General features: G+C 35.1%; 1 pseudogene; it reads right to left on the bottom strand.

The window, feature by feature from the left end:
- Nucleotides 1-33,767: 33,767 nt before the first annotated feature.
- Nucleotides 33,768-35,051, bottom strand: LOC129061641 (keratin, type I cytoskeletal 18-like; annotated as a pseudogene).
- Nucleotides 35,052-72,089: the final 37,038 nt, after the last annotated feature.

Here is a 72,089-nt window from a genome sequence, read left to right as displayed (position 1 = left end):
AGAGCTGGGATGCCAGAAAGTGACAAGGTCAGAGCCTGCATTTTTTGATGTTACTTTCTAAGATTCTTATATAAGCATAATTCTTATCTACAAGGTACATATTAGTCAGTCAGCATTTACAGAAACAATGTCAAAAGACCAGTAAGGTGAGTTACAATTCTCCACTGTCACAGTTGAATTAACAGGACAAATCCCATGAAAGACAAAAATTACCAAAGCTCACTCAAGAAGAAATAAAACACTTGCATGGCCCTGTACTAATGGCCACCAAATTTTTCATCAAAAGACCATGTAATAATTATTGTAGACTTTGCAGATCATAGAATGTCTGTTCCAATTTCTCATGTCCATTGTTGTGGTGCAAAAAAAGCTGTAGACAATCCATAAACTAATGGTCATATCTATTTTCCAACAAAATGTATTTATATAAATAGTTTGCAAACACTTATCCTATATATAACAATTCAATAAATGATTATTGAATACCTACAACAGGCATCATGCTACATGTTAAAGATGCAAACATGAACAAAACAGTTTCTTAGTTCTCAGAGTTTGTTGTCTAGTCACTGGTACCTACAGACAGATGATTAAAATATAATATGATGACTGTAACAATGGAGGTAGTACAATATTCTGTACAAGCATGTAGAAAAGACACCTAACCCAGACTGTAGGTCTCTGAAAAATTACCAGAAATAACTTATATCTAAGTTGAGAAATTCACCAGAGATAAAGGGAATATGGTATCACAGGAACAAGAAAAAAAGAGAGCAGGTACCAAAATATCAAACGATGGGGAATTCTAGAAATTGAAAAAAACTTCATTATGAGTGAAGCTTGTAAGGAAAGTTGTAGAATAGCACAAAAGGAAAAGTCCAGCTATAATAAGCTGTTGTTATAATTTAGGACAGAAATTATAGTGTTCTGAACTATGGCAGCTTAGTGGGGATGGCATAAAGTGGGCAAGTTCAATAGAAGAAATCGATAGATATGGAGAATAAAAGAAAGCAATGCAGAGATGAGAACCAAGGAACCCAGGGTTCTGGTTTGAGTAAACTAGGTATCGATTTCCCTTTTATACTATAAAGGACACAGAAAGAATAATCAAACAACATGTCTTCCTAAATGTTGGGTAATTCAGCTATAAAAAAAAGCTCTGGAGATGTAATATAGGGCACGGTGACTATAGTTAATGCTGGACTGTATATTTGAATATTGCTAAGAGAATAGATCTTAAATGTTCTCACCACAAGAAAAAATATAACTATGTGTGATGAAGGATGGTAACTAGACTTACTATGGTGATCATTTTATAATATATACATATATCAAATCATTGTATTACACCTAAAATTAATATAATGTTATACATAAATTATATCTCAATAAAAAAAGTTTGACAATACAAAAAAGGTTAGGTAATTCAACAAATACATATTAAATTTCTGTTGCATAATAGGAACTATGTTTTACATGTATCAGCCCTGTTGACTGCCATGTCCTAAGTCCAATGGACAGTGTTTTTCCTTTCTCCTCCAGAAGAGAGGGATAGCTTTAAAAGAATTTTTTTTCTATGTTTATCACATTGCAATCAGTGACTAGTTTGTATTCAAAATCTAGGAATAGGTTACTGCCAACTTCAATTGATAAGAAACCATTGAAGTGATATCTGAATACTTCCTATACAAATATAGATATTTTATTTGCAGAAAATTTTATTGTTTGATATTTACATTTAACAATACCACTGGTTGAAGATATTTTGTATAGAAATTTAAAGGTGTAAGGAATCATCTATCATCTAATTCAATATCTTCAAAACATATGCAATGAACTTGAGGGTGACATCAATGGTAGTTGCCAAATGTTTATATAGAAGAAATATGTTCATTGCAGCAGTATTTACAATCACCAAGATATGGAAACAGCCCAAATGTCCATCAGTAGATGAGTGGATAAAATAACTATGGGACATTTACACAATGGAATACTATTTGACCATAAAAAACAGAAGGTTTTACACTTTGTGACAGTGTAGATAGACCCAGAGAACATTATGTTAAGTGAAATAATCCAGTCAGAGGAAGACAAATACGATATGATTTCACTCATATGTGGAATCTAATGAACAAACTGAACAAGCAAAATAGAGACAGACTCAGAGAGCAGGATGACAGTTTAGCAGGAGCACAGGTAATAAGTGGAGGGATTGAGCAAAAAGGAAAAAGAACTCTAGGACATGAACAGTGTAGTGATCACTGGGGTGGGGGTGAGGGTTAATGGTAAAGGGAAAAAGTATAATAAAAAATGATTTAGAAAGGGACAAGATTAGGAAACGAGCTTTGGTGCTGCCTTTGCATAATATCTTAAAAAGGATAAGGAAATGCCAATTGTTCTTATTGATTAAGTCATCACTGTGTGTGTGTGTGTGTGTGTGTGTGTGTGTGCGCGTGCGTGCATGGGTGGGGTCGGGTGGGAAGTGTCAATGAATAATAGGAAGACAATGAAATTCCCCTGAGGACAACCTTAAGATTCTACTGAGTAGCTCTTTCATTTAGGCTTCAACTTAGAAAAAAACAGAATATAGTTTTATTCTCATAATGACTAGCTTTTAGTATCAGGAAACTTTTAAAATCAATGACAGTATTAGTATTTTTACTAAAAGATGACTGAAGCAAAATAACTTACATTTAAAATCTGATTAAGCTGTAAGTGATGACAGAAAAGGTTACATGTGCTGCAAATGTATGAAGACTTTGAGTTGGTGGAGTGAGAAAAGGCTGACCTAGTTAGATGCACCTCTTAGAATATATTTCAGGTACATGAAAACCAAACAAATTTAATCTATTCTGTTAAAGCCAAAAGGAAATACCCCTCCCCCCCATATTATACTATTAGTGAATGGATAATGGATTTCAAGAACATAGCACTGACTAATGATGGGATAGGTCACAGATGAACCAGAATACCACTGGCACTGACTGAATTGATTTTACTGACTCTGGGTGACCTTTGAAAGGTGATTCCTGCCACCAAAGTAAGCATAGCAGAGGATGGCTGAAACAAAGATAGAACAGCTGACTTTTTTAAATGGAGTGGAGCAAATTAATTTTCATGGAAATTTTGAGTATTCTAAAGGTATGCTCTTTTAAACAATGCCAGGTTGGTCCTAAACCAAATGAAATGAGTTAAAGTCATTTCCAGGATAACATAGCCCCCTAAATAATTATTGAGGAGGAGAATGTGAGTTTGATCTTAGGTCCAATATTGGTTATATTCACTCTGAAACTAATTAGGACCTCTTACTTTGCTAAAGCATAACTTTATGCCATAAATAAGATCCAGAAAAACAAAACAACCTAAAATACTCTTTCTAAAATAAAGTAAATATGCTCCAGGAGCGAACACCTCAAACGTGCTGTTGAACTTTGCTCTGAAATTTATAAAAAAAAGGTAAAAATATAAAACCTAACCTCAAAATTAAGCTCTTAGTTGTAGAATATAGTAATAGGAAATAAACTCGTTAGCTGAAAGTTTGCAAACTAACTTTGACCAAAGGAAATCCAATTATGACTATGGGTCTCAATTAACTAGGATTTAATCTGCTATTGAAGAAATAGTGAAAGCATCTCTTTGAGCTGAGGGTAGATGAATTGAATCATCTGAAATGTATCCTAAGATTTAAGTTCACTTTCAAATAATGAAAACTTTAGGAATTAGAAAGTAATATTTTTTTAATTTTATTTTAATTTATTTTTTCAAATACATTTGTCTCTGCCAACCCCCCACCACTTTCCCTTGCCCCCTCCCTCCTTCCCTCCCTCAGCTCTTCCCCTTTGGTTTTGTCCATGAGTCCTTGCTATATGTTCCTTGACTTTGCCCTTCCCTTCCTTTTCCCTGCCCCTCCTCCCTCCTTCCCTCTTGTCTCTGTTGATTTCTTTTCCTTTCAGTGTTGCTGGTCATATTTTCCTTGCATCTTTGTATTGTTGGTTAGGTTTCGCTTATAGGTGAGATCATATGGTATTTGTCTTTCACCCCCTGGCTTATTTCACTTAGCATAATGCTCTCCAGTTCCATCCATGCTGTCACGAAGTTTAGTAGTTCTTTTTTTCTTTCTGCTGCGTACTATTCCATTGTGTATATGTACCATAATTTTTTGATCCAATCATCTACTGAGGGGCATTTAGGTTGCTTCCAACACTTGGCTATTGTCAATTGTGCTGCTATGAACATTGGGGTGCATAGGTTCTTTTGTATTGGCGTTTTGGTGTTCTTAGGGTATAGCCCCAGCAGAGGAATCACTGGATCATAAGGCAGTTCCATTTTCAGCTTTTTGAGGAAATTCCACACTGCTTTCCACAGTGGCTGCACCAGTCTGCATTCCCACCAACAGTGTACTAGGGACCTGGGCAGACACTTTTCCAAGGAGGAGATACAGAGGGCCAAGAGGCATTTGAAAGGATGCTCAGGCTGTGGAGAAAAGAAAGTAATATTTTTACAATTACATTTTCCCAAGGAACAAAAAAATATTATCTGTCCCGTTCATTAATTCATTAATTTGACATGCTTTAAATTACACCGTATTCAGCATTTCATTTACACCTCACTTATTCAAGGTGAACTGTTTAGATTCTATCTCTGAAATGCCTAAAAACTATTGTTTTAAAAAGTTTATAAGCACAATAAGTATTTAACTCTTTTAGACATTAAATTGTCACAGTAGCAAGGGATTCTTTGAGAGGTAAGGGCTTAATTTTTTAATTAGATTAAGAAATTCTATAAAGTTTTTACATTATATAAGCAGAACTGTAAAATACTTAGCATACATGTAATTCAAAATTTATAATTTAATTAGATTAAAAAATTGCAGCTTTTCTTGCAAAAGCAATCAGAACTTCTGCTGATTTTTTGGCTAGGATTAGTCAACCAAAATGGGTTAATTGGCCATTTATGTCATAAAGTATCTAATTCCAAAGTAAGCAGAGTTTGCCCTAGAAGGAGAAGTTAGAGGTGGCCAACTTACTAGGAGAAAGTCACCTAACCCAAAATCTCTCCTATCTCTCAAAACCTACTCAACATTTTTTCAAGTCCTCCAGTAAAAGGCAATATGACATTTGAGGCAATATGACAGTATGACCTCTAGTAAAAGGCAAAAAAATCACTTCCTACAATAGCCACAGTTACTTAATGCTTTACTGTAAAATAGAAACTCTATATGTAACTGGACCCAGGCCTGGCTGCCTGCTGCAAAGTAAGCCAAACTCATGAGACACGTGCTGGTGAAAAGCAAGGTGGTTTGTTCAAGTGCCAGCCCCCTGAGAAGATAGAGGACTCTTTTCTCAAAGCCCACCTTCTCTTCTCAGTACAGGCAGACGTTTTTATAAGAAGGGAGAGGGAAAGCAGAACAAAGAGATCAAGGGTGGGGGTGGGGTTTGAAAAGTTCTCTACATGCAGACAAGCACAATCCATACATATAAGGCTCTTGAAATTGGTCATGTGACGGTCTGGTGAGCGTTGTCTTGGTTTTACGTCATCCTGGATCCATGGTTGACGATCAGGATATCTTCTGGAGTTGAGATGCCAGAAGGTCAGAGTCTGTATCCTTTGGAGTTAGTCCCTAGGATTCTTAAAAACATGCTGTTTACCTACAAGCTACATATTAGTCAGGGTCAGCATTTACAGAAACTGTCAAAATAATGGTGGGGTGGGTTACAATTCTCCACTGTTACATGTATACATTGCACCTTTTAATCGTCACAACCACCTCACTGGGTAGTATTATATTCCTCAGTTTATACATGGGAAAATGAAGGTTGGAGAAATAAAATAATCCATCAAAATTCATGAAATTATTAACTGAAGGGTGGTGTTATGACTCACAACTAGTATTTCTGAGTCTGACTTCAAACCCCAGGCTCTTTACTCTTTGCTTTCACTTCCAAAGCTAATACTGAAGTGGAGGTTGGTTTATCTGATTAACTCATTACTCATCATGCCTTGGCAGACTTCAAAGAGGTTTGAATAAAAGTAAGGAAGGTATCTGAAGAGATAATGGGATACCATTAATTAAGAACTCACCTTGGGCTGCTGCCATGATGTGAGAACAGCCAGCACAAGAATTCTGAACTGGGAGAGAACATGCCTCAGAAAGACAGGAGGAAAAAGGTAAACTGTTTACTCCAGAAGTTTATGTAGGAACTTCCTTTACACAGAGGTAAAACACAGTCTTCTTTCAGTACAAGTTATGTGTCTTGAAAATTCATTTGTCAACTGGACAAACATGGTCAGGTCAAATTTCTTTGCAGTTCTATTCACTTGTGCAGCAAATATTTATTGAGATAGGTATTATCCTAATAAGAACCAGTAGTGAAAAGATAGCAAACACCCATTTCTGATGAATTTTATTTATTAAAAAAAGTCACAAAACCAACCCAAGCTTAAAAGGAAGAAAAATGACTTGATGGAAAAAGCAGAAAAGACTTTGTGGGCACAGTTTATTTAATGCAATCTATTTTGATATATTCTTATTTTTCTTAACAGCCCCCTTTGTGATCACAACCTCCAAAGAGTATTCTTCTTCACAAATAATTTCCAAACAATACTCTTCTTCATAGTTTGGACTACTAAATCAATAGAATATTTACAGGTAATTTCAGTGCCACTGGGCATTGTCTAACAGGACCACCCAGCATTAACTTAAGTCCCTAGATTAGGTACCTTTGCTTGCTTTGCTATTTACTATTGCTTAAAGATAAGAATTGTTGATATTACACGTTCACGCATAGATCTTTCCTTGGAGATGTAAATAATTTCTTTCCAGAAGAAATTAGAATCCCAAGGGTTGTGATTTTATTGCCCTGTTGCAAAATATTAACCAGTTTTGTCTCTAAATTTGAAAATGTATTTTAGCATGCCTTTCTTTTTTTTTTATAATTTATTTACTTTTCAAATACATTTGTCTCTGCCTTCCCCCCACCACTTTCCCTTGCCCCATTCCTCCCCTGCCTCCCTCAACCCTTCCGCTTTGGTTTTGTCCATGAGTCCTTGCTATATGTTCCTTGACTTTCCCCTTCCCTTCCCTTTCCCTGCCTCCCCCTTCCCTCTTGTCTCTGTTGATTTCTTTTCCTTTCAGTGTTGCTGGTCTTATTTTCCTTGCATCTTTGCATTGTTGGTTAGGTTCCGCTTATAGGTGAGATCATATGGTATTTGTCTTTTGCCCCCTGGCTTATTTCGCTTAGCATGATGCTCTCCAGTTCCATCCATGCTGTCGCGAAGTTTAGTAGTTCTTTTTTTCTTTCTGCTGTGTAGTATTCCATTGTGTAAATGTACCATAATTTTTTGATCCAATCATCTACTGATGGGCATTTAGGTTGCCTCCAACACTTGGCTATTGTAAATTGTGCTGCTATGAACATTGGGGTAGCATGCTTTTCTTAACAGACTATATCAAACTCTCTTCTTTAAATGTTCCTTCAATCACTTAGCCTTCTGCTGATTCCCTCATAAATGATTTTATGTTTGGCATGTGCTCAGTTGATATTTGTAAAAAAGTCATTTCTAACTTTAAGAATTATACTTTGATAGTATAATGATAAAAGTGGAGACACAAAAAAGTAGTGCTATAACTTGCCGATGGATTGTATGCAGGGACTGAGGAAAGACAAATATAAAATATAACTTTCAAATTTTCTCAGACTTTGAAAAAACCCTCTCTGAAAATAACTTACCACAAAATTTAGAAGTCCTCCAGGATAATTTTTAAACCTATGGGTGAATTAACCTTGCCTGTTTTATATCAAAATCAAAGAGGTTCTAATTTGTCTCAAATATCATTTAGAGGGTACCATAGTTAGAATAAAGTTAAAATATTATTTTAACTTTTTCTAAAAGAATATCCCTGGGAAAATTATCTTTAGCCATGAAAAACTTGGATAGAGTTCTTAAAGGCAAAAAAAAGAAAATGCACTACTCATATTTTGGCTAGGAAACAAAACTAAAGTTTACTTTTAAAGTTTTTTTAATTATATATAGCATTACATTGATATTTTTATAGGCTCAAAAATCTAATCAGTAAAAGCCACTAAACCCAGAGCTTATGTATTCAGTAATTGATTCATATGTTTCTATTCCTATCACTTCTCAGGAGTCATTCTCAGGAATCACAAAAGCAGGTCCTGGACCCATGCTCAGGAATTCTGAAATAGTTAAACCAAAAACCTATAGTTAAAAAAAATTTCTAGTAACTCTGATTAAAACACAAATTGGAGATCCACTGTTTTAAAATAAAAGTTAAGTTTAGAAAATGATGGTCACTTAAGGAATGGCCTTTATACATAGACAGTAAGCTATTTTTAAGAATCTGTCATATGAATGACCTAAAACACCTCAAATGTTAGCTTCCCTTTTTCTCCATAATTTACCTGGACCTATTGTTAAAATCATTGAAAATATTTCCTTCCATAATAACATTTTTTTCTTTTTGAACTCTATCTTCAGTTATTTGACTCCTTATAGTAATGTGAATAATGGCCTGGAATTTATAAATGTTACCTTATTTGGGGAAAAGACTTTAGCAGATGTGATTAAATTAGGATTTTTTTCAGATGAAGAGATTATCTCGGATTATCCAGGTAGACCCTACATGTAATTAATTGCAAGTATTAACACAAGACAAGAATTGCTAGCAGTCAACAGACGCTGGAAAAGAAGTGGAATAGATTTTCCTCTAGAGCCTCTGGAAGAAATACAACCCTGTCATAACATTAGCTTCAGACTTCCAGCTTCCAGAACTCTGAGAAAACAAATTTCTGCATTTTTTAAGCCACTAATTTTATAATAATTGTTATACCAGCCACAGGAAACTAATATAGTCCCCTATGAGGGAAGGAACTTTATCATTTTCATTTTGTAATCTCACTGTCTAGAATATTGTTGGTTTAGAACTGAGATTCTAAATCTTGAGTGTAATCCAGAAAAACGCATGGAACTTAAAAATTACTGATGACTAGACCAGATCCCTCTACTACAGAAATTATAATTCAATGACTTTGAGGTTAAGTGTGATAATTAGTTGTTTCTGATATTTTGTTTTTGGGGGGATTTTTTTGGTTTGGTTTTGGTTTTGCTGTTGTTTTTGTTTTGTTAACTCTCCATATTACCTAGGATGTAACCAAAGTGAGAACCACGGGCATCATGAGTGACTGAATGCAAGAGTGTCATCTAGTACTGGGTAGTAGTAAAGAGCAATGGCTCTGGAATCAGACTGCCTGGGGTGCAGTTCCAACTCTACCACAGCCCTCAGTTTCTTCATTTTTAAAAATAAGATGATAAAATTATCTTCATCAGAGGTTATTATGAGAATAAAGTAAGATAATGCAGTTTTTTATTAGTATAGTGCCTAATCCATTGTAAATTCTCAATAAATGCTAGATCTCAATGTTAGAAAAAATTCTTTATTTCACAATTCTTTAATCAATCATCATTTTGAATTTTGGTTCATTAAGAAAACTAAGGATTTTAATCAAAATAAATATTTAATATACATAAAACAAATCTTATATAAATTTTGGTTCAGTTGTTTCGCTCAACTTCTGAAGTTCTTAAATATAAGTTCACTACCAGTAACCCAGGGATTTGACAAGCAACTTCTTTAAAATACTATGATTGAATTCCTTGTATAGACTCATACACTATGTTCTCTTTTGATGTAATTATATCAGAATTCCTCAGATTAAGTTAATATTTGTATTGCTTTAGGTAGTAGAGAATGGATCAACATTGTGTGTACAGTAGAGCCATGCCAATCTTTCCAAAGAATATTCCTCTCTCTCTCTTTCCCTCCCTCACTCCCTTTTTTTTTTCTTTTCTACATCCCCATCTGTTTTGCTGATGTGCCAATATGTGGGGCCTGTTTTTCATAATGTCATTTTGTTTGTGAGGATGTCTGTTCCTGAGAGTTCACAAGCTGGCTGACAATGAAAAAGTGCTCACAATGAAGCCAGGAAATATCCTGAAAAAAAAAATAGCAAAAGCCCAGAAAGTCACTGCGCCCGGCAGGACAGTTGTACAAAGAGCTTAGGAGAGCCTGCACAGCAATATTGGCTGTTACTCTGGAGGCTCTCCTTGGTGGCTAAAGAAACTCCAGAAAGGGGCCCTTGAAGAGTAGAGTTGCATCACAGCTACTGAAGTCCCTTCCAGAATGGCTTAAACAAAATCACCGAGTAAGGGGAAACATTTTAATTTTACAAAGAAAGCAAACAGGAGACATGACAAAGGACTTTTTTCTTCAATCTTCTCTCTGAAACATCAAGAAAATGGGGCTAGAGGGTGAAGGAAAAGAGATGTAAATATTTCTATTAAGTATTCATTAGTTTTGTTTCCATATTTAACTAAAAGAAAACAGTCTGAGAACTGTCTATAAGTAAGTTTATGTTCCTCTCTCTGATGTTTTTGCATTACTCATAATTCTGTTTAATTTACTCAACACTGAATGGATAAATTAGTCAGAAAAAAGGATATTTTCCCTCTTTGTTCACAAAGGGGTATTGGCATATAACCTTTGAAGTTTTACCCACATATGAAAATCGCTCATGAAAAAAATATGCTAACAAAAGTAAATCTCCACTTGCCATGATAATAAAAAGGAAATGAAAAACAAAAATCTTAATTATATCATTTCTATTTTTATGCTGACTAGAAGGCATAGATGTTATACATTTACATTGGCATTAGGTCAATGGTCATCCTTGATTTAAAGATTAGTTTCTTACTGATGGATAGCAAGAAAAGTCCTTTACTCTTGGGTAATATAATAGTGTGATTTCCTTACAGGAGTTTGTTGCTAGAGGTTTGAAAAATGTCCACAAATTAGTAGCCTGTGCAACTACTTTTAATAGCATATCGCTAGGAAGAATTTATAGGCTACTGGTCATTTTTTTACCTCCATTTTATCAGTAATTACTGCAGAAAGAACAAGTGAGTTTACAGAGTGCCTTACAGAGTGCCAAACACTCTCTGGAACAGTCCAACCCAGACTGCATAACTGGCCATTAACTCGAGGACATTGAGCAGGCTCTATTTGACAATAGGAAACCAAGAGGGAAAATAAAGTTTGATTCTCCTCCAGCTCTGTTCAATCATTTCCAAATAAAGTGACTTAGAATGTTGTGATATGTAAAAGGGTAGAGTGGAGAAAATATTTCAAGAAAACTATAAAACTAGTTTTGGATATTACATTCCCTAGTTGGTTCTATGTCTACACAAATTAAAGCATCCATTCAGGAATTAGCTGTTAAGTTTCTAAAACTTTTTTTTTGTAAAATTCCATTTTCAGTGGAGATGTCATAATGTGCTATATCCCTTTCCCCTCCCTCTGGCTTTAATTCAGGTGATAGACAGGAAAAGGAGAGTTCCAGATTCCCGCCTTTTCCCAGCTAAGCACAGCTTTTTCAGCTTGAGGTATAACAATTGTAGGAAATGGTGAATGATGGAAACATTTTCCTAGAAGGGGAGTTTGAAGCCTAGAAGAGCCACTCCTGTTGGAGCCATAACTACTTACAGTGGCATGAATCGGAGGAAGCTTGCCACATTGAGAAAGCCTGCACAGACGAGCTTGATAGAGGGCTAGATTGTCACTTCCTGAAAGTGATGGACTAACACACTCCCAGGATGCACCTTCCTCTGACATTTCCTGAGCTTTGCTTCATTATTTTTCTACTCTCAGGATTTAGTGGAAGAGATTGCAACCTACATTTTTTTTAAAGAATACATATAAAAGGCAGCTACTAAGAATAATACCATGAAGCAGCAAATTGTGTGTGTATACTATGTTCCTTGTGTTAGCAATTCTTACATGAGCCAAGTTGCAGTGGAAACAACTTAAAGATGGTCTTTCATTTTAAAATACCAAAAGAAAATTTAGCTGCTGAGAGACTGAAAGAAATACCTGGCCATCTGTACTTTAAAAACAACTTATTTCCATGCCTCATACATGGAATTTTCAGTCAGTGTTCATATGAAAGCAAATCATTCAGAAGTTGCAGGATTTTTATTTACCAAAAAAGTAAAAGTAAATTGTCTTGGTTGCCTTCTTTTAGTTGTTTATATTACAGTTTTAAATAAGATTGTATATGGGAAGTGATTTAAATTCAAAATGACTAGAGAATTAATATTGTCATTGTACTAGGCAATGATGTCATTTATAGTTTGGCAAGAGGTAACATATAAATCACATTTTGCTTTAAATACCATTGTAACAAATTAATATTGTCATATTTTATAATTAAGAATTAATATACACATTCTACAACATACTTTGGGATTAAGTAAATTTTCCCCAGGAAGGTGTATTTGGGAATAGGAGGAATATATGAATATTAAGCCAAAGAAAAAGATTAGTCATTACTGTGGCCCCAATATTAATAATTAACAAAAGCTTAAGAAGTTAGATTGAACTCTAGTATGGAACTTCCAGTTAAACAATGATGATGAGGATACAAGGCATTTCCCGAGATTTTATCTCTGATTAAGAGAAGTTGTTGAAAGCATTTGGCCTTTAATTCTAACCAGTCCTAAATCACCAGGAAGTATCCTCAACTTTATTGCTATTTTAAGATACACTAAAAGCTTTCAGAGAGAAAATGATGAGATATGATGATCTGTCTATTTTTAAGCATGATGCAGCTCAAAGATATTCAGATTGCTTTAACAATTTCTCAGCATTCCATACAATTTGTGCAGTTTACATGTAGTATTACTACATACAGTCTAAGATTTATAGTGTAATGGTTAAGAGTAGGCTTTTTTAGCCATAAAAAATATCTTTGAATCTTGGTTCCAAAATACTAACTCTGTGCCTTTGAACAGATTACTTAATTTCTTCACGTAACCATTTCCTACACTGTGGCATGGGGATAACACTATCATAATAAATGACGATTAAATGAAATAATGAAATAATGTTAGGCAAAGTACTTAATACAGTATCTCATAGGTATTGATAAATTCAGTTCCTTCATAGGCATTTTTAAGTTTCCCAGAAACTTTCTAGTTTTTTTGTTTGTTTTTTAGCTCCTCACTTGTTTCCCCAGAAATTTTTAAACTCTAAAAAAGGTATTTAATAATTATTTAATTATCTCCATTATTTAATAATTGCTTTCTTGCATACTTTTCCTTAAAAATTTTAGAAAATTAGGAACTATCTGTTCCTACATTAAAACTCTCTCAAATTGTGCATGTTAGGGACTTGTCAGATTATTTTATTAACATGACTATATCCAGATAATTACAGAATGTACATGAAAATAATGTGTCTGTCTCTAGAGTTTGCTGTGCTCAACTCACAATAAAATGTCCCTATTGAAGGCCTGAGGGTACAGAAACTCTTTGCCTAATAGCTCCAGTTTTGACTAAGAATAAAAATCAATTTTGGTGTTGAGCTCCCGAGTATAGTATACAGTGTGCCAAAGAAAAATAAGAAATCTGGCAAATAATACTTTCTCTCTTTTATTTAAAAAAGCTAATTCATATATCATTTACATAGTAATAATTTCTTATAACTGTGAATTCTGACAAATGAGATAGAGAGCTTTAAGAAAACAATTTTAAATTATTCTTAAATTTGCATGGATTAGAAGTGTTGCAGGGGCATAGTCCATGTCCATTAATAAAGTGAAGGACTAGATAGATTTAAATCAAAGAAATGGAACAACAAATGAACAACAGAAGAGCCTCAATAGGGAAGTAGGGCAAAAGGTGATATGAACCATTCCGTCCTTCCCCTTTTTTTAAAAAAAATGTACAATGAGCCATGATGCATGTTGAGGAGGAGACCATATAAAGACTTAAAAAGATAAGTGAGTGTTTGTCCTCAAATAATTTTGGTTCTGGCCAAGACAACAGATGCTCAAACAAATAGATATGATATACTATAAAAAGCATTATAATCAAAGAAGGTACAGAGTGGAAAACTGTATGGAGAAGAAAACAGGCTTTATGGAGTCAGAAAAACCTCATGGGAGGGTATGTATTTAACCTAGATATTGAAAAATAAACATATTCTTTTTTTATTTCAAAAAGTTCAAAACACTTATGAAGTTTCATTGAAAAGCAGTAGAATACAGAAACACCAAATTCTCACTTTAAAGTAAAATCAACATTTTCCAGAATCTTCCTAGTATTGTACCATTCTTATCACTATTAAAAAACAAAACCAAATGCTAAGAACCATGTGATTTTACTCATATGTGGAATATAAAACTGAAACTCATAGACATGGACAACAGCATGCTGGTTACCAGAGGTAAGGGGGTGGGGATAGTAAAGGGCAAAGGGGGCCAAGTACGGCGACCGAAGATGATGATTCGATCTTGGGTAGAGGAAAAAAATGCAATATACAGATAATTTTTAAAGGAAGAAAAACAAAAAGCCAAAACAAGTTTGGATCCAGAATAATTAATGAAATTGCTGATAAACATTCTTCTCATAGATCTAGTTATTTTTCTAAATTTTACATTTGAACTTTTTCAAAAATGAGTTTTATAATTTGATTAATATTTGTGAGAATTTGACTTGCTTCATATTAATTTGTTGTAAAAAAGCACACACACCTTACTCAAACTTTGAGAAAACATACGTTTGTTCATTAAAGGGTGAGCATATCCTTAAAAGCACACAAATGGAAAGAACTTCCAGGAAGTGCAAAAGCATGCATTTTATTTTTTAAATTTTTTTCTTTTCATTATTCCCCCTCTCCCTCCCTTCTGTTTTATTGTTCATGTTTTTTATCTTCTTTTTCTTAGATAAGTCCCTTTAACATTTCATATAATAAGGGCTTGGTGATGATGAACTCCTTTAACTTGACCTTATCTGGGAAGCACTTCATCTGCCCTTCCATTCTAATGATAGCTTTGCTGGGTAGAGTAATCTTGGATGTAGGTTCTTGCCTTTCATGAGTTTGAATACTTCTTGCCAGTTCTTTCTTGCCTGTAAATTCTCTTTTAAGAAATCAGCTGATAGTCTTATGGGAAGTCTCGTTTTCTCTTGCTGCTTTTAAGATTCTCTCCTTATCTTTAATCTTAGACAATGTAATTATGATGTGCTTTGCTGTGTGCTTCCTTGGGTCCAGCTTCTTTAGGACTCTCTGAGCTTCCTGGATCTCCTGGAATTCTATTTCCTTGGCCAGATTGGGGAAGTTCTCCATTATTTTTTCAAATAAGTTTTCAATTTCTTGCTCTTCCTCTACTCCTTCTGGCACCCCTATTATTCGAATGTTGGACTGTTTAAAGGTGTCCATAGGTTCCTAAGCCTCTCCTCATTTTTTTGAATTCTTGTTTCTTCATTCTGTTCTGGCTGAATGTTTATCTCTTCCTTCTGCTCCAAATCGTTGGTCTGAGTCCCAGTTTCCTTCCCTTTATTGTTTTTTTCCCTGTATATTTTTCTTTATTTCACTTTGCATAGCCTTCGCTTTTTCCTTCACTTTGCAACCATACTCAACCAATTCAGTGAGCATCTAGATTACCAGTGTTTTGAATCATGCATCTGATAGGTTGGCTATCCTTTCATCAGCTTAGTTTTATTTTTGGAGCTTTGATTTGTTCTTTCATTTGGGTCATATTTCTTTGTCTTGGCACACCTGTTAAGTTGTAAGGTGTTGAGGCTTAGGTATTCGCCAGGGCAGGGCAACTCAGGTTGCTGAGTTGTGACGCTGTCTGTAGGGGAGGGGTCCAGTCCAAGAGGGAACAGTGCCGCTTCTTCTGCTCTCAACCTGCTTTCAGTCATTTCCCCCACTACTCAGAAGCAAATTGGGCCCTTCTAGTGCTGATTCCCAGGTGGGTGGGTTTTTGTACATTCTAGGACACTGTGGGTGTCTCCAGTGGACTCTCCTGTGAGGCTGGGAGTTTTTCTTGCTGATGCAACCCCCACAGCTTTTTACTTGCAGAGGTTTTGAGGCTTTCTTTTCTCACATGGAACCCTGGATTGCACAGTCTATGTCACTCCCCAGCTGTTCCTCTGGTTTATATGCACACAAATGTGGGACTGCCCAGTCCTCCAGCCACCCCCTTGCCATGCTTCCTCTCTGCCCCAGCTGTCCATCTCCTCTCCTCTTACCGGTCTGGATGAATGTTTCTTCTTTAATTTCTTGGTTGTTGTACTTCCATATAGTTCAATTTTCTGGCAGTTCTGGTTATTTTTTGTTTTTAAATTTGTTGTCCTTCTTTTGGTTGTGCAAGGAAGCAAAGAAAGCATGTATTTTTTGCACACAGATATGAAAGAGCATAATGTGTATGGGAAATGATATGGCCCCCAGTGGAGATAGAAAGTAGAATGTCTGGAGATTGAAATGCATACTGAGGCCATGAGATAAAGTTGGGACATAAAATAAAGGCCTTATATGTTTTGCCAAGAAGGTTAAACTTTTCCTATGACTGAAGAAACACTACTAAAAAGTGTTAGAGAATGAAGCATGAGCCAAGTGAATGGAGAGGAGAAAGCTAATTGAGAAATGATTGTATTTGTTCAAATAGACCTGCCACTAACATTTGTAGGACAGGACCGGGATATAAATAGAGGCCCCAGCCTGTGGCCCTCTCCTTTTCCCTCCTCCAACTCTCCCCTCCACCACAAGAAATCTCAGACAAAAAATAACACCCACTAATATCACCACCCACTTCCACAATATCCAGGAAATACAGAACTTTTGGCCAAAACACAGTCCTGCGAGTCCCCACCCAAACCAGTAGAAGACAGAACCAAGGAAGAGGCCTTTGAATAGTCCTAGGTTTTTTGGAGTGTCATCTAGAAGAGCGAGGGACACAAGGTCCAGGGAAGCACATTGCCCTCGGCTCTGCAGATTTCTCACCCTTGTTCTATTTTTGGAGCTTTAGCACAGGATCAGAGGATGTTCCTCTAAAAGATATAGTTCAGAATAAATATCCTCTCACGTAGGTGGTACTTGTACAAAGATGATATGATGTGGGCCAAAACTAACTCAATGAGAGTGGTTAGAAAAAAAAAGGCCAGTCTCATATCAGTAAGAATCAATCATAGCAATATGATAATAGACAATATCAGGCAAGAGTATGTGAGATGGCTATATACTTAACCCATGAGAGGAGTAAGTGAAGAAGGACACAAATTTCTGTGTTGGTAGACAGAGTAAATAGTGTCAATAACAACTATTACCATGGCCACTATTACTCTTGCTACTATATTACTATGTAGTTCTTAGGTATCAGGCACAGCTCTAAATGCTTTAGTCAGGTAAAAAGGGAAATATAGGAAGACAGTGGAAAGAAATTTGAAGGACTGGAGAAACTCTGGGAGGATGATAATGAATATGCTTTCACACTGTGAGTTTGGGTGGTTTAAAAGCATACCTTTGGCCATAAAAAAAAAGAAAATTTTACCCTTTGCAACAGCAATGTTCCATCAATCCATCTCAATTTTATAACTCTTATTTTTAAAACAAGCATATTCTAGTTGCTTAGACTTAGTTCTCTTCATTTTAAAGCTTCAATCTCATGGTCAATTCAAAAAAAAAAAAAAGGATCTTACGTGTTTGTCATTGGTAAAATAGTCATCTTCATTCTCTTCATCAGGACTACTGATCTGCTTGCCTGTAGTCCTGATATCTAACAAATACTCAGTCTCTAACTATGAATTAGTACCTCATACCACCTTCCCACACAAACAACAACTAGGTTTTCATTGAAATGCCTTACTTATTCAACTAGATTTTTATTGACATATTTTTTAATTATTAGAGGGGAACTTTTACAGAACCATTCAGATTTCATTTATCAATTAAATTTGATTTAATCCTTCATCAATTCATTGGATTTCTCATCAAGTCAACTGAGTTCTCATATATGGATATACATATACATATCCTTATCCATACATTTATATACATAAATATATGTGTTATTTGGCCATAACATGTAGTACAAAATAGTTTTCTGCAGACAGTCACAATATTTTTTTTGCTAGAAAATTAAATCACATCGCATCTCTTAATTAAACTTTATGATGGCTTTCCATAGTATTTAAAATAAAACCTAAACTCCTCACCAAAACCTAACATCATCTAATTCAAACTACTTTTCTGGTATCTGCAGGGAAAACTCTTACCCAGGTCTTTACATGACTGGATCCTTCTCACGTGGCTTTGACAAAATGTCACTCAAATAGCACCCCATCCCATTCACTTGTTTTTCCTTCCTTGGTGGCTGTTAAACTTACTGTTATCTAGACTCATGGACAAAACCAAAGGGGAAGAGCTGAGGGAGGGAAGGTGGGAAGGGGCAAGGGAAAGAGGTGGGGGGGAGGCAGAGACAAATGTATTTAAAAAGTAAATAAAAAAAAATTTAAAAAAATAAAATAAAATCATATAATACTTGGTTATTGGTTTATTGTCAACCCAAGAAGAATATAAACTTCATAGCTGGGAGAATCTAGTCTTCTTTATCACCATATTCACAGTATTTAGGGATGTGCCTCACATAACATAGATACCAAGCCCCTAGAAAGTGTTAAATATATATACCTGTTGACTGAAAAGTGTTTAAGAAATAAACATTATAAATTATGTGGTCCATAAAATTTTTCATGTTGTTGAAACTGAAACTGAGAGAAATTATACTTTATGAATATTCACCATCTAGTTAATGGCAAAATCAAGACATAAACTTGAGTTTTCTAATTTTCTTTTTATTTTATTTCTTTACTTTATTTTTGTTCAATTACAGTTTACCCATTTTCCTCCTTTGCTCTCCCCTGTCCTGCCCCTGCCCTCCTGCAGTCAATCCCCACCCTGTTGCCCATGTCCATGCGTCCTTTATACAAGTCCTTTGACTAGGCCCTACTCCTTTTTTTCTTCTATTATCCCCCTCCCCACTCCCCTCTGGTCACTGTCAGTTTGTTTCTTATTTCCATGTCCCTGGTTTCATTTTGCTTGTTTGTTTGTTTTGCTCATTAGTTTCCATTTATAGGTGAAATCATATGGTATTCGTCTTTGGCCCCTAGCTTATTTCACTTAGCATAATATTATCCAGTTCTATCCTCGCTGTCAAGAAGAATAGGAGCTCCTTCTTTCTTTATGCTGCATAGTATTCCATTGTGTAAATGCACCACAGTTTTTTGATCCACTCATTTGTTGATGGGCACTTAGGCTGTTTCCAGCACTTGGCTATTGTAAATAACGCTGCTATGAACATTGGGGTGCATAGGTTCTTTTGAATTGGTGTTTTAGGATTCTTAGGGTATAATCGCAGCAGTGGAATCGTGGGGTGAAAAGGCATTTCCGTTTTTAGTTTTTTGAGGAAATTCCGTAATCTTCCACAGTGGTTGCACCAGTCCGCAATTCCCACCAACAGTGTACTAGGGTTCCCTTTTCCCCACAACCTTGCCAGCACTTATTGTTTGTTGATTTGTTAATGATGGCCATTCTGACCAGTGGGAGGTGGTATCTCACTGCAGCTTTAATTTGCCTCTTTTTGATGGCTTAGTGATACTGAACATCCTTTCATATGTCTCTGGATCCTCTGTATGTCCTACTTGGAGGAGTGCCTGTTAGGTCCTTTGCCCATTTTTTAATTGGATTGTCTGTCTTCCTGGTGTGGAGTCATGTGAGTTCTTTACATATTTTGGAGATCAAACCCTTGTCCAAAGTATCTTTGGCAAATATATTTTCCCATATGGTTGGTTCCCTTTTCATTTTGCTGATGTTTTCTTTAGCTGTGCAGAAGATTTTTAATTTGATGTGGTCCTATGTGTTTATTCTTTCCTTTGTATGCCTTGTCCTAGGAGATATATTGGCAAAAATAGTGCTACATGGAATATCTGAAATTTTACTGCCTATGTTTTCTTCTAGGACTTTTATGATGTCATGACTTAAAGATGTTTTCACTGATAATAATTTGTACTTTCAACTTTAAGAAATATAAGATGATTAACAAAAAGAATCAAAAGGATTTTATAAATTATGAAAAACAGCAGTTAATACATATAACTTCACTTTAATAAGTGCTCTAAAGCAATAATTAAGTATTCTGATGACTTAGCAATCTATTTTAATAAAAGCCTAGTTTGCAGTTGAAGTAAAAACAATAAAACAATTGTTTTTTAGGTATTAATCACCAGGTCCATTCGTCAAGAACTTATATCACATGTTCTTTATTTCTCAATAAATGGTCCATGTGTCCTCAGTTATTTACTATATCTCCTTTCTACCAAATTACTTGTGAAGACTCTATAATATCAGTATATATGACTGACAAAAAATGTTTTCCTAAAACCACCAAAATAAATCTATTTGAAGAACTAAAAGGAATGCTTTAAAGATCTAGGGAACACATCTATTAAGCTTTTAAAATCTCTTATTCTACTTAGAGTTAATAATGATTATATTGATATATTCCCAGAATCTTTAGGAAATGTTTTATTCAGTTATTAATATTAATAAAAAATCAAAATAATAATAAAGTTTTCAGCCAATTCAATCTACATTCTTTTTTACCTTAAGTTAAAAAGGAGGAGATTAATTGTCAATATAATTGACAAAAATTGACAGTATTGGAAACATAGGTATAATTACTCTGAAAATTCTTCCTGCATGACTTTTTAAAATGCAGTGCTTGTCTTTGTAAAATAATTCTTATGGGAATCATCATGACCTTAATGAAAGTTTCTAGTATTGCTATTGGATACAAAAGCAGTTTCCATGACTCAAAACCATTAAAATAGCATTTACTTTAGATATTCTTTGTTACTAATGTGCACTAGAAAATTTTTATCAAAATCATATTTCAATTTCTTGTGGAGACAATGTATGTTTATGGAAAGAAGGTAGTTCAATTACTGTTCAACTTTATCTTAGTGATGTTAACTATAAATGCTGTGCCACAAAAATATTTATCTGTTTAAAAAAACTTTAATAAAGAAACATAATTATTTACCATTGATATGAGGACTTGTTTTAAGGAAGAATGTGTGTTTGTGTGTGTTCCTCCTAAGGGCATACCTTACATATAAATGAGGCAGTTATTACAATTAATATTTATCATTCAATAATTCAGACTTGAAAAGAATATGCATGTACTGCAACCTGAGACTATAAAACATTAGCAAAATTATATCAGTTTTGTAATTAGAATATACAAATGCAATACCTCCACAATAATTATACTTTAGGATAAAACACAGATATTTAAGATGTTTCTAACTGCTATCTATCTTGCTAACTTCTAATTACATTTTAAATACTCAAATCCACTGTGGGAACTTTCAACAAGAAGAAATGCAGTGCTCCTAGATGTTTCATGCTATTTTCAGAATATAAAGCTTAAGCTAGTACATCTGTTGAATACTGAAATTGCCAAGAGGAATCCCCAAAGACAGTCTGCTTTTTCAGGCAGCAACTTTTAGCCAAACGTTTATAATCAGAGCATTTTTACCCACTCTAGGTGTGGCCTCGAATAGCGAAACACAGCTGCAAAGAAGTGGGTCAGATTTTTTAATCTTTCTGTTCACTCCCTAAGTGATGCAGGAAATATTGCCTTTTCCTCTCAGAGAAATTCATTGATTTGTGTTTGAAGGACTTCTCTCTTTCGTTGCCCAGCAAACAAAATATTAATTGTAATAATTACCTCATTTATATGTAGCTAAGAACATTTGATATGGCCAAACCTCAGGATAAAAATAAAGCAAATGCATTATTTGGATCTATTATGACATTTATCATTTTACCATGTTTTTTTAAAAAATAAAAACTTTGTGACAGGTTAGTGCAGAATTATGAATTATGTATGAAAAAAATGTTTAGAATTTTTAAAAAACATTTTAAGTGCTGTGCAACTTGAAAAATAAGAATTTTAGACTGTTCATAAGCTAACAGTGCACTCATTTAATGGAACAATGGTATATTCATTGTGTTCTTTTTGAATATCCTAAAATGCTGGCTTTTTCCATAAAAGAGGAAGCACAAGCTTCATGTGTGTCTTTATCAGCAAACATATATTCCATAAACATGTACTGACTGACTACCAGGTTTCAGGTTCTGTGTTACATGTTTGAAATGATGAAACAAACACCCCCAATGAGTTCATAATCTCCTAGGGAAGCAGGCATGTTAATAAATAAAACCCAGTAATGAGATATAAACAAAGTTCTTTAAGGACCTAAAGACAGTGGCCAAGCTTTATTTGAAGGCTCTTCTGTGATGCTTGTTAAAATGGGCAGTTTGGGGTCTAAGTTTCAAAACTATTGCATGATAATCTTGCGAGTCACCTAGGAATTTGTAGGAGATTTCACAGGCACCACAAAATAATTTTTAATGTACAGGCAATCAGATCCACTGAAGAGGAATCCACACCTTCTGAAGATATTGAAGAGGAGTTTTCAAGTAGGTGACTGTTGGAATGCAAAAGGGGTCCACCCAACTACTGCTTGTCTTTGTCAGAGTACTGCAGGATATTGGAAAAGCAGTATCACTTTTATTAATTATTCAATATCTGTTTGATAATTATTTATTGAGCACCTAATGTATGCCAGATGTCTTATATATGTATGCAGTAACAATGGGCTTACTGAGACTCAGGTTTAAAAAGATAATAGGCCCTGTTACCACATGGCAGAAAGAAGAGGAGAAAATATGTACCTCGATAGGCCAGCTCCCAAGAATAAGGTGAGAGGAGGGGGCAGAACCATGCAAGCATAGTTCTTCCTCCCAAACTCACCAACCTGAGAGTCTTTCCACCTGTCCTGAGAAGAAGAAAAGTAATGCGAACACACAAAAGTCATGCCTGTAGAGATGCTTCCTAGTGGCAGGAGTCAAAATGTGTCAGAAACATTTTTCTTTCCCCTTAATGGTGACATTTTAACTGGGTCCTGAAGGAAGGGTAAGAGTTTTCCATATCATGGTATGTTAAGGTGGGAAATAAGAGAACTAAAGCATTGAATGGTAAACATGTTCAAGTCCAAGCCTGATTAACACCAGAGCCCATATCTGGAATCTCCACATGAGACAATGAAGAGCTTTCAGAGGATTTTAAGTCAATGTGAAGAAAGAAGAGGTTTGTCTATTTAAGAAGATGGCTCTGGGATTAGTGTATGATCTGGGATAGAAAAGGAGATTAAATGGATAATAGTGGCAATAATTCAAGGTAGAAATTATGAGGGCCTAGGTGAAGATCATGGTAAAAGAACAGAAAGCAGTGGCTGTATTTTGTAGATAGTTCTGTAAGATGGTAGATGGGAATTGGTGACTAATTATGTGAATAAGGGAGGTGAGAAAGTGAGATTGAAGTTGAGTGTGGGATTCTAGTTGGACAGATTTGACATAATACAATATAATATAAAACATAATATTGGCATGGGGTGGAAGATGAGTTCTATTTTAGATGTTATTGGGCCACCAAATAGCTAATATCCAAGACCTAAGACTTCATGTTAGGGTCAGGATGAAGCTGACTGCCTCTCTTCCTTTCAGTATTGTTGAGGACTCAGATTCCTTTATTTTCCTCCTAGACAGTACAACAACTATTTCTATTCCTTGGGGTTCCACTGTATTTAACACCAACTACAAAAGCAGAACATATTTCTGTAAACATGCTCTTTTTTCAGTAGTATAAAGCAAATAAACAAATGAATTTAAAAAAACAAAAAAAATACTCATTTTAAGGATATTAAGACCTATCCATGTGAGCAAATTCCTTTGAGAATAGTCTGAGGTACTTAGCTAAGGAGAGTTTTGAGTCATATCTCTATTCAAATGTCATCTTTTAAAGAGAACAACCCTGACAAATTTTTTTTTTCATAGCACTTACCACCCTCTTCATAGCATTTACCATCTTCCTTATTCTTTTTTTTTTCACTTTTTATTGTTGCCTCTCCCCATAAGGATGCAGGCTATACAAGATTAGGCAATTTATTTTTATTTTTGATCAGTATTAATTACAACCTCAGAGCCTAGAATAGTGTTTGACACATAGTCATTCAATGGTATATAAAAAATAATATTACTTGAATGAATGACCATCAAGATTATATTAAAATGTCCATTTTCCAATGGTGCTATACAGAGAACTTGACAAGTTAAACAAGAATCTCCTCTGCTCCTGAAACTTTAGAGTCAACTGCGCTGTTTGCACTATTACTTGTATTATAGTCAGGATCAGTTCTAAATGTGATTGCATCTCATGATGTGGTTCCAACATCTACAGTTGATTGGACCCAACAATATCCAGTCTAAAGACTGGAATAGATTTGTGACATGGTCTGATGCCAAAAGAGGAGCCAAGCTAATCAAATATTTCTTGGAAATTTAAAATGTGAAGCCTAAAAACAACAAGTCAGTTAGCAGCAGGAGCTGAAGCCAGGAGAAGATATGAAGTAGAGTTAAGGCCAAAAAAATTGAGGTAGAGTTAGAAGCCTTGAGGACTACAGCCAAACAATCAGAAGCAATGAGAAAAGATAAATTAAAGTGATTACAGAAAAAGAACCAGGAATCAACCAGTCACGAGTAATAAGAGATTAGAGCGGATATACACAAAGAATGCTACAGAAACACAAGAAAGAAGAAAGATTTATTATTGCCCACAGGACAAAGACAGAGTTGCCTCTCTCATCTCTAAACCTGACACAGTTTCTAATGACTTTTGGGTTCCAATTCTAGCCTATATATACCTTATTAAAAAATCTTTCTATAATGTAACTTGAGCCTATGAAACAATACAGTTGCAGTAACATGGTTATAACATGGTTATGTTCAGAATTAATTTGCACTGATTATAAATAAATGTAAGATATCAAATGTCAACATAATTTATAAATTATTATGAAACATTTAATTTCCTGGAAAACACAACCTACAGCTTAATATCAGAATTCCAGTAAATGAACCTAGAATGACTATTTAGAGTAACTTACAGTGGAATGAAAAGGAAGAAGCCAAAAAGCAGCAAACTAAGAGATACTCTGTGAAGTTACGTCATTAGTACTATTTCTCTTTGAGTGCCTTCTCCCTAGTCTTCGCTTATCACTTTCTTCCCCTTTCCCTCTGTCTTAGTCCTTCTAGGCTGCTATAACAAAATGCCTTAGATTAAGGTGGCTTATAAACAACAGAAATCTATTTTCCACAGTTCTGAAGGTTGGATGTTCAAGATCGGGGTGTCAACATTGTTGGTTGGATAAAGGCTCTCTTCAGGGTTGCAGACTTCTCTTTGTATCCGCTCATAGCAGAAGGGGCTAGGAAGCTCTGTGGGATCTCTCTAATAAGAGCACTAATTCACCTCTCCCTCATGACTTAATCATGTCCCAAATGCCCAACTTCTAACAACATCACACTGAGTTTTAGAATCCCAACATGTGAATTGTGGAGAAGGAAGACACAAACGTTGAAACCATACTACCCTCACAAAAAAAAAAAAAAATGAGATTAGGTACAGTGTTATTTATTGTTTAAGCATAATGCAATAGGGGAGGGGGAAGAAAAAATGAAGAACCTAACTCAAAGTCATCTGTCTCCAGGTTAATATTAGAATCCCTCTTTTTGAAAACTTATGACCTAGGATTTAGACATTAATGCCTCCTTCATGTGACAGTGCATTACAAATGGAAATTGCTAGAGTCAGATTCACAGAATCAGAATGTAATTCTACACTTAAATGTTCTTTAGATAAGCCCATTATATGTGTTTCATTAGCTGTGGAATTTGATGTTCAAGTTTAGAATTAAATTAACCTCACACTTGGAAAGAACAGATTTCTCTCAGAACTAAAAAATAATAAATTGCTTCATAGTTGAGTATTTGCAATGACTCATGGGAAATATAACTTAATCTACCTGATAAATTTCATAATCTACTGATTTCAGAAACTTCTAAATAAAAATCTTTGGGGATGATGACATCAGAGACAACAAAAGAAGTTCTTTGACTTGACTTTAAGCTCATTGGGTCAAAAAAATATAAAAATCAAGCTTAATACTGAGAGTACTGCCTCTTCCTAATAAACAAAATCGATCAATTTAAAAAAATATATAGATAGCATGAATGGACACAAATTAAAATGATGACCTTTATATTTTATATTTTTGTATAGTGATGATTTCCTATTTCTTGTAGTTGCCTTTCTTTAAGGTCTTTACTCCATTTTCAAGAATAAGCATCTCTTCTAATCACATGATCCTGAAAGTCTTCATGTAAAATGCAAAAGTAAGGGATCATTAAAAAATAATGTAAAGAAAGTTAAAATAAGAGTATTGCCAAGAGTCTAAAATTTTTCATTTGTGAGGGTTTTTTAAGTAAATATTTCTGATATACAAGCATTAAAAACACAAATAAAAGAATCCCATCCCTGGAACAGGAGATTCTTTTTCTAATAAAAGAAGAGATCATGTATTTTTCAGGCAAAACTTAATATGAAAAAAAGTCTAGCTTTATTTTTTAAATGATTGACTAAAAAGAAAAATCTTATGATGATAGTTATACACATGGTGTATGTAATACATCATTTAAATAAAAATGACAACTGAAATGTCTGATGACAGCTCTGATAATTAAAGTGAGGAGCTAGTCCATTGCAAACATTTGCCTGGATTTTCAGTCTCCTCCCTGGTTTAATTGTAAGCAAATACCAATTTTACTGAAGCCAGTTAAAATTCATTAGGAAGAGCACAGATTATGTTAACTGATGTGAGGCCCTAAAATCCTATAATCTTTTTCCCATCTGTGTTTTGCTAAAATATCTGTACTCCTTGTGAGTCTTTAATGCCATAAATTGACCCATCTATGCAAAATGAACTATAGTAAACTCACTGATGTCAGAGGTGAGCCTGGCTGATATCACTGGGTGTGACAAAGACATCGCAATTTGTAAAACTCTGTATGCCATTCTGTTATGAATAATGTGTGAACACAAGAACATTTTCATAGTACTGATTTTTTTTCAGGAGAAAATTTCAAAGAAAAAGTACAAGATATGCTCATAAAAGGTAGGCAAGGTCCTATCTGCTGGAAAAAGGAACTCCTCTTAATTAGACACACATGTTTTGTTTCTATTTGAGTTTCTTAAATTTAAAATCACTCAACTATTTATGTATTTAAGAAATATTTTATGAGCAAAAACTATGCACAAGATTATTGCAGATAAAGGGATTAAAGGCATGTTTGCTCATTTAACATTTTTAAAATCTCTTGAAAGCTATCAAATGGAGAATTATGCAGAATGCTACATTTTCACAGAGTGGCACTCACCTGTGCTGAGCCTTGAAAAATGAGCTGCAAGAAGACAGAGAGAATAGCATTTGTGATAAACACAGAGGGAATAAATTGTAGGAAACTACCTATCCAGAATGAAGAAAGAACAGGGAGATGTGGCAGGATGGCAGAAGCAAAGCCGAGGAGGTGGAGAAGTGGCTAAGTCACAGAGTCTTTGATTTACTAAACTAAGGAATTTATACTTTATCCTGAGGTTAACGGACTTCAAGAAACTTGCAGTTTTTGAGGACTGAAGTCACATATATTCCTCTCTCCTCTCAGAAAATAAACTTCATTCTTCTTTAGAAATACAATTTTCCATATTTTTATAACAATAACACAAAAATGCTATAGACTTCATTGGCTGCATTACTCCTAGGCCACTTTAAATTTTAACTATATATTTGTGTACTCTCCCCACAATAACAATTAAAGTCTATGTCCTAGATTCCTTGAGGATTTAAATCCTCTTCAGTCATTTAACAGCCTGAATATACCGCAGAATGATATACTTTCTAATCCTTCCTCTTTCTTTTCTTAAAAAAGTTAGTGTTGGCAGTGGAGAGAATTAAAAATAAACAAATAAATAAATGCTTGTTTCAAAGGGAAATTAGGAAGAAGTGAAGCGATAAGTAATATCAAGTAACAATCTTCCATCAATTCCTATCATTTTCTTGTTTTCTAAGCATGTCAACATCTTTACCTGTGACAGAACTGATGCACATTCTAAATTCTGTTAAATCAGTCTTTTTGTTAGAAAGATGTTTACTTAGAAGTCAGACAGCATGAGTTAGAGGAAATACAACACTCAACTGAGAAGTTCGGATTCTTTGCTATGAATTCAGGTTATGTCACTAAACATGGCATAATCCTTAAAGTGGAGAATCAGATTAGTTCTTATCATTTGATTACTTAGGGTTCTCTATTAGCTCTAAAAAATGTATAATCTCATAATTTAATATTGTGTATAACAATTTCACTTTGAACTTGAAACAAATATAAAATAACATATGATGTACGTACAGTATAAGCCATGTACGGATATAATCCACCACGGTATTTGGTAAGTGAATATATCATCCCATGAGAATCAGGTGTCTTTCAAACCTACTACAAAGTCTAGTACTGAACTTATATAAAGGAACTGTCTTTTGACTAATTCTAATGTCCTCTTGTCAATATTGGCTTAAACTGTACATTAGAGCTGTGTTTGCTTTCCTTTACGGAAAGGCAAAACCCACCTGCATTAATATATGTATTTTTAATTCTGGTACAAAAATTTATATTTGAATTGTATTTTGTGTTGACATATAGTTAGAATTTCCTTTTAAAAAATCAGTGATGCATATATTTCTAAATAAACCAGCAAATCTGAGAAATAGTTACATGAAAATGATCAATTGTTCTTCTAATGAACATATTGCTCTAAACAAATGGATCCAGTGCACATAACTTTTCATTTTGAATTTCTGAAATCCAAGATGCAGTTCACTGGAAATATAAATGACCCAAAATAAAAATTTTCACAAAATAAAATTCACTAAATATTTTTAGATTGATCTTTCAGTTTTTTAGTGTCATGTTCATCTCGCGTTTGAAAGCACATGCAAGTAATAAAAAGAAATTGCATAAGAAAGTATGCCATTAGAGAAACTAAAGATCATCAAAATATATTTGTAAATCATAGTATTCTTTTATAGAGCATTTTTGTATTAAAAAATAGTACCATTCTGAATTAAAAGGACCAGACTTCAGAGGCTGAAGAGAGCAGAGAATGAGAGTGCTGCAAAGTCCTTAAAGGGCTTAGTGGGAAATATCCAAAAATATAAAACTTGGCGATGTGACTATGCATAGTGTGCACATGGCTCATAATCTCTACAAAACTGATGACCTAGAAAGAAAAGTAAGATAGAGGTGGAAAAATAGAGAGGAGATAATATTTTTAATAGCTGGGTAATTTAAAAATAAGATTAAATAATTTTATTTAACTTATTTTTTAATTTTATTTTAAATTCAAGCCCTTATGGTTTAATGTGTAACCAGTTTACTGAAGAGTTTCAAGTCATCAAGGCAGAGTTTAAGCATAAAATAATTTTAATTTTCCCAGTAATTGCCTTCTAGCTATGTCATGTTCCACTTAATGATATCTCGGCCAAATTCCATCGCTTTCTTGTTACATTTGGCTATTATCACTGTCTAATTTTATTTTTAAGATTCAGTTCTGCTTTTTTAAAAGAAAATCTTTCTCAATCCTGATTCCACATTCTTGTCCTCCCACCCTCCAACCCCCACATTAAAGAGTAGAACTGCATCTTGCTTGCTAAGAATGAGGGGTACACAGTGGGCCTGACTCAGGACGTCTCTCCTTTTTCCTCCAGGCACTAGTGTCCGCTGCTGCTGCAGGCAGGGAGGAAGGTAGAGAAACAAATATGCTTTACTCTTACCACCCACATACTGGTGAAGGGTGGTCCTTGAATCACTCCGATTCAGTCTGCTCTGCCCGATGTGTCCTCTGCTGATGGGGGTCTTCTTCTAGTTGGTGCGTGTGGTTTTCTTGCAGCAGTGTTCAGCACTGCCTTTAAACTCCTTGCTGCTGATCACAGGGACTTTAGTCCCATGCAGTTTCTCAAGCTTGGGTCAAAACACCCAGATTGGTGATTTTGTAAATTTGTATGAAAGCCTCAAGCTAAGTACTCCTTCTAGGGATGTTTGTGTCTGCTTTGGATATACCTCCAATGTTTTTGCTACATTGTGCCATCAAGCAGCCCCTTGGCTTCTGCCCCTCATGTAATTTCTTGAACCTTCACATGAAGTGATGAGTTGGAGTCCTCTTCCATAATGAGATTTTTCTTAGATTTTTCCGTATTCATTCTACACAGTCCTTCAAGTCCTGCTAACCTTGAGTATTCCAAATCCAGTTCAAGAGCCCTCCTTACCCAGCTTCATAGAACATTCATGAAACAATACCTTTTATTTCAATAGTAGACAGAGGAAACTGAAAAGGAAAACATCTCATATTCCTGGAATCCCAAAATTACCTTTCAAGGACTCTCTCACTACACACCCTCATCCTTGAGTGACATCAGAGTGGGCCTATATGTTTATAGTTTATCATGCTTCCAACTGGAGAGTTAGATGTCAATATTTTTGTTTAGGTACCTCTAACTTTTTTTTCTGGATTTAAAAGAAGAAATATGGCTTCATGTGATTAAAGAAAAAAAAGCACCTATATCATAAAGGAGAGGTAATAAACTTCCACTAAAATAATGTTCAACCGACAAGGTCAATGTTCTTCATCTCTCTCACAACTCTTCTTATTGTGATCGTAAAGGAAGGTGGTAAAATATCATTGAGAGTTTGGCCAGTATTCAGTGAGCCTAGCCGGCCCATAGCTATTTATAATTGTATGACGATTACTGTTTCTTTTAGAATGAGGGCTACACTTTGTTCTCAGATTTTAACAATTATCTTAGGTTCCTTACATCACTATTCCAATGAACCTTTGCTGAACAAATGAATAAAACATTTCCTCAAGTAGATTATAAGACCTTTGGAGCAGGAATTATACCACACCTAATTCCTCTCAAAGAATAAAATAATGTGATCTAAATGGTAAATAGTCAACATGATATTCCATGGATTAAATTAAAAACTCTAAGCGGTGGACAAAGAAAAAACCATGAGACAGTAAAAAAGTGACCAAGATATTAGTAATTTCTCATTTTTCTCATTTGCATCAGTAGGCAAAAATGGTGCTTAGGGCTTTCTGGAACATTGGGAATAAAAATAAATTTGTTTTAGAATGCTTTGGATGGCATAATGTACATAGTGATGCACCTTCCACTTTCCTGTAGACCATGGGACAGCTTTAGCATCATGAAGATCTAGTAAAGTGAAGCACCCATTAGATTTCATTGTACTAGCACCAGGAGAATGGAGAGGAACCAAATTCTGGTGAAAGACATTGCCGCTTATTGAAGCCCTTGTAAACTATTGTAGTCTAGAAAATAACTTCAGTGGCCAGGAAATACTGAGTGCCAGGATTAACGGTGCAATGCCCAAAAAGACTGGACTCATTTCTCCATATATTGATTCACTCAGTTGAGATTTCCAGAAGTCCTTGAGAAGCACTTAGCATGAAATCCTGTGTGAACAAATGAAAACTCCTGTAGGAGTTGCTGAGACCCCCCCATCTGTATATACAATCAGATGAAGCAGGGGAAATTCTAGTTACTCACCACCACCCTTCCAAGAGCCAGATAGCTAGAGGAGAGCTACTTACCATTTTTTCTCTCACTTGATAAGCATTAATGTTGAAAATTTTAGTGGATCAAATAGAAGCTGTTATAAATAGCCATGCTTAGAGCAGTTTTCATTAATTCTGCATTTTAGATTAATTTATTTTTTTAACAAGGCAACTTGCTGCAAAACATACTTGTTAATTTTTTTAAATAGCCAAATGTAATATTTTTTATAAGAAATAAGCTGCTATCTTGGGAATTTGTAAATATTATTTGCATATTTTTCAAAAGGAACAGATTTTGTGGTCAGGCCACATTATGCTCTTTAAGGTGCATTTAAGCATATACAATTATACTATAGTTAGATTCAATTAAAATTCTAACAGTATTCTTGCCATATAAACAAACATTCATCAGAGTTCTGAAAATGACTTAAAATCAATATCCTGTGCTTTCCATAGTCATGCCGTAGTCCTAAATTAGGTCATAATTTATGTAAATTTGAGTTACTAATAATTTACGAGAACTAAAATCTTATTTAATGACCAATTAAATCTCAAGTATTATCTATGCAACCAAATTCTAGATTAACGTATAGTAAATACAATTATTTTAAAGACCGATTCCAAAATTATTTGCATGTTAATATACCACTGATATTGAGGGGTTCAATTTAATGGACATTTTTACACATTAATATGTTGTATCTACGTCATATATGTAATTGACTATAGACATTCTTAAAACATATTTTAGCAGAGAATATCTACAAATTTAAAAACAACCTTTAAACTATTCATATATTGTTTCAAAACCATATTTCTTAAAGAATCTCCCTCTGGAATTGTCAACTCCATTACTGATTCCACTTCTGTGTCTAGGGTGATGCTAGGGAAACATCACGTAAAGGGACTCTGGTAGTTTGGAAGAGTGATTATCTTTAATTGCCTAAGGCGAAATAAGCATGCCTGGTTTACGACCGAAAAGAAGAGTCATGTTCAAAGTCAGGAAGCAAATTAAGAAGAAAAACTAAAGGGTGAAAGTTGATAGCAAATAGCAAAATAAAACATGAAGGCAAAAATGAGGGTTGAGTATAAGGTCAAGATGAAAATTACGAGAAGCAGTTGGCAAGTGATGGGGGAAAGAGGGTCTGCTCCAAAATTCAGGAACACCAGTGACCACTGCATTTGCCATGCTGGTGATTTAGAGAAGAAAGCTGGAGGGCTGGAATGCCTATAAGCTCCTCAATGAAAGCAAAAATTACAGAACATAACTCAGAAGATTATGAAGCAACAGTGGTAAAAAAAAAATCCAAGAAGAATTTTATCTTCTTAAAGTATGAGATTTTGATCTTTAATAAGTTGGACTAGAAAGATATATCAAAGCCTCTAAACAATCATCTTATCTATACTCCCTCAGAATAGTTTGGAGATTATGAATCCGAAGGCTAGAATCTCATGAGTAAGAAGCAGCTTGGATACAATTTTGGCAATCTGTGCTCTGGGCATTGGGCAATGTTTCTTTGCATTTCTTGCTTTGGGTTTATTGTTCCTTATCTTCATAGTAATGATTTTTACAGTGCCAATTTTTATAGCATGGGTATGAAAGGAGAAATGCCCTGAAATGCTACTTGGTATGCTAATAGGATAGACTCTGGGCCAGAAGTGCAAAAGGAACATTTAGATCTCTAGTGTTTCTCCAGGTCCATCCCCCAGACCCCTTACATAAGAAACTGCTAAATATATTATGACTGCTAAGAGTTACAGCGTTGTGCTGATTTTTGCTCTTCCTAATGATTAGTTGTGTAAATTTTCCTTTGATTCCATGAAATAACCCAGGTTCCTCTTAATAAATTCCATTGAGTTTTGGATAAGATAACTTGAATTATTCCTTATTGCTGGTAATCAAGTTAAGAAAATCTCTAAAATGATGCTATCAATCACATTAAGGCCTGGCCTTCTACTTGGGAATTTAAAGCTTTTTTTGTTGTTGTTAATTGCAACAAACATGCAATTTGGTCTCTTCTTCTCTCAACAGTAGTAAAGAATAGCAGTTCATGAATAAATCAAGTATGATCCTGGCCATCACAACCATAGATTGTAATAACAAATATAATAAATTTAGTACAGTAAGAAGAGTGCTTTTGAGAGCTTGTCAAACAAAGAACACAGACACACATAAGCTGGAAATATTGTAATCTTTTTTTTTTTGAACTCTGAACTTTTTATTGGCATCCTGCCTTGCCAAGGGATGCCCCACTTTTGCTGCCTTTAATGCCTCAAAACTTTGGTGTCGTTGACTCAGACACCACTTTGTCGTCCACAATCTTGCGGGTCGTGGTCTTTTGGATGGTTTCTAAGGAGCGGCTCTTGTCCAGGGCGTCAGAGTGAAGTCCTCTTCTTTTTCCAGTAGGTGGCGGTAGGTGACAATCTCAGCCTCCAGCTTGACCTTGATGCTCAGCAGGGCCTCATACTCCTGGGCCTGGTGCTGTCCCTCTGCCCGGATCTGGATCAGCTCTGCCTCCAAGTGCAGCTGGATCCCATTGAGTTGTTCCATCTGCATAGCATAGCGCATCTCCACCTCCCTCAGGCTGTTCTCCAAACTAACCTTTAGATTTCTCATTGAGTCCAGGTCAGTCTCCAAGGACTGGACCGTACGTCTCAGCTCTGTGAGTGTCGTCTCAATAGCACCTATCTCAGCAGTCTGTGTGGTGACCACTGTGGTGCTCTCTTCAATCTGATGGGACCAGTACTTGTTTAGCTCCTCTCGGTTCTTCTGAGCCAGCTCTTCATACTGGGCCTGGCGTTCTGCCCTGATTTTGCCTATGTCCTGAGATTTGGGGGCATCCAACTCCACGGTCAACCCAGAGTTGGCAATCTGGTTTTGTAGACCATTTACTTCCTCCTCATGGTTCTTCATGAAGAGCAACTCCTCCTTGAGAGCCTCGATCTCTGTCTCCAGCTGCATGCGAGTGATATTGGTGTCATCAATGACCTTTCGGAGCCCACTGATGTCATTCTCCACAGACTGGCGCATGGCCAGCTCTGTCTCATACTTGACTCTGAAGTCATCAGCAACAAGACGGACATTGTCAATCTGCAGAACGATGGGGCATTGTCTACAGAATGTGCAAAGATCTGAGCTCTCCGGTCCTCGATGGTCTTGAAATAATACCCCCAGTCTTTGACCTGGGGTCCCTTCTTCTCTAGGTGTGCCCAGATTTTGATCTCCAGTCTCCGATTATCAGCCTCTAGGCTTCTCACCCTCTCCAAGTAGGAGGCCAAGCGGTCATTCAGGCATTGCACGGTCTCCTTCTCGCTCTGGATGCCCCCTATGCCCGCCAGACCCCCCGCCATCCCTGCAGCCAGGCCTCCGGATCCCCAGCCGCCCCGCACGCTGGTGGAGCGGGACACCGAGATCCGGGAGCCCGAGCCCCGGGCACCTGCATAGACGCTGGCCGCGCTCCTGACCGGCCGGACCGGGTGGCTGGCCGACTGCACAGAGCCCAGGGTCCGGTAGCTCCTGGAGAAGCTGGAGCGTGTGCTGAAGCTCATGCTGTTCAGGGAGGAAGGCGAGAAGCCAACACTCAGGAGGAAGGCGACTAGCGGAGACTCAGGTTGAAGCTGCCGTCGGAAATATTGTAATCTTAATACGTGGGATTTCCTGAACTTATTTTTTTTTAATATTCCTACTATGTCAGTAGATTTCTGAGAGAGAATGTATAAGTGAGGGAATTTGTAAAAATACATTTCAAAAAAGTTAAAGGTATTTACTTACTTCCAGCCATAAATACTGTTTAAAAGTTTTCTGGTCTTTCTTCCTTCAGCTATCTTTTTTTTTAATTGCCTAAAATATATTTTAATTGCCAATAGTGTTATAACTATTTTATGATGTTTTATTGTTGTTCATCTATCTTCTAATACAACAGCAGTTCTGTGCCAAAATGATCTGTATATAAATGTCCCAAAGAGAAGAAAACTGCTTAGTTTGGGAATAGGTGGAAAAGTTTCATTTGACAGCATTGACAGTGAGCACAGACATTCACTGGGTTTTTGTTGTTGTTATTCTTCTTCAGTTACGAATTGATCTATTTTTTCAGTCCTGTTATTGCTTATGCCCTTTTAAAGTGACTATAGGAATAGGAATGAGAAGAGCTTTCACGGCAATCCTCTAAAGCTCTCACTTTAACTATGGAATATCAGCCCAAACACCACTAATAGCTTTGATCCACTGTATCTTGTGAATGAAACTTTCTAACAATCTATACTTAAAATATTTATATATTTTATTAAATAATTATTATTTAATAATTATATATAATATGTTTATATATTATATATAATTATATTTAATATATTAATAATAAAATATTATTAAATATTTTATTTAATAAAATATATAAATATTTTAAGTGTGTAAATTGCCTAGGGAAAGTAGTAAATAATGAGCTTATGAAAAATTCTCATGACTTTCACAATTCCCATGTTTCTTGGTTCATTCTGTACTTGGTAAAGTACCTAGTACATATTGAATAGTCAGTAAACACTTGTGAAATAATTGAAAACCATCATCTGGAAAAGACATATTCAGTATGTGATCATTCCTCACATGTAGACAGAAAGTATTAGGAAATAAGACAAAAAAAACAAAAATAATTTGTATTATCTTTGGTTTTATTCTAAATTCAGGTTTGACTTCATGTGTTACTATCTTTAATTCCCTCAAATGAAGTGACTGTGTTAGGAACTAAGAATCATTTTAAAAATCAAATGGTTTACGTGTTATATTAAATACTAATTCCCCTGACCCAATAATTAAATTTTAAAAAAGAAAAAATATTAAATGTGTTTCTATACTAGCAGCAAACTGTTCAATTGAAATTATAACAATATTTTCAAACATATTTTAATATCCGAAATTACTACTTTGTATGCCTTCTGTGATTTTGAGTTTCAATAAATGATCTTTATTATTTGCCTAGAGACACTCTTCCACTGACCAATGAAGAACATTATTTTGTTTTGCTTCCTAAAAGACATCTATTATTTTCTCTTTTTCACTACTAGATGAAAATTATTAGGAAATAAAATACTGTCTCTCAGCAGTCATGTTGAAGTTAGTCTCAAATTTCCTAATACAATTCATATTCTGATTGTCGAATAACATGCAGAACAGTGTCCCAAATGCCTATATTCCAAAGTTCACTCAGGACCTCAAGGAATAAATTATGAGGAAGACAACAAAGTTAGAATCTATAGATTTGCTATTAAAAGTTGAGATAAAAGGTCATGGAATCAGGTTCTAGAGAAGAACCATAGTGTTCATTAATTATTTTAAAAACATGAAGCATTAATTTGCAAATATACTTTGAAAATAATGCAGTTTTATAAAATGCACATCCACGTTTTTGTGCACATTATACACAGGATTATTATACCCATGGTATATAATCATTATACCCATGTATAATGAGCATCCTTATTTTCCCCTCAAAAATTTGGGCAAAAAAGTATGCATTTTACATGGCAAAATATAGGTATTTAAAAAAATTGTAGATGTGCTTTATAAAACAGAATGGCTTAAAAATATTTAAGATGTAAAATATCAATGAACAGATATGTTATCCGATAGAAATAGTAACCTATAGCAGTCAGAAATTTTATTTTAATGACCACTGGTTTTTATTTAAAGTATAATGTAACAAAAATATTGTAGTGGACATAAAAATAAAATGTTTATATACAATAAATAAGAATTAGATAACAGGTTTCCCATAAATTTCTGAAAACATTTCTTTTTATCCACTAATTGCTGCATCTTTAAATGTTAACTTTAATGTCAATTAGTGGATATCAATCACTGTATTCAAAATCTTTTTAATATGTTTCAATGTTGTCATAGAGTAAAATAGCTCCATTTTTATAATAATTCATCTGGACTTATCTTTGCTTTCAGTTACATAAAGTATAACAAGCACCAACCATCTTTAATTGGAAAAAGTATCTGCCCTCCAAGTTTAAAAGAAAGAAAACTCAAATGTATTTAGATTCGAATAAACAATTATACATTATTTTTGAGTTCCACTTCTATTTTAGATTTATTGGCCTCTTGGAAAAAGAAATGCCTTATACCTATTTAGGGGAAATAGAAGTCCAGTTACATTTTTTTTAAAAAGTAATAGAAGGATAAAATACCCTGCACCAAAGCACTAACTGTACCTCTCTGACTGTTCTTGTTCTCTGACATAGAAGAGAAAAAGGGAAATAATAAAAATAAATAATTACATCTTGTGATAAATTTGTCAGGACTATTACACATAACTGATGGAATATTCAAAATGTGCTTTGGCTTGTATCACCACTGGAATAATTTCTTGTTAAAGATGCCAACAATTTTTTAGATGACAAATCCAGTGGTTTCCTTTCAACCTTTATGCTTCTAGATATGAACGCATCTCATAATATTAACCATCCCTAATTTTTGGACGTCTCTTTTATTCATGGCTTCCAGAGCACTACTTTTCCTACTGTCACAACCATTCCTTTTTGGTAGCATTTTCCTTTAATTTTTAATGTTATTCATGGTGTCAACTTGGCATGTTTTTTTCTTCTTGATACACACACTGATGATTTCAACTGCCACATATTCATTGATGACTTTCTTTAACTCTACCCAAAGTGTTCTCTAGTGTAGACTCACATTCACAACAATCTTCTGGATGTGCCCACTTAATATTCCCTCAGACACCTCAAGTTTACTGTGACAAAAATTGAGTTTAATACCTTTTTGCCCAAATCTGCTCTCTCATTCTTCACTGCTTATTAAGGATAGAGGCATATTGCTCCATTAGCCCAAACCAGGAATCTACAGCACTTCATTTTCTCCATCACTTTCATTTCACGTTCTCAACTGTTATCTATGTTCTAAACATCTTTTAAATCTTCACTCTCCTATTCTCATTACCGATAACATAGTACAGATTTTCATTAACTGGTGACGTTAACTTAGATAAGTTCCAACCTCCAATTCCACAGAGCTTCAACTAAGGCATACTAAAACCAGTGCAATCTTTTTGGAGGAGAAAATCTGGTCAAAATTTTTCCTAACTTAAAATCTATTATCTGTTTCTCAGCATAAGAAAATCATCAAACTCCTTTATGAACACAAGTTAACACAAACAATGATTTAAGTTATGTCATTCCTTCTACCCACCTTTGCAGTTTCATCTCTTTCTATCACATGCATACACACAACCGCTGTTCTTGGGCCATGTTGAACTATTTGCAGTTTTCAGAAAGTCTCATGTTCTTTCTAGTTCCCACTCTTTTGCACATGCCTATACCACTTCTTGTTTTCTCCTAGCCAAACACATATGCATCTATAAAATATTATTAAGCCCTGACTAATGTGGCTCATCTGCTTGGGTGACATACTGAAAAGTAATAGTCACTGGTTCATTCCCAGTCAGAACACACGCCTACATTGCGGGTTCAGTCTCCAGCGTAGGAGAGGCAATGCCTCAATATTTCTCTCCCTCTCTTACTTCCTCCCTTCCCCTGTCTCTAAAAATTAATATATAAAATCTTTAAAATATATATTATTAAATAGTTCACTATCCATGCAATTAAATGCATATTCTTCTTTGTACCTATTATGACCTATATTTTGCTGGTTTTTACTTCATGGGAATTATGTGTTTAATTTTCCCTTTCTCCAATCTATTTAACAGAGCATGCACTGTTCACATTACTTTGTATCCCAGTACCTAGAACATTTCAAAATATTACATATATTAGGTTTCTATAAACACATAACTAAATTAATAATTAAGTAATAAAAGCATATGACTTTACTTTTACATTTCTTTGAGAAGATACTGACATATTATTGAAAGATTTTTCATCTGACGAGATATATAGTCCTCTTATTAGATAAAGGAGAGAATTTGTTAAATCTAAGGGAAGGGTCAAGTCAAGGAACATGTATAAAGGACTCATGGACAAAGCCAAAGTGGGAAAGGACTGAGGGAGGGAGGTGGGGGTGAGGGGCAGGGGAAAGTGGTGGCAGAAAAGTGGAAACAAATGTATTTGAAAAATAAAAAAAGAAAAGAAATGAATAAGGACCAAAAAAAGCTTCTTCTTTCCTACTTAAAGGATTTATGAATTGCCAAATAGCCACACATATTCACAATATGCCATTATCTGAATTGCCCAAACATCACTGATTATGTTTTTATTTTTTGCCTTTATTACAGATTTAGAAGATTATCAAGAATATCAGCATAAATCACCACAGGCTTTATATTTGGGTACCCAACAGAGTGCTAACGCCTCCTTAGAGAAGCCCAGAGAACCAGTTTAGCACATGCACCATGGTAGTTAACATATCCTTTGACATTTCTGACTTACCTTCTCTGCTTCTTTCCACAATTAGCTCCTTTTGCAAAGACCAGGTTTCTAATACAAACCTGAATACTGCTTATGAGCCTTATCAAAATCAAATAAATTCTATTTTCACTCAAACAAGGAACTGCTTTTAAAGGATTATAGAGTGAACTTCATCAAAAATGTCATTAAATATTTATCAATTTGCTGGTAATGACAATTTCCACTTATTTACAATCTCACTCCAACCCTAGCCATGAAACTAAATGGATAATCGTTTGGATTGATAGAGTAATAAAAGATTTTCTCAGGCAAGCAAAAATTGAGGATATTTGTTGCTAAGTCTGCCTCACAAGAAATGTTAAAAGAAAGTTTTTAGAAAGAAAGAAAATATATGTCAAAAACTTGGACCTATCAATATATAAAGGAAAAACATTACAGAGGAATAAATGAAAGTAAAATAAAAAGTCTTATTTTTCTTATTCTTAATTGATCATATAACAGTTTGTTCAAAGTAATAACAAAAATGTACTCAAATATGTATATATACATATGCTTATGTATAAGTAAAACGAATGACAGCAATGATACAAGAATGAGGGGAGGAATTCAAATCACCTTTATTATTATTATTATTATTATTATTATGTACTTCTATTACCTGTGAAGTGGTTTAGTGTTATTTGAAAGTGGAATTGGGTTAACTGTAAATGTATATTGCAAACTCTAAGCAATCACTAAAAAAGAAATATAAAACAAAATATAACAGCTATGTTAAGAAAAGGGAAAATGGAACCATAAAATGCTTAATTAAAATGCATTTGGAAAATAAATTAATTAATTTAAAAAATGCTCAATTAAAAATACAAATGGGAGAAAAGCGCTGGAAGAAAAAATAGTAACTAAGTACAATGGCATCAAGTAGAAAACATTAGCAAATATAGTAGAAATTAATACAACTATATCAATAATCACTTTGAACATCAATGGTCTAAATATACCAATTAACAGATAGAAATTGTCCAAATAAATGAAAAAACCTAACTATATGTTATCTGCAAGAAATTCACTTTAAATATAAAAACACATATAGATCAAAAGTAAATGGATGGATAAAAATCAAAAGAAGGCAAGAGAAGCTGTATTAACTTAAGACAGAGCAGGCTTCAAATCAAGAAAACTTGTCAGGGATAAAGGACATCATATAATGATAAAAGAGTCAGTCTCCAAGAAGATATAATAATACTTAACATGTACGTGCTTTACACCAAGATTCAAAATAAATAAGGGAAACTACTCAAACAATAAGAATATATGAATCCACTGCTAGAGTTGTAGACCTCATTGTCCCTCTATGAAATGGATAAATCTAGCAGGCAGAAAATCAGTAAGGATATAGTTGGCATTAACAGAGCTATCAATCAACTGGATCTAATTGATGTCTACAGACTACTTCATCCCACAATTAGAGAATACATGTTATTATGAAGCTTACATTTACCAAGATAGACTACATTCTCTGCCATAAAACACACCTTCACAAATTTTTTAAAATAGAGATATTCCCAAGGCTACTCTCAAATCACAATGGAATTAAAGTAGAAATCAATAACATAAAGATAGCGAGAAAATCCCCCACTTGGATATTAAACAATATACTTCCAAATAACACATGAATTAAAGAATAAGTCAAGAGAAAACTTAAAATATTTTTTAACTAAATGAAAACACAACTAATCAAAATTGGTGGGATATAGCAAAAGCAGTGATTAGAGGGAAATTTATAGCATTAAAATGTATATATTAGGAAAAAAATGTTCTAAAATAAATCATCTCAGTTTCTATCTGAGAAAACTAGAAAAAGGGGAGCAAATTAAATCTGAAATGAATAAGAGAAACAAAAATTATAGCAGAAATCTATGAAATTTAAATATAGAAATTAATAGAGAATATCAAAAAAACCAAAAGCTGATTTTTTGAAAAGATTAAAAAACTTGATAAGCCTCAAACCAGTCTAACTATGAAAAAAAGGGAGAGGACACAAATTACTAATGTCAGAAATGAAAGAAGAAACAAAACAACAAATTCAGGAATACTGAAAGGATAATAAAGACATACTATGAAAAGCTCTATGTTCACAAATTTGAAAACCTAGATAAAATAGGCCAATTCCTTGAAAGACAGTCTTAAAGACCTATATAACTCATGCTTCCAAATATTTTATATTTTTCTTTTACCACTTAGTTGCCTTATACCTCCTCCTCCTTACCCGACAATCGCCACTCTGTTGTCCATGTCCATGAGTCCTTTTCCCTTTTTGCTCAACCCTCCAGCCCCAACTCTCCCTGCCCCAATTAGATGTCAATCTGCTCTCTAACTATGAGTCTGTTTTGCTTGTTGGTTCAGTTTGTTCATTAAATTCCACATATGAGTAAAATTACATGGTATTTTTCTTTCTCTGACTGGCTTATCTCATTTAACATAATGTTCTCCAGGACTATCCATACTGTCACAAAGAGTAAAATTTTCTTCTTTTTTATGGCTGAGTAGTATTCCATTGTGTAAATGTCCCATAGTTGTTTTATCCACTCATCTACTTGAGCTGCTTCCACATCTTGGTGACGGTAAATAATGCTGCAATGAACATAGGGGTGCTTATGTTCTTTAGAATTAGTGCTTTGGGTTCCCTCAGACATAGTCTCAGAAGTAGGACCGCTGGGTCAAAAGACAGATCCATTTTTAATATTTTGATGCATATCCATATTGCTTACACAGCAGCTACACCAATCTGCATTCCCACAACAGTGCACAAGCATTCCCCTTCCTCCACATCCTCATGAGCACTTCTTTGCTGATTTATTGACCGAAGCCATTCTGACAGGTGTGAGGTGAGATCTCACGGTGGTTTTAATTTACCTGTCTCTGATGATTAATGACATTGAGCATCTTTTCATATGTCTATTGGCCATCCATATGTCCTTTTTGGAGAAATGTCTATTCAGGTTCTTTGCCCATTTTTTAATAGGTTTGTTTGGGTTTTTTGGTGTTGAGTTTTGTAAGCTCTTTATAAATTTTGGATATTAACCCCTTATCAGATGTATCAGGAAATATGTTCTCCCCTTCTGTGAGCTGTCTTTCTACTTTGTTGACGTTTTCTTTTGTGGTACAAAAACTTCTTAGTTTGATATAGTCACAGTTGTTTATTTTTTTCTTTTGTTTTCCTTGCCAGGGGGAATATAGCCAATAAAATATTGATATGAGCAATGTCCAAGATTTTGCTGCCTATGTTTTCTTCTAGGATTTTTATGGTTTCAGGTATAATATTTAAGTCTCTGATCCATTTTGAACTTATTCTTATATATGATGTAAAGATGTGGTCTAATTCATTTTCCTGCACATATCTGTTCAATTTTCCCAACACCATTTACTGAATAAAATGTATTTAACCCATTGTATGTACTTGCTTCCTCTGTTAAATATTAATTGACTATAAAGGTGTGGGTTTATTTCTGGGTTCTCTATTCTGTTCCATTGATCTACCTGTTTTTATACCAGTGTCATACTGTTTTGATTATATGGCTTTATAGTATAATTCCACATAGGTGGCATGATTCTTCCAACTTTGTTCTTTCTCAGATTTGCTGTTGCTATGTGGTTCCTTATAAATTTTTGAAATACTTGCTCTAGTTCTGTGAAATATGTCATTGGAATCTTGATAATAATTGCATTGAATCTATAGATTTCTTTGGGTAATATAGACATTTTTATTATGTTAATTCTTATCCATGAACATGGTATGTGCTTCCACTTATTTGTATCTCCTTCAATTTATTTATGCAGTGTCATAATTTTCTGAGTGCAGGTCATTTGCATCCTTGGTTAGGTTTATTTCTAAGCAGTTTATTCTTTTGAAGCAATTGTGGATGGGATTGTTCTCTTAATTTCCCTTTCTGTTAGTTCATTATTAGCAGATAAAAATGCAACTGATTTCTAGTTATTCATTTTGTATCCTGCTACTTTGCTACATTCATTTACCAGTTCTAGTAGTTTCTTTGTGGAATCTTTGGGGTTCTCTGTATACAGAATCATGCCATTTGCAAATAAAGACAGTTTTACTTCGCCCTTTCATTTCGGATGCCTTTATTTCTTGTTATTGTCTGATTGCTGTGGGTAGGACTTTCAGTATTATCTTGAATAAGAAAGGTGAAAATATATATCCCTGTCTTGTTTCCTCCAGCCTTAAGGTGAACAATTGTAGTTTTTGCCCCTTGAGTATGATGCTGGCAGTGGGTTTGTTATATATGGTTTTTATTGTGTTTAGGAATGTTCCCTCTAATCCCACTTTGCTGAGAGTTTTTATCATAAATGTGTGCTAGATTTTATCAAATGCTTTTTCTGCTTCTATTGATATGACCATGTGGTTTTTATCTTTCATTTTGTTTATGTGGTGAATCACATTTATTAATTTGCAAATGTACCAACCTTGCATTCCCAGAATAAATCCCATTTGATCATGGTGTCTGATCTTTTTGATGCATTGCTGTATTTGGTTTGCTAATATTTTGTTGTGGATTTTAACATCTATGCTTATCAGAGATATTGGCCTATAATTTTCTTTCTTTATAATATTTTTTTGATTTTGGAATTAGTGTAATGCTGGCCTCATAAAATAAGGTTTGGAGCCTTCATTCCTCTCGAATTTTTTGAAATAGTTTGAGTAGGACAGGTGTTATTTCTCCTCAGAATGTTTGGCAGAATTCACCTGAGAAGGCATCTGACCCAGGGCTTTAGTTTTTTGGGAGATTTTTGATTACTGCTTCTATTCACTAGGTGTGTAATCTGTCTATTCAAATTCTCTGATTCTCCCTGATTTAGTGTTAGAAGCTTGTATGTTTCAAAGAGTCTCTAAGAATATATCCATTTCATCCAGGTTCTCTAGTTTGTTGACATATAGTTGTTCATAATATTTTCTTACAATCCTTTTTATTTCTTTGGTGTCAGTCTTTATTTCTCCTCTTTCATTTCTGATTTTATTTGGGTCCTCTCTCCTTTTTTCTTGATGAGCTGGTTAAAACTTGTCAAACTTGTTTATCTTTTCAAAGAACCAGCTCTTGGATTCATTGATCTTTTGTATCATTTTTTTAGAATCTATTTCATTTATTTCTACTCTGATCTTTATTATTTCCTTCCTTCTGCTCACTTTGGGCTTTGTTCTTTCTCAAATTCTTTCAAGTGTAAAGTCAGATGATTAATTTGAGCTGTATCCTGTTCTTTCGAGATGGGCCTTTAATGCAATGAATTTCCCTCTTAGGATTGCTTTGCCTGTGTGCCACAGTTTTTGGATTGTTGTGTTCTTATTTCCATTTGTTTCAAGATATCTTTTGATATCTTCCTTGATATTGTTTTTTACCCATTCATTGCTTAATATCCTTATTTAGCTTTAATTTCATCATGAATTTTTTGATGTTCTTCTTGCGATTTATTTCTAGGTTCATAGCATTGTGAAATGCTTTATATAATTCAATAATTAAATTAATTGAGACTTGTTTTGTGTCCTAATACGTAGTCTATCCTAGGAAATGTTCCATGTGCACTTGAAAAGTATGTATATCCTAATATTTTGGTGTCAAATGCTCTGAAGATATTAATTAAATCCATTTGATCTAGTGTGTCATTAAGGCCACTGTCTCCTTGACTTTCTGTCTAGAAGATCAATCCATTGAAGTCAATGGGGTGTTAAAATCCCCTATTATGACTGTATTTCTGTTAATCTCTACTTTTATGTACATCAAGATTGCTTTACATATGTAGGTACTCCTATATTGGGTATGAAAATGTTTACTAGGGTTCTCTCCTCTTGTTGGATGTTCCCTTTACCATTATGTAGTGTCCTCCTTTGTCCCTTATTTTATCTTTGGTTTTAAAGTCTATTTTGTCAAATGTACGTACTGCTATACCAGCTTTTGTTCCTTTCCATTTGCATGAAATAATCTTTTTCCATCCCTTTACTTCTAGTCTGTATATATCTTTTGATCTGAGGTGTGTCTCTTTGAGGCAGCATATAAATGGGTCTTGTTTTCTTATCTATTCAACTACTGTTTGTCTTTTGGTCAGAGCATTTAAGCAACTTAGATTTAAGGCGATTGTTGGCAGATACGTATTTAGTGCCATTTTATTGTTAGACAGTTTTCCTCTGGATTTCTTTTTTCTTTCTCTTTTTCTTCTTCTTAGAGCCAGCCTTTAACATTTGTTGCAGTACTGGTTTTGTGTTAACAAACTCCTTTAGCTTTTTCTTGTCTGGGAAGCTCCTTATTTCTCCTTTGATTTTAAATGCTAGCTTTTCTGGGTAAAGGAGCCTTGGTTGTAGGTCCTTGCTTTTCATCACCTTCAACGTTTCACACCACTCCCTTCTGAACTGAAATGTTTCTGTTGAGCAATCTGATGACAGTCTAATTTATTCTCCCTTGTATGTAATTACCTGCTTTTCTCTTGTGGATTTTAAGATTCTCTCCTTATTTTAAGCTTTGCCATTTTAATTATGATGTGTCTCAGTGCAGGCCTCTTTGATTCCAACTTATTTGGGACTCTCCGAGGCTCTTGGATTTATATATCTTTTTCCCTCACCAGATCAGGGTAGTTTTAGGTCATCATTCCTTCAAATAAATTCTCAATCCCTTGTTCACTCTCTTCTGGTATTCCCATTATGCGGATATTGTTACTCTTGAGATTAACAAATGTTCATTTGAAATATGTTGTCCAAAATGTTTCTTAAACTCTCCCCCACCTTTTTTTTTTAATTCTTTTTTTCTTAAAGCTGCTCTACTTGGCTGAGGTTGTTTTTATCCTTGTGTCTCAAATTACTGATTCAAACCTCTGCTTCACGTAACCTATTGTTTTTTCCTTCCAGCGTATTATTTATTTCAGATATCACACTCTATTTCTGACTGGTCCTTTTTTATAGTTTCTATGTCTTTTTTCATACTGTTGACTATCCTTATAATCATTACTCTAAATTCTCTGATAAATTGCTTGCCTCTATTTCATCTAGTTCTTCTGGAGAATTCTCTTGTTTGTTCATTTGGTGTCTGTTTCCTTGTCTTCCCATTTTGGCTGCTTCTTTGTATTTGTTTTTATGTATTAGGTAGATCTGCAAAGACTCTGGTGCAGACCTTTGTCAGACACTGTTTGCAACTGGTTCTGGGTAATCTCTTTAGAGCTATCAGTGATCTACAATGTGCGGCTACCTCTGCTGGGCATGCAGGAAGAACCAGGCTGTGCACTAAGGCTGGTTTTCACTAGTACCAGGCCCAGGAGAGGGCCAGCTAATGTCTCAGAGCTCCCAGAGATCCACCTTAGTTGTTAAACTTAATCAATGATACAGCCTCAATCTGTACTCAGGATTCTGGCTTAACCTCCACAGGGTAGGCAGAGTAATTCCTGTGGGTGGAGCTATTGCTTCTCCTATTGCTACCACTTGGTGAGAAGTACTGTGCCTGAGAAAGGTGGCTCCTGCACTATGGGGAATGACTCAGCACAGGGATCCTGGTGGCTGTTCCTTCAGTTCTCTCCCCAGAGCCACCAGCCCCAGACTTTCCTCATGAATCTCTAGCCTACTCTGCTCCCCTCTTCCATAGCCCAGGGTAAGTGGCTGCAAATGAAATTTTGTGTTGGTGTAATGGGGTGCAGCTAGGGCCCCCCAAAGGGGGAACTTGTAATGGGGTCCAGAACTTGGGGTGTCCAAGAAAAATAGGATATTCTCCCACTCATCCCCGACAAGACAGGCTGCCATGGGGGGTGGGAGACATGGAGCAGAGCCATTGAGAGTTGTTTTGCAAGTCAATAGCAGCAGGGTAGCTTCATATCTCATATGAAAAGGTGGATCTTTTGCATATCAACAATGCTAACCAGGAAGGTTTGTATAACTTAAACCCAGGATGTAACTGAGCAGCAGCTCCCCTGGGTTATAGTACCTGTGCATGAGAGCTCGGAGATGGTCCACTCCATGCCACAAGGGAACAATGCAAAGGCCTTGTGGGAAGGAAAGGGGAAAAAGGACTCTTGCCAGTGGGCTATGAGAACGTGCCACGTGGTTCTGAATTGATACCTGGAGACTGAATGGCGAGGGGCCTGACTAGCTGAGCTCCAGACTTCTGTTCTTTTTCTTCTGAAGGACAGTATCTCCAGCTGGCCCAACTGGCCTGATTGGGCAAAGGGGGAGAAAGGCAGGACTGTATAAGCCCAGGGTAAGTGGCTGCAAATGAAATTTTGTGTTGATGTGTTGGTGGGTGTTTTAAAGAGATATTGAGATTTAACGGCAACATTTAGCCATTACTCAAAGCCTGTATAAATTTTGCATAGTTCCTTTCCTTTTCACCAAACTCTGCTATTCATTGAGAGTCATAATTTCTACGGGTGGCAGGCAATGAACCTAGAACAGAGGGATCCTGGGGAAGGGGGCATTATTTTGGTAACAGTATCTGGGTCCCCCCCCAAACTGGTCCCTTATTCAGTAACATTGGCTCTTTAAAAGGCTCTCTGCATCTCTACCTTTCTCTCCCAGGTAGGCAGAAACCTGACTGCTTTTCCAGCTGGATGTATCTGAGTTTCTTTCCCAGCTCTGGTGCTGTAGGTTGTGGAGCCCCGCCTGGGGTTTGGATACCACACTTTTGAGGGGTAAGCCCCCCAGACATTGAAATATCCCTTGTAACTTCAGCTGCTGCCCGTGGTAGCCCAGCCAGTGCACTCAGGCCTCCTCCACACTCCCTATCAGTCCATGGTGGTGAAGTAGCTTCTTCTGTCTGTCCTTAGTTATAAGGTTTCTCTCCAGCTAGTATTCAGGACGATTTCTCTACCTTAGTTGTAATTCCAGATTTGTCCTGAGAGGAGATTACTGTAGCTTCCACTTACTCCTTCACCACCTTGGGTCTCTCCTCATTAAGCATTTTTAATTAAATAAATTGAATTAATATTTAATAACCCTCAAAAACAAAAGCACCAGGCCCAGATGTGTTCCTTGATAAATTCTACCAAACATTTAAGGAAGAGATTATACCAGCTTTATTCCAGTCTCATTCAAAAGGTAGAAGCAGAGGAAATACTTCCTAATCCAATCTATAAGGCCAGCATTACCCTAACATCAAAACTAGACAATGATATAATAAGAAAACTATAAACCAGTATCTACCATGAACATAAATGCAAAATCTCAATGAAACATTAGCAAGTAGGATATAACAATGTATGAAAGGAACTATACATCATAACCAAGTGAGATTTAACCCAGGTATGCCAAACTGGCTTAACATCCAAAAATCAGCTAATGTAATCCATCACATCAACAAGATAAGAAGAAAAATTACAAGATATAAATAGTGCAGGAAAAGCATATGGCAAAATTCAATAGCTATTCATGATAAAAACTCTCAGGAAGAGAGGGCAGCCTTCCTCAACTTTATAAAGAATGTTTATAAAAACCTACAGCTAACATCATACTTAATGGTGAGAAACTAGAAGCTTTTCCACTAAGAGCAGGAACAGGGTAAAGTCTCCTCTCACCATTCTTTTTCAATATCATACTGGAAGTCTTAGCTAATGCAATAAGACAAGGAAAAATTCACTGTCTGGCAAGAAAAAAATAAGCTCTCTTTGTTTACAGATGGCATGATTGTCTATGTAGAAAATATAAAAGAATTGATAATTCGTGATCTAATAAACAATTAAAGCAAGTTTGAAGGATATGAGGTTAATATACAAGAGTCAATTGCTATCCTATGTATTGACAATTAACAAGTAGAATTTGAAATTAAAAATAATACCATTTACCTCTGCACTCCCTAAAATGAAATACTTAGAAATCTAAATTTTTTAAAAAAATCCAAATGCATCTGAGAAAAGCTACAAAATTGATGACAAAAATCAAAGAAGATCTAAATAAATGGAGAGATAGTCCATGTTCATGGATTGGGAGACTCAATATAGTTAAGATGTTAATTCTTCCCAATTTGATGTACAGATTAAATAAAATACCTATCAAATATCAACAAGTTCTTTGGTGAATATACAACATGATTCTAAAGTTAATATTGGGAGGCAAAAGATTTAAAATTATTAACAGACTACTGAATGAGAAGAAGAAAGTTGGAAATTGAAACCATGTGATTTCAAGACTTACTATAAAGATATAGTAATGAAGACAGTGTGGTATTATTGAAAGAATAGTAAAATAGGTCAATGAAACACAACAAAATGCCCAGAAATATACTCACATAAATACAGTCAACTGATCTGTAACAAAGGAGAAAATGCAATAATGAAGAAGAGACAGTCTTTTAACAAGTATGGCTGGAACCAGTGGACATTCAAATGCAAGAAAAAAAAAATGAATCTAGACACAGGCCTTACATGCATCACAAAAATTAACTCACAATAAATCACAGACATAAAGCAATACTACAAAATTCCTAGAAGATAACATAAGATAAAATCAATAACCTCGGCCTTGGCAATGACTTTTTGATAAAATATCAAAGGCATGATCCATGAAAGAAATAATTGATGAGCTGAACTTCATTAAAATTAAAGTTTCTGTTCTGTGAAAGACACTATCAAAAGAATGAGAAGACAAGCCACAGAGGGAGAAAATATTTGCAAAAGGCATATCTAATAAAGGACTGTTATCTAAAATATTCAAAGGACTTTTAAAACTCAACAAGAAGTAAACAACCAAACTGATTTAAAAAATTAATGACCATAATAGACATCTTACCTAATAAGATATACAGACATACATAAATTTGTTTCATAGCATCTGTCATTAGGGAAGAAATAATTAATAATTTAAAAATTAAAACACCAAGAAAATACTATTACACAGCTATTGAAGTCATCAAAATCCAAACACTGACAACAACAAATGATGGTGAGAAAGTGGAGCAACAGCAACTCTCTTTCATTGCAGGAGGATGCACAAAATGGTACAGCCACTTGGAAACACTGTTTGGCACTTTTTAAATAAAACTAAACATGCTCTAACAATACAATCATTCTCCTTTTATTTTTTCAAGTGAGTTGAAAATATATCCACATAAATATCTGCACACATATTTATAGCAGCTTTATTTATAATTGCCAAACTGGAAGAAACCAACATGTTCTTCAGCAAGTGAGTGGATAAATGAACTGTGATACATCTAGACAATGGAATATTATCAGCACTAAAAAGAAATGAGCTACTAAGTCAGGAAAAAACTTGGAGGAAACTTGAATGCCTAGTACTAACTAAAAGCAGCCAATATGAAAAGGCTAACACTGCATGATCCCAGCTATGTGATACTCTGGAAAATGCAAAAGTATGGAGACAGTCAAAATATCAGAGGTTACCAGGTATTAAAAAGAAAAAGAAATGAGGAAGTGGAGCTAAGAGGAATTTTAGGATAATGAAACTATTCTGTACATGTCATTATAAATTTGTCTAATCCCATAGGATGCACAACACCAAGAGTAAACTTTAATGTAAACTATTGACATTGCATGATAATGCTGTGTCAACTCAGGTTCATCAATCATAAAAAGTAGAACACTTTGACAGGAGAGACTACACATGCGTTAAGTGAGGGAATATAAGGAAAATTCTGTACCTTCTGCTCAATTTTGCTGAGATCTAGAAACAGGTCTAAAAAAAATAAAGTGTATTAAAAAAAGAGAAGAAAAAAAAAACATATGCATCTGACATGAAGATATTGAGCTTTCCACACTTACAAATGCGGAATGAACAAATTTCACACACTGCAAGTCAGATAACTCGGAAACATCCAAGCATTGTCTAAGAGAATATCCTATAGAAAAAATTGTTAATATGATGTTTATATATCCAAGAGTTGTGGTTTATGTAGTCTTATAAGAGATTTTCTTAAAGTAATCAGAAGGAAGAACACAATAGATAGAGAATAAAGCACAGGAAAATAGTATGGGAGAATCCTGCCTTACTCCATACTTCTCCATTTCCTCATGTCTTTATTTTGTCTTAACAACAATTACTCTTTTATTGGAAAAACCAAAGTAACAAATATTTATTGAGTGCTTGTATTTCTGGAGCTATTAAGGATTGCTAAAGTCAAGAAACGAAGTCTATAATATAAATTAGGCCAAGGTAAGAGGCAAGACTGACCACTATTGTTGCTCCGTGTGGCATCAGATTAGTGTCCTAATATCACAGACCAAGAGTAGAATCAGACCATAAACTAGATATAGATAAAAAAGCAGTGGTACACTTATACAATGGAATACTACATAGCCATAAAAAGGAAGTCTTACCGTATGTGACAGCATGGATGAATCGGTACAGTATTATGCTAAGTGAAACAAGCCAAAGAAAAATACCATATGAATTCACTTATATGGGGAATCTAATGAGCAAAATTAACAAAGAAACAAAATAGAAACAAACTCATAGATACAGAGACCAGGCTGAATGCTGTTAGAGCAGAGGGGGGTTGGGTGTTTGGGTGAAAAAGGTAAAGGGATAAATAAAAAAAAATAAACTCTTAAACATAGACAATAGTATGATGATTGCCAGAGGGAAAGGGGTATGGAGGCAGTCATAAGAGGGTAAAGCAGGGGGAAATGGCAATGTAAGGGGACTTGGCTTTGAGTGGTGAACACATAATGCAATGTGCAAATAATGTATTATATAATTGTACACTTGAAACATATAATTTTATAAAGCAATGTTGCCTCAATAAATTCAACAATTTTTTTTAAAAAGAAACCAGAAATGGAGCTGAAAGTCAAAATTCTCATCAGAATTGAGAACATTTTCTACTCAAAAACCGAAACTTGAGTAAAAATGTTTCCTTACTAAAATTCAGTCTACTAGAATTCTATTGTCTGAAACTGGTGATTTTAATGTTGCGATCCTTTTGAGTAGGCCAGGCTATGAATTCCTAAAATATTCATTCCATTAAAAGTATACACTAAGCCCTAGCTGGTGTGGCTTAGTGGATTGAGTGCTCGCCTGCAAACCAAAGGGTCGCTGGTTCAGTTCCCAGTCAGGGCACAAGCCTGGGTTGTGGGCCAGGTCCCCAGTAGGGAACTCACAAGAGCCAACCACACATTGATGTTTCTCTCCCTCTCTTTCTCCCTCCCTTCCCCTCTCTCTAAAAATAAATAAAATCCTTTTTTAAAAGTATAAATTAAGCTTTTAAATCTATAAAGTCAGGGGAAAACCTTTCACATGAAAAAAACTTTTAAAAAACTTTTTTAAATGTTATGCTTAGCATAGAGATATCAGTATAAGATTATTTAATGTGGATAAGAACTTACAGAATTATAAGTACATAAATATGGGGAAAAAACTAGGACGTGAAGCATGTCCAACATCACTCTCAATACAAGAAGTCTTTATACATTTTCTTAGAAGTTTATATAGCCTCTGCCTGATATATTCAGTGACGATGAACTCAAGCCTTTTATAAAAAGTTTAATATATTCATCTTTGATCATCTACAACAACAAACATTTCCTGTGAACTCACACTTGCCAGATACAACTCTTGGCACAAGGGATACAAGCATGTGTATAAATGCACTCTTTAAATTGGATTCAATTCCATCTCCCTTTAAAATTCATCTATTGCTCTTTATTTATATAGTGCTACACAGAAGTCCTAAGTGTTCCCTTTATCCATTTAACCATTCTCAGCTACTCTACTATTTTTTATGAATGCTCATAAAAAATTTTGAATGCTCATATCTACATGGCTTTCATTTATTGTTCTTACAGTGTAATAACCTGGACTAAAAACAATATTTACACTTGAAGCCAGGTAGAATCAACATGTCCTTCACATGGAACATGGTTATTTCTAATATACAGGGTGAAGCAAAAGTAGGTTTACAGTTGTTTGAATGGAAAATAATTAATTAATAAAATGAGTAAACTGTTTCATTTACTCACAACTGTAAACCTACTTTTGTACCACCCTGTATGTGATAATACATTGTTCCTATATTTAATAATTAATTATCTTTGTTTGGAATATAAGTTGTTAGTTGTTTATATTTGAAAACCTGTTGGGCAACTTTTGTATTTGGCTTTTGAAAATATGGACAAATTCTCAACATATATTGTTTTGGACTCTCATGGGTGAACCATCCTCTTTCCCAACAGTTAGCAAAACCAACTCTTGTGTGATCAGCCAAATTGGCCCTTATTGTTGCCTCTTAACTCTGACTTTTAACAAATGCCAAGACACTTTTGGGGAAAATTGCAAACAGGAGTAATATGAGAGTTTGCTGAGATTCTGTACTATCAGATTAAAATATTGTTTCTTGTCCCTTGTGGAGAATTCTCATTTATGAAAATATTCCCCATCCAATCATTTTTCCAGGGCCTCAGGAGAACCCTTCGGCAATTAAAACTGAGAATTCTACAACAGAGTCTCCCTGAAGTCCAGGGCCTTGCCGTGTTTGGGTAAAAAATAGGATGCCAAAGTACAAATTTCCTTATTTAAAACAACTAAATGCTAAAAGAAGTTATAGTCAAAGCTTTCTTTATATACCTATTCAACTTTTTTTATTTTTAATTGCTTTAAGCTATAAGTTGTTCTGTAATATTCCATTTTTTATAACGTACTCATTTTCTCTACAAGCACCTAAGAGCTGTGCTGAACAGGGTATAATTATATTTTTATTGTTTTAATTTATTTTGCATTGTCCTTTTCCATTACCACTTATCCCCTGTACTCCCATTACCCCACAATCCCCACACTGTTGTCCATGCCCGTGAGTCCTTTCTCCTTTTTGCCCAATCCCTTCACCCCTTCCCCCCACCATAGAGTCAGCCTGCTCTCCATATGAGTCTGTCTCTATTTAGCTTGTTAGTTCACTTTCAACTTTTTAAATGAAGTGATTTATTTACCTAAGCAAACAAATCATACAAATGTAATTTGCCTTCATTCTTATCTCTTGACATCACTATTCCAATGAAAGACTGTAAACACTCTTACGTCATCCACATGCAAAATATTCCTACATTTATATCTAGTCCTGGTCATGTTGGCATGTCTGGTCCAGTACTTATGATATTATAAAGCCATATAATGGAACCTAATAATAATAATTACTGCCTTGTAATTACATTAGTGATTTTAACCTTTAAAATACTTTCACCTTAGATTTACTTTTATATTAACATAATGTCTTATGATACTTAAATCATGTTAATTTGCTGTCCTACCATTAGAATACATTAAAAAGATTCTTAACCAAATTTGTAACTATTCAAAAAGCTGTAACTACAGGGTTAGGCAAAACTAGGTTTACAGCTGTGAATATGCAAAACACAGTTTATTCCTGTATTATTATCTATTAATTATTGTATTATTTGTATTAAAACTATAAACCTATTTTGCCCACCCCTATATATATAAACTAAAGAAAAATAGCCCCTCCCCAAAAGTAACATATTTTTAGTGCAACTCTCTGTGTAATATAATCTCTCTCCTGGTAATTAAAAAGAATATAATAAAATATAATATAATAATTCATAATCAAATGAGATTCTATATTATGAATAAATTTTATTTTCCTGTAATTTATTGCTTAGAAGAATCTCCCTTGAGCTTTATTCTTTTACTTTAGCAAGGCTTCAGGTATAAATATTTTAGTTATAAATTCTTTTACCCTTATATGCCAGTGCGGCATTTAAAAATTTTTTACATAGTACGGCACATGACATATCAAAATAAGGTACTGACCAATTGTAGCTAGCAATCGCTATTAATAAACAATATGGCTGTACTGATCTGTACTGGCTCATTATCAACGCAGCCCTTATACAGGACAACATTTCTGTTTACCCACTACAGTTCTAGATTATACCTGTTCCCCTGACATAATTAATAGTGTACACTTTCATTTGTAAAATTGTCCTAGTTTAAATGATAAATTATATTGCCACTTTGTCATTTATGCATTGACATAAATGATTGCTTTGGAATATCAACTACCATAGCTATACTTTCATTGAGAACTGGCACACGACAGTGATCAAAAATTTTATTAACCTAAAAAATCCTAACATGTATCCTTGCCCATACCAAAGATCATTCACCTCTGCACAAAAGTGCACTATAGGAAAACTTGCATGCAGGGCCTGAAAGAATCCAGATATATTATATTTAAATAAGGATGTAGTTAGAGCTTTTCTTCTGGACCAAAAGTATGGAGACATAACTTGCTTGGGATATTCAAATGACAGACATCAATCAGTCATGCGTCCTTCCCATAAGAAGAAATAATGACTCCTGGAGAACTTTTACTTGTAAGCAGACAAGCCTCTCTGTGAGTCCAGCAAATTGTGTGATGTATAAAATGCATCCCAGACAGCTGGAAGTGAATAGAGAGCCCAGAGAAGCCATGACAGAAGAAATAAAAATTGAGCCAAGGTTCCAAGTATAGACAAGGTACACAGTGTTTACACGGGAGTTGGCCAAGGGCAAGGCTGGCTGACTCCCAAAAGGCCTCACAGAGTGATATTCTTTACCTGGCCCATGAATTGGCCTACAGGTTTACATGGCTAATAACTTGATTCTGTCAGCATTCCAAAAAGCAAATCCACTTCTCCAGAACAAGCTCACATTATCCAAGTTCCTGAGGTAAATAAATAAAACCAGAATGTGACTTAATTTACATTGTGAAATAATTGTTACACAGACTAAAATACTTGCAGCTCATATGAGCAACACATTTTGTCCTTGTAGGCACACACATGGCAAGACAAATAATAATCAGAAGGTTGTTTAATAAATGTGTAATCAAAACAAAAAAAGTTAGATGAATCCAATTTTTAATGGCATTAGGCTCAGACTTCTGATGAATTCATCTTCAAATAAGCTTGCCAAAGGAGTCAGTATACTCAGATTCTGTTGGCTAAATATCTTTTTCTCCTGGGTAGTGCTTGGATGGAAATTGCCAAATTTGCCTTCAAGACTTTTTTAAAGGCTCCCGTGACTAATCAACTTGCATCAAATTGAGGCATTCTTTCTTTAGATACCTTAATACTCTATATCAAATGCATTCAAGTAATATAGTTAGTAAAGCCCTGCTTCTTTTGTGATTTTTAATTAAAATTATATTTAAAATTGTATAGCATACATGAATATTTTCAAAGGGAAAAGACATTTTATCCTTTTCAAAATTCTACTGTTCTTCTCAGATATGTACTCTTGCATACACACATATATGTACTGAGGAATATAAGAAATTCTGTATTGATTTCTTTCCTTAAAATTAAATTAAATCTTAATCCCAACTCTCATTCATTTAGGCTGATAAGATATTTAATCCTGGTCACCATGGCTCTTGTTCATTCCATCCCCATCCATAGGACTTGACACCTTGGGCTTCTGCTGGCACAGTCATTTTTCATTATAATCCCCCAAGGAAAGTCACATCTTCAGGGTCCGAAAGGAAAGCAATCGTAGATTCTCACCACCTTGCAAGTTCCATTCTACCAGGCTTCTCAGTTCACTAGCTAAGTATTCTGTCCCCATACCCCTTTGATTTCCCTCACCTCTTCTTACCTGGCTTAGAGTCCAGGATTTATCATTCTAACTATGATTTGCATATCCTTGGAGTTTTCATCTCCCATTACTGCCTTCATTCTGTCTCGCCTCAAAGACCTCCAATTTTGTAAAGACATCCACTCTACCTCTGCACCTAGGTCATAGCTGCAGCTGAAGAGACGAAGAACATTGTACTGACTTAAATTTATTACTACAAACTTCAAATGGTCTGTTAGTGTTCCTGGTTGCTATATTATATTTGTTTAGTCAATTTATATTTCATTTCTCCAAGATTTTGCCCTTTCTCTCAAAATTTCAAAACCCAATATTACTACCTTATTCTTAGCTGATCATCATGCTTTTACAGTAATACACTGTTTAACAATGGGGATACTTTCTGAGAAATACATCATTAGGTGATTTTTGTCATTGTGCATATATCAGAGTGCATATACACAAACTTAAATGGTATTAGCTTACTACGTACCTAGGCTACATGGTATGTAACCTATTGCTTCTAGCCTGTCAGGCTGTACAGCACATTACTATACACAAGATGAAGTTAAATCAAGCACAAAAGAAAATGATACAATCAATAAATGCAGTAAATGCAAGGTGTATGAAGCTGCTGTCAGCATAACATGACACACTGTTTTAAAAAAACTATTTTAATAAGTAGAAAGAGCATGGTCTAAAATAATAAGTATAGTAAAGTAAACATATAAACCAGTAACAGTTGTCTATCAGCATTATCAAGTATTATATACTGCATATAATTTTATCTGCTATACTTTTATAAGACTGACAGGTGCAGTAGGTGTGTTTATACCATTGTCACCAAAACATATAGGAAATGTGTAGCACTACAACATTATGATGGCTAATATGTCATTAGGTGCTAGAGATTTTTTAGCTCCATTATAGGACTATCTATATGGGCTCCTTATGGGACTACCATCATGTATGTGGTTCATTGCTGATTGAAGCATCATTATCTGCTTCATGACTATATTTTCACTGAGAATATATAAAAGTTTCAAGAAGAAATTTTATATCTTCCACCATTAAATCTACCTATACAGAAATCTTTAAACCCAAACTATAAAAATGGTTTTTATTAAAGTGGATCAAGAGCCCTTATTCCTAGCTAAGACTCAAGTGGTTCATCTGATTATTTGTTCTCATTTTTCTTACAATCACAAACACTGCTTTTTGCCATCCTCCCCTCTCTCTCTCACACATCATAATTTTTTTTCTTCCTGTGAATCATTCCCATCAACAATATCATACCTCATTTCTTTGTTCCCATTTCCAAACAAGCAAACAATATTATTATATGCACTTTTTACTCTCTCTCCTTGCTGCACCTCTCCACTGAAACAGCTCTGTTTGAGTTCACCTATGTCCTACACATGTCCAGTAGGAAAATCTCAGTCTTTATCTAACTTGACCTAGTATCTTCCAACAGTACAAGTAATTCCCTCTCTTGGGTGCTTCCATGACAGTTTGCCAAGGCAGGAGTTACACCAGTTATTCCCCATGTCAGCCTTCTTTGTTGGATCTTCCCGTTCTTCCTAACCCCTATATATTGGAATGTTCCAGATATTAGTTTTCCAGTCTCTTCTTTCCTGCTTTTACAATCACTTTCTGGGTGGGATCATCAAAGTTCATATTTTAAAAATCACATGTGGTGAGTCCTAAGTTTTTATACCTGGCCTTATTATTGCTACTGAATTCTAGAGTCGTGTATTTAATTTCCAACTAAGCATGTCCATTTGAATATCCATAGGAATCTGAAGTAAAATAACCAAGAGTGAAATTTTTATTTTTCACATGCATCTGCTCCATTCCACAGAACTTCATCTCATCTCATTAAATCGTAAAACTATTGGCCAGATTTAGGACCAAAACCTTATGATCACCTTAGATTCTTCTTCGTCATTTGAATATATAGTCCAAAGTCAAATCCTATCACTTCTATTTTTAAACATATACCAAATGAAAGAACATACTACCCTCACAACCATCTCCTTAGTTAAAGAAACAATTATTTCTTGTCTGAATTACCATAAGAAGCTGTAGGATTTTTCTCCAACATACCAGATTTGTTCCACTTCAGGGCCCTTTGCAATTGCTATTCCCTTGGCAAAAGTGTGCTTTCTTCCCTTATGCTGGCATAGCTCATTCCTCCATTTCATTCAACTTCTTAAATTTTACCTCCTCAAACAGCTTCCACTCACAACCCTTACCTATAGTAACAAGTCCTGCCACATTAGGGTTCTAGATGATTTTCCATGATGCATACAGTCATTCTTCCTATAGAATATACTCTTTAGTGATTGTTTTGCTGCCCTTCTCATCAAGAGGTAAAAACTAGGTCTCCTCTCTATAAAACTGGACTAGCCTTGTTACTTTCTCTGACCAATAACATGATGGAAGATATGGTATGTGACTTTTAGGCCTAAGGCTTAGGAGCTTCTCTTCTGGCTCTCTTAGGAGCTAATCACCATATAAAGAAGCTCAGGCTAGAATATTAAATGCTGAAAGAGTCTATGGAGAGAGAGAGCCCATGGGTGTGGGGGAGTTGAGTTACCCTAGCCAACAGTCAGAAACAAGCCCCTTGTGGGGGGGCGTGTGTGTGTGTGTGTGTGTGTGTGTGTGTGTGTGTGTGTGTAGCTGTATTGGACAGTTCAGTTCCAACAAAAATTTCTTTTAGAGTATAGGCCACAAATGACCCCAGAAATCTTAAGGGATATTCTCCCTGATTCTATATCATTATTAAACTATAAATAATTGACCAACCTCTTCAGAAATAATTAAAATAATTTCAAAAAAGCCTTTGTTGAGGAGTTTAGATTTTTTCCTTATGGAATTATAACACAGAGAGTATACTGAGGGATATGAGGAATAAACTATTTTCTTTCAGCTGAGAAAATATATTGCATTCAAAGCTGTCAATCATCTCATTATCTTAGCATCAGGAGAGAAAAATAGAAAAGATTTTTACATATATAATAGGAAGAAAAGCAAGTATTCAAAGTATAAAGTGACAATAGATCAAGTGAAAAAGACAGTGAATAAAGTTTTTAACTTTACATTATTTGAAAGGAGATTTACATATTATCAACTAGAAAACTCACAAATGATTATATGTTTTCAAAAGACAGAGTGACTGCATATTCATTGTACTTAGAATTTTGTCAGTTCTTTCATTTCTATTCAAACATAAATTCGGCCATAATGAATTATTGTCAGTCTTGAAATTTAAAAAAATATCACTCTAGCTGACAGTTTTCCCTGAGAAAAACCATCTCAAATTTACTTAAACAGTTTCTATTTGTTCCATAAAATATTTTAACCATTCAACTTATTTTAGAGCTATAATTATAAGGTAACACTATAATTTTAATTCTATTCATTTTATGAATGCCATTATAACATTTTTATAAAAATATTTCCTTGAAGTTTTTACATTAACTCATACTTTAAGATAAGACTTTGTCCCCTGCTATTTTTTTTAATATGAAATCTTTTCAAGCATGTTGACTCTCCAGATTGGGTTCCCCAAAAAGTAGACTCTAAGACAAACTTTAACATGAAGAGTATTTAATAAGCAATGTTCTTGGAACCAATACTTGTGTGGAGGCAGGCAGGACATAGCAGTATGAAACTGAGCTGCAACGCAGCTCCAACAGCCTCAGCTGATTCCAGTGAGAGTTCCCAAACTATAAACGACCTTCAAAGATGCCTTATGTTGAACAAGAATGAATGATCTTTATGTACATCCATTTATTTATCATTATATGCAGACCACAAAAGTCATCGGCCCACTCTCATACCTCCTTTGGTATAAAAAATGGGAGCCCTGGATGAATGAAAACAACAAAGTTTTCAGGATCCCATGCTAACAGATCGAATACTACATAAACCTAACTTAGATAGTAGTGTTGGTTGAGACCTCACATGTGTGTAGGAAATGCAAACCCATGTCTGAAATGTCTGTTGGTTATTATCAGAGATAATCACTGGTTTTTCCAAGAAGAAAGGGTCCAAGGTTGTCTTCTTGTTACTAAATGACCAAGTAGTCTCCTCAACAGATGGTGCCATATCAAGGATTTAGTCTTGGTCTAGTGGCAGTATTAGGTAGACCAGTCTCAGTAAGTTGGAACCCATGCTATTAAATTCATGCATAGCCTCCATCCTTACCATCATGCCACTTCATTAATGTCAGCACCAGGAAGCTGATGACAAATTCTAGCTTACGGACAAGTCTTTTTACATACTTTGTTCTTTAGTGTATCTTATCTTGTAGGTGCTCTACATTTGATATGAAGTTTTTTAAACTTTATACCTACTTCTATTTGTACAACCAAACGCCTCTGCTCCAAACCTCCTTACACTCAATTTCCCAATCTTCCTTTTTCCAAGCTTCTGAACAGCTGAACCCATTTGCCATATCATATCTACATGTATATAGTCTATATGAGTATATACGCATCTGTGTGTATGAGTATATATATATATATATGAGCCTATACATAAGTAACCTCCGGCCAATTCTTCCACACAAACTGGATGACCAGGTACACCAATCAAACTTCTAAGGATTGAAAACCTCCCTATGTGCTCTCTGTCAAGGCCATCCCTCACTGGGGCTATATTAGAATTGCTATCCATTTACAGCTTATACCTTTATCCTGATTCAATCTCTCTGAGTTGGGACACTTCTAAGGTGACCTCCAGTAACCTTTGCCTCTTGATATCAATACTCTGTGTAACCTGCTTCTTTTGAGTGTGCCCTAAATATGGGCACAAAACTATTGCTTCTAATCAATAGAGTAAGACAAAGGTGATGAAATGGCATGACACTTCTATAATCAGAGTTGATAAGAGAGTAACTTCTCTCTTACTAGCAGATTCTCTCTTTTGCTGGCTATAACAGAAGGAAATTTCCACGTTAGAAAAGTGCCCATGGCAAGGAATTGAGGGTAACCCCTAGCCAACAGCCAACAACCAACAATGAGCAGAGATTCTTATTCCAACAACCCACAAGGAACAAAAGCCTACTAAAACCACATAAATGAGCTTACAAATGAATCTTTTCCCTGGAGCCTTCGGAGAAGCGCTAGCCCTGGCAATATTTGTAGTCTCATGAAAGACCATGAAGAAGAAGAAATCTAAACCAAACCCAGATTTCTGAACCACAGAAATTGTGAGATAATAAATGTGTATTTATTCATGCTGCTAAATTTTGGTGTGATTTGTTATGCAGCAAAAGATTACTAACATACTATTCATAAACCAGATAAAGTCTGTTTTTAAAATACCTTAAATAAAAAGCAGAAATTAAATTTTACATAGAGGAGTATAAGCTATAATAGAGGACTTTCAGTTTTTCTAGAGGTTTTCAAATAATCTGAAGATTTTCTTTCTAAATTTGGTAGGAGTAAGGAAACTTTGAAGATTTTATTATCTAGGAAGTGGTGGGATTTATTTTTCTCCTACTTTAAAATTAGTAGACTGGCTTTGTATATTGAAAGTATTAACATGAGAACAGTTAGAATGGCATGATGCTTTTATAGACAAGGATACATGAGAGTTTGAGGTAGATACGGCAATAAACGTGAAAGAAGAAAAGTAAGTTAAGTGGAAAAAATTGTTTCAATAATCATTGGCAGTATTAAATGTAAGAGATGAAGGAGGGCAAAATGTTTACCTAATAAGACATAGATGACAGAAATTCCTGGCCCTCTAACATGACAATTTTCAGCCCTTTTTATCTCATGGCACAAATGAACTAATTACTAAAATTCTGCAGCACACTAAAAATATATATTTTTTGCCATCTGACAAAAGTAAGTATAATTTTGATTAATTTACAAAAAAGAAATAATAGTAATTACTTACCCTTTTTACTCCAAAGTGACTTTTTAAAAAATCAGACACCCATACTTGTATATAAGGATTTCCGGTATCAAGAATTAACCAATTGGACACAACCTTATTATGTAACATGACCAATAAGATACAACTCTGTTATATGATCTATATAATGAGGGTTGAAGACAGGGCATTCACACCAGATCGCTATTGCTGTGTTGGCTACTGTCATTTTTTTATTTGACAATCTAAGGAACAAGAGGCCTGTTTCCCTAACTAAATAGTCAGTTATTGCATATTTTAAAAATTCTTGTGGCACACCAGCTGAAAATCCTGCTCCAACAGAATAAAGAAAGCAGAAAGAGTTGTTGCCTAAAATTTTAAATATTGCTTATTTTAAAGAACTAACAGGTATAGATTTTTTTAACCAAATTTTAAATTGTGGATCTGGACCCTGGGAGACATTGATTTGTATATATCAATAAAGTTAAAATAGTTTAAAGAAGAACCTAGAGAATCCAGAAACAAGCCCATGTCTCTATCGTCAGTTAATATTTAACAATGAGAGCAAAAGCATAAAATGGAGTAAAAATAGCCTCTTCAATAAATGGTGTTGGGAGACCTGGACAGCTACATGGAAAAACATGAAACTCAACCACCAACTGACACAATATACAAAAATAAACTCAAGATGAATAAAAGATTTAAATATAAGTCACGACACCATAAAAGCCCTAGAGGAGAACACAGGAGGGGAAATTTCAGATATTCCATGCAACAATATTTTCACCAATATGTCCACTAAAGCAAGGGACATAAAGGAAAGAATAAACAAATGGGACTTCATCAAAATAAAAAGCTTCAGCATGGCTAAAGAAAACAGCAAAATGAAAAGGTAACCAACTGTATGGGAAAATATATTTGCCAAAAATACCATAAATAAGGGTTTGAGATTTTATATATATATATATATAAAGAACTAACATGATTCCACTCCAGGAAAACAAACAATCCAATTTAAAAATGAGCAAAGGACCTGAACAGACACTTCTACAAGGAGGACATACTGAGGGCTCAGAAACATACAAAAGAATGCTCAACACCATTAGCCACCAGAGGAATGCAAATTAAAACCAAAAGGAGATACCACTTCATACCAGTCAGAATGGCCATCATTAATAAATCAACAATTAGCGCTGCTAAGGTTGTGGAGAAAAGGGAACCCTAGTACACTATTGGTGGGAATGCAGACTGGTGCCGCCACTGTGAAAAACCGTTTGGAATTTCCGCAAAAAACTAAAAATGGAACTGCCTTTTGACCCAACAATTCCACTGTTGGGATATACTCTAAGAATCCTGAAACATCAATTCAAAAGAATTTATGTATCCCAATGTTCAAAGCAACACAATTTACAATAGCCAAGTCCTGGAAGCAACTTTGAGTGCCCATCAGTAAACGGGTGGGTAAAAAAACTATGGTACATTTACACAATGGAATACTGTGCAGCAGAAAGAAGAAACTCCTACCCTTCACAACAGCATGGCTGGAACTGGAGAACATTATGCTAAGTGAAATAAGCCAGATGGTGAAAGGCAAATACCATATGATCTCACCTATAAGTAGAACCTAATGAACACAACAAACAAGCAAGTAAAATAGAACCAGAGATATGGAAAGAAAAAACAAACTGACAGTAACCAGAAGGGAAGGGGGAGGGGAATAACTTGGGAAAGAAGGGGAAGGGTCATCAAGGAATATGTATAAAGGACGCATGGATAAAGCCAAGGAGAGTTAGGATTGAGAGTGGGAGATGGGGGTGGGAGGGGGGGAAATGGAGACAACTGTACTGAACAACAATTTGAAACAAAGAAAGAAAAAAGAATCTAGATAAAGAAAAGATTCAGTTAAGGAAATAGCTTTGAGAATTAACTCACACATAAATACAAAGGATGAGATGTGAAAAAGAGAGTAATAAAAGAAAATAAGTAGGTTATCTTACATGCAGGCTAAGGAGGAAGAGAGCGTTAAGAAGATGAAGCTAAAACTTGGACTAAAGTTCATTCACCCTGGAATTTAAGAAATTACAAAAAGATTAATTTCAAAAGAGCAGTAAAGAGAAAGAGTGTCTGGAATATAAGAGGTTAGGAGTGAGTGGGAGGTAAAAAGCAGTGACAGCAAATTTATTCCTTCTTTCAGAGTAGTTTGACAGAGTAACAGAGGTTGAAAAGGAATATATGAGATGGGAGTCAGCTAGGCAGAGGATGAGGCACTTTGAAGCCAGAAGATAGGAAGTTACATCATTTTGTGTCAGATAGCTCCCACTTCAAAGCCATAAAATACAAGACATTGGGAGAGACAAACTTAAAGTTTAAAAAGAGTGGAAACATTTAAAGTAGCCACTGTTATTAAAGCGAAAAAAGAACACTGAGAACATCCTTAGTAGTGATGAGAATCCAGCTACTTTTCAACAAGCACCGTGTAACTTATTCAACTATAGCTGTAACCTCACTGTTAGAAAACATGTTCAAATAGAGTCCAAAAGTGATAAAAATTGGAATACTTTATCTGAGTCCTTTTGTTGTGCCAAAGTCCACAATCAATGGACACATGAGAATCCTTACTCATCATTTCTGTAGTTGAGGCATATTATGTCATTGGTCATCCCTGCTCACATCATGCCACCATGCCTTTGCCTATGCTGCCCCTTCTGCATGAAATGAACCTGCCCCTGTATTTTAGGTTTTAGCTCAAGCTTAACATAATTCTTAAAGTCCCTCGGCCACCTATTTTTTAAACACTGTTGAGTTGACCATATTCTCCATTACATTATACCCTACATTTGCCTAAGAGAAATACCCTATTTTCAAATGTAATATATTTAAGAAAATTTAAGGCAAATGTGGAAAAGTCAAATGATAAAGTATAAAAATTGAGACAGCCTCGGATGAATAACATAAAAGTAGCTCAACTTACCTTCCTTTTTAGGTCAGTGGTTCTAAATCCCCAACAGATAGCACAGTGCCAGTTGCATAGCTAAAAGTCAATTAATTAATCAATTAAGGTTTTCAACATTTGGAGGCAGGTATATCACAGTAACATCCTCATCATTCTCATAAATCTTTTCTAATTTCAATGTATTTTACTTGTATACCACCATTCTAGAAAATGATTGGATCATGTCACTTCCTTATTAAAAACTCCATAGTCTGGTATCGAAGTTCTTTTGATGCAATTTGACTTTTGGGCTTTTCTCCCACTATCCCTTCAATCAGCCTATACTATGTATCCAAAGCCTTTTTTTGTTAACCAACCCCTGCCTTCACATTCCCTCAAATATTTCCCAACACCCATTCAGCCTTCTGAACCTGGAAAGTTTTAACTAATCATCAAGACCTTTACATATCACCCTGTCAGTGAATTCATTCCTAAAGCAACATTAGTTTCTCCATCCTCTGCATTTTTTATAGTGTCATCTTTAACTTTGAAAGGATACTTGCAGTGTATTGATATACTATAATATTTTCCCCCAATAGACTAGTCATAATGTAAATGGTCAAAAAATGCAATTAGTAATTAATTTGAGTTTCCATTTTATTAATAAGAATCACAGAAGAAAAGCATAACGTTAATTATGGTGATTTTATTCAGTTTGTTCACCTGAAACCCAATTTTGTACCTAGCTTATAATTAAAAGCAAAATATACTGTAGTGAACCCAAAATATATAGTCTTTACTTTATTTTTAAGGTTTTATTTATTTATTTATTTAGTTTTAGAAAGAGGGGAAGGGAGGGAGAAAGAGGAAGGGAAACATCAATGAGCGGTTGTCTCTCATGTGCTTCTTCCTGGGGACCTGGCCTGCAACCCAGGCATGTGCCCTGACTGGGAATCAAACTGATGACCTTTAGGTTCACCGGCTCATGCTCAATCCGCTCAACTACACCAGCCAGGGCAGTCTTTTCTTTTTAAAATTTAAAATTCAGTAGGGTAGAATTGGTATGCAATAAAACAAACAAAATCCTGCATAAAATGACATTGTTTTTAAATGTTAAGAAAAAGAATAAGGGATTTAAAGTAGGTTGGATAATCAAAGAAAGCCTCCCTGAGTAGTTGACATTTAAGCTTAGACTCATTGGAAAAAAAAATTTTAAAAACACAGAAAACTCAGTTATGGAAGGAATGAGACAGACCTTCCAGGCAGAAGTAGCAACATATACAAACTCCAAAGGCAGAACTAAGTGTGGGCCAAGTTTAGAATATGTTAAGGAGAGTGATATGAGATGAAGACATGGAGAAGTAGCCAAAAGCCATATTATTAAGAAATTTGTCTACCAAAATGAGAAATGTTTATTTTATTCCAAATAGATAGGGAAAATATTAGAGTCCTGGGAAACTGACATGCTCTAATTTAAAATTTTCTCCTACTAACCTTTGAAGAATAAATGGGAGCTGACAAGAACAGAAGCAGGGAGAATGAGGAAAGTATTATGAATGTCCAAGCAAAGATGATGGTGATTTGATCTAGGGTCATAAAATATAGAATGGAGACATGGGTATATTTAAGGTATGCTTTCTGGAGAACGAGGAGGTTTTGGTTATGTGTTGGATGGGGGCTTAAGGGAGAGAAATGGGTCAAGTTGATCCCTTATAATTAAGCATCATTCCCATTATGACTTATGTAGAACCTGTGTCTGTGGCCTCCTACACCTGTGCCAATAAATAGAGAAAAAATTGTCAGAGTATGCAGTCAATGCTTTTCTTAAAACAGAGGCAAAAGTAGTCCCACATTCATCTGTCCCCATGAAACTCTCAATCTTGTCATCAGGCAAATGATTTATAATTCTGACTGTGCCTTATATGACATGATTTTAGCTAGGCAAGTTGCTTAACTTCTCCATTACTGAAACTCCTCATCTGAAAACAAGTGCAATTATTTCATATGTGTAGAGGTGTCAGATTTAAAGGACACAATATATGTGAAGAATGTAATGCACTGCCATGCATATGGTAAGTACTTATGATTATTTTTAGTTGCAGATGGTTCTTTTAAAAGTCCTTTTACATCACTATGTGTGCTTGTACTATGAGTCTCTTCGTCCCCACCCTGATAGTAAAGCCAGGACATGCTCAGGAAGCATAAATTGCCTTGGAGACATAAAATATTTTAACAAAAGGTCTTCGAAGAAAACTGTTTTAGCTTCTATGCAGGTATAATCATTTATTTTTTCTTTCTGCACATGAAATCGTCAGGTTATAAATATTCCCATTGTACTTATATATTTGGCACAGCATTTATTCTTTGGAACTGGTAGAGGACTAAAGGAAAAATCAGTCTATGCTAACACATAATCCTTGCATCTGTCACAAAGATAAAACAGCAAAGATGAGAACATTTAGAACAGTAGAGACAAACATTTTAGAAATTCATTGCTCTTAAAATCTTGAATAGAATTACACAAAACTGTCACACTCAAACACAACACCTTAAGATGTTTATGCTTTAGGATATCGGGGGTGTCAGTTGAATTAAAATCATTGTGATTAAAAGAAATAACAAAGGTAGCTTTCAACTCTTCTCTTTTGTAAAAAGTAATTCTTGATTTAGAAAAAATTAAAAGGTATTTGAAAAACGGGATATGATAAAATGACCACACTGAGTTTCTGTTTGAGCAAATAATACAAATTCTAGTTATCAATTCTCCGAACAAGGAAAACAATGCCTTCCCTTGATTGTGTGCTTTCCCCATTGATCTGTAACCTCAATTGGACCATAAGTGATTATATTCTCACTGCTACTCCTGATAGTTTCCTGGTGAGGGGTCACCTTCTGGAAGCAGCAGCCACCTCAGTCCAAAGGAAGAAGGGGACCAAGGCAGTTAACTGCTCCACCCATTCTTGTAATAATCATATTCTGAGTCAAAAGCAGGCTTTGTTGAACTTACAAATAGAATAGTACATCCTTGATTCCTTTCCAGAGCTCCAATGATTAGACTGTATGGTTACCTTTGGAAATATTCAACTTAAAGTTATACTACTTTAGTGGAAAGAAAACTGAGAATTTTGAGCCAATTGCCAATTTCAAACTTACTACTTCAGATCTAAAACCACTGATCAAATAACTCACACACAAGCCATTGTTAATCTACTTATGACACTTACATATGATCATAATCGCATTTAAACAGTGGCACTTTTTCACAGAAGCACTATATATATATATGATGCCATTTCAAATAAGCACTTTATGTATGACAATCTCTGGCCTCTCTGTTATATAATCTCTGTTATAAAAGTGATTCTGAGTATTAATAATGTTCTAAAATATATCCGGGCAAATCAAGGTCAAGTCCCCATTATGAGCTCTAATTTCCTCACATGTAAAATTGGATGATCAGATTACAGGATCTCTAAGGTTGCATCTCACCTAAAAGATTTATAAGTTTTAGTTCCAAAAAATAGAAGTGAAGGAATCCAGCCTCGCTCTCTAATCTCAGCACTGAATTATCCTGTGTACTTTTGTTTCTTTTTGTTTCCAGGAGACTTAACTTTTTAAAATTTACATTGATATGCTACTTACAGCAACAAACATGAAAATTATTAAGATGCTTAGCTCATCAGTAGTATTTCAATTTATAGAGATTCAAAAACAAGGAACCACCTTCATACTCAATGGAATTAAACCTGTTTAATGACAGCAATCAACAACATACATATACACAGACTGACACCTTTGCCTCCATGAAATTTAAGTATTCAAAGTATTAAATATATTGTTCTAAACTTGGCTCAGGAATTGCGATGTGAGATATCCTTAGAGGAAATCTATTAATATGAACATATTCTTAATACACCAAAGACTGTAACCCCTCTCTCTCGGATTGCTGCTGGCTTTCTGCCACAAGCTGGTCTAGAAATAAAGCAAACACTAAGGATAGAATGAAACTTAAGAAGGTTAAGACAAGAAAGCATTTTTTTTCCTCCCAATGCCTGAGACTTTTGAGAAAGCAAATAAACTGAACTATTGTTTTCTGATTCAATTATTACAATACCAGTGACTTAGAAAACATTCCATTATTCATATAAACAGAAGCACTGGCAATTTATATTCCCTGATAACTAACTTCATTTTGTTTCCAGATTCTTATATAAATCTCACCTAAGCTTTCACAAGTAGAAGAATTCACCTCAGTTTAACCAGCTCTGTCTACTCTTACTCCCTTTAAACTGGAGATACAAATATGACAGAGCAAATGGAAGAGTCAAAGAGGGTAAAGACAAAATATCAGCAATAATGTCATCCGCTCCTGCCTGGACTGCGAGAGACCTCACTTTAGATCACCCAGCTCATTCCCCCAGCACCTAGCACAGCACCTGGCAGAATTCGGGTGCTCGGTACATATGTCATCAACACCCTTGTTCATCTCGTGCTTGAAACAAAAATACACTTAATATATTAACAACCAGTGAGTACTGTGTGTGCCATAAGCAAACTGAATAACAGCCTGTAGATTTTTCCTATCCAGATCTCCTTTTGTCTAGGACTTAGAACTAATTTTTGTTTTAAACTTCTGATAATACGACCTCCTTTGACACTGGAATTCTGCATTGAACGTCAGCCTATCTGACTGATATGCAGTATTTTGCTTTATTCCTGCCAGCCACACCACCTCCGGGGCCTGGTCTTATTTTCTATAGCTTTGGCCACTGGCTGTGCACTTTCCAGGATCTCTAAGGCTGACCATAGTAATAAGATATTGAACGGAACTGTTCCTGTCTCTATTTCTACTGAGGTCCAGGACAGTAGGTGCCAACTATTTTAACATTCCCATGTGAAATACTACACCGCTTAAGCAAGACTGCCAAAGAGCTCTCTGTGAATCAGTTTTAACTAACTTTAGATTTTCACATCTCTAGCTTCTTAAAGGGAGGTGGAGAGGTACATGATACATTGGAAAACAGGAAGAGGATTTCTTCAGAGACAGTTGCTATTGAGCTGGAGGAGGCATGCCAGAGCAAGTGGGAATTTGCTCCGGGTCCCACATCAAGTGAGCAAGGCTTCAAGGAGACCACTTTTTGAGGGGCCTGACATAATCCCTTAGAGTTTGGGGATACCTATTCTGGTCTTCAACTCAAGACTGATGTATAAGGTGGCAGAGTAGAGGTCTGCTTAGGGAAGCTATTGACCATCTCACAGTGGGACAAGGAGCCAGGTTTCTTAAGGACAAGGTATGGGCCACATGAAAGGCAGAGCTGGCATGAAAGAGATTTTAAATTGTGTACAAGAGGGTTTTCTGGAAGGGCCAAGACAGTCTTACCAAGAAAGTGTAGGGCCAGGTGCAGAAGCTGTGTGGGAATCACAACTGGACAGATGAAGGAGAATCACTACCCATGTGGAGAGGGCCTCAGGAAAGCCATAGAGTGGGTCACTAAACACCCAGGAAAGAATCACTTCAAACAATAACATAAGCCAGAGGAAATCAACCTCGGACACTACATGAGCTCATATAAAAACTTCCCCACCTCTCTCTCCTCCTCCTTTCCACACTTCCACTCTGGCCAAGGTGGCAGCAGTCCAGTACGCAGGACAGACAGAGCAGTGCTAAGAAAATAGAGAAGAAGGTGAAGCTACCACCTACCACCAATTAACAATTTATAGGTTTCAAGTGGACAAGTCTATGACACATTATCTGTATATTGCATTGTGTGCCCACCACCCAGAGTCAAATCCTCTTCAGCTACCATACACCCAACCCCGACTACCCTTC

Source organism: Pteronotus mesoamericanus, unplaced genomic scaffold (assembly GCF_021234165.1).
Source record: "Pteronotus mesoamericanus isolate MK-2021 breed Mesoamerican mustached bat unplaced genomic scaffold, CSHL_Meso_final scaffold_651, whole genome shotgun sequence".
Classification (NCBI taxonomy): Eukaryota; Metazoa; Chordata; class Mammalia; order Chiroptera; family Mormoopidae; genus Pteronotus; species Pteronotus mesoamericanus.
This window is presented reverse-complemented; position numbering and strand designations above follow the sequence as displayed.